General features: G+C 44.0%; 1 protein-coding gene across 1 annotated transcript; it reads right to left on the bottom strand.

Moving 5' to 3' along the window:
* Window positions 1-44,332: 44,332 nt before the first annotated feature.
* MC5R (melanocortin 5 receptor) lies at window positions 44,333-45,309 on the bottom strand. Its single transcript, XM_030810112.1, is given in 2 exon segments — window positions 44,333-44,976; window positions 44,979-45,309. Coding segments are annotated over 2 exon segments (975 nt in total).
* Window positions 45,310-64,282: the final 18,973 nt, after the last annotated feature.

Raw genomic sequence — 64,282 nt, 5'->3', positions numbered from 1 at the left:
CTTGCATCAAAACACCTCGAGCTTCAGTTTGTCACCTGTAAAATAAAACAAAATAAAATAAAATATGAAAGAACCCAACACATAGAAAATTCTCAACTAATAGAAATTTTAACAAGGATTTCAGATACAACTATTCATCAGCAAACCATTTGTTCAAATCCAGTCATTTCAGGCTTTGTATTTAGGATGCTGCTGGCATGAACAGATAAAAAGCCTGTGTTCCAGTGAAATGCTGTAGGTGAACCCCCGGGATTCCATCTCGAAGACATGTGTCCCCATCAATCTGGTGTGAGGAGTAGGTGGGATGAGCCATCTCCCTTGGGAAGCAGAGCAGCCCAGGGCAGGGAATGGAGGGGCGTGTTCTGGAGACATCTGCTGTGGGCCTCACACAGAGGCTGGGCGTAAATGCAACATCTGTCCAGGAGAGTCATCGGAGTGGCAAAGCCTTCTAAACAAAAAAGTACTGAAAACAGCATGCCTCCCCGATAACCTCTGCTGAAAATGTCAACCAGAAACTTGTTTCAAATCAGCGATGGTGGTAATAACAACTTTTGGAAGGAACGCCAAGAGATGGCACCACCAGATGTGGCTTGCCATTGTCTGGTAGCAACCCTTATAGGTTTGAAAGGGAGGCCTTGAGACCCAGAGGGAGGCTGACATGAAGGGAGCTGCCACTTTCCAGCAGGCGAGGGGAGGCTTAGCCTGCATGTCCAGCTGCCCTGTGACCACTGAGTGCAGGGAAACCTCGAGGGAAGCACATGTCCCTCTGCAGTCACTCTGTAGGGCCGTGCCAGGAGACCACAGCTGATTCCCAGTGACAGGAGAATGAGCACTGCCAGTAACTGAGTAGGGAACAGACTCAGACACCAGCCCCCTGTGTGGCCCTGACCATCAAAGTCACAGGGACAAGGAGTGGCAGGGACAGCGGCAGCGACTACGACCATGACCAGGACACCGGTTGGTGCCAACTGACAGCTGTAGGCAGACACTCCTCTTCCCTGATCCCTTGATACCCCTGGCATCTAGGTGCCACCTGCAAAGAAGTGGTGGTGAGGGGCAGGGCTCAGCCACTGGACCAAGTTTATAGCTGACATGACAGAGACATCGACAAATTGACCAAATCTTTCTGCAAAGAACCAGATTAAAATTTTACCTCGGATATAACAGGCATGCAATCAGAAATTAAGTTGTACTTTTCAAAAAATTACAATTCTATACATCTGAGTAGCATGAAAGCCTGTAACTGAAATATTAGATCCGGGCTGCAGCCTGCGAATTATTGCGCTCAACACAGTGAACTGCCTAGAAAAGTCCAAAACAGAGTAATCGGGTGAGATAACTTGGAAGAGGATTTCTACATTAACTCTCCACCCTTGGGAGACTGCACCGCAAAGAAAAAAAAGGCGGCGGGTGACCCGGGGCTTGGTTGAGCAGTGACCACGATCAAACTCAGGGGCGTGGATTCCAGCGAGCTCCGTGTCATTGAACAAAATCGCGTCCGTCTCAGTCCTGTGTGGAACTCCATGGTCTTACAGGTTTTGGCTTCTTCCTTGAACAAAGCTCAATGCCAAGCCTGGGCCAGCAACGTAACATTTCTCTCCCCAACCCTGTTTCTGTGGAAGAGGAAGGGGCAGGCGCTAGAGCAGCCCCGCGTGGCGGGCGGGCGGGCAGATGGGCGGGAGGGGGGCGACCGGCCTCGGGGCTCGGGTCCTCCCAGCCCCGTCGTGGGACTTCGCAGTGTTCGGTTGCCGTCTGCTCTCCATCTGAAAACTGAGGCTAGTCATCCCGAACTCATGGGAGTGTTTGGAGGAAGTTCCCAGGGCCTGGCTGCCAGCACATAGGAGCAGGGCGGTTTTAAAATCCGAGTCTCCGCGAGGCCGGGGCAGTTCAGGTGGAGGAAGAGCTGACGGGCGGCGTGCCCTGCGCTCGCTCTCTCTGTTATGCGTCCTGTGGCGATGCCTGGTCAGAGCGCCCCATGGAGAAGTCCCTTTGGGAATATGAGAGTGTCCCAGTGTTCCGGGGTGGCTCGGGGCTGCCTGGGATGGCATGCCGCCGGCCCTGGCGGCCCTTCTGGTTCCCCCTCAGACTCCACCGCTGCGCTCCTTACCCTGATGGGTTCGGTTGTCTTTTGGATGCATCTCCTTGCGCTTGTTTTCAAAGCTGCCCCTTTCTCTGCCCATCGGGCGGGTGGCTGTGTCTCAGCTGCAGAGCGCAGAGCCCACACAGTCTCCGAGGCCCACGCTGAGCATCCTGGACTACGCTCCGCGCTGCATTCCTGCTTGTGCGGTTGCCCTGGCCTCTGCAAGGGCCAACTGATTCACTGTGGTTTGATGGAAGTGAAGAGTCTCCTTTCCTGTTAGGAAAGCAGGCAGGAAGGACGTGGCCAGCTCAGTCCTTCATCGCTGTCTGCGTCTCTGCTATGGCACCTGTCACTCCCCAGCAGGAGGTAGTAATTCTCAAATAGAATAAAAATGTTGCCCGAGAAAATATTGCATTGTTTTGTACTTAGGGTCTTGGTTTACAATCATCTTTGCATTTTGATCTAAACACCCCATTATTTAATGAACCAATAATCTATTTGCTCTACCAAGATTCTCATAGCTTCGAAAATTATAATTTACTATTTCGCTGCTACAAGAGGTAATCCAGCACAAACTTACTTCAAAGTACGTTTTTAAAACGAAGTTTTTTGGTGGGTGCGTAAAGTTTGTTTAGTTCACAGCCACACTTAAGATTGGTAGTGAAAATAAGCTGACAGGAAATTAATTTCTGTCTCTACTGATCATGCTGCTTGACATTCAGTAATTAAATCCCACTGTTAACAGAATCTCAAAGGACTGCCCCTTCCTCTCTTACATAAACAGTCATGTTACTTCTAGTCCATCTGTTGCAGCAAAAAGTAAACCAGAAAACAGCTAGTGGGGAAGATGGAAATGCCAGAATACAATACAGAAGATATAATTGCTTCTCTTTGTAAGAAGAACGCATTTTCTAAATTAAGCTGAAATGAATCATAGTCATGGGATCTCTGAATACGAAGTTTGAAGGGCTCTTCACTGGCCCCCTCCTCACTCTCATTGGATGTCTGATTCTTCAGCCTATTCCTGAATGTTTCTTAAAACATGATGAGGAACTATCAGACTTAACATACGAAAGTGAGACAATGTCCTCGGTTTTTCATGATTGAAAATTCTGGTTTTCTTTAACAAATATCTGCTCAAAATGGGTCTCTGTCTCTCTCTTTTTTTTTTTTTTTTTTTTAAGACAGAGTCTCACTCTGTCACCCAGGCTGGAGTGCAGTGGTGCAATCATAGCTCCCTGCAGCCTCAGACTCCAGGGCTCAATCAATCCTCCCACCTCGGCCTCCCAAAGCTCTGGTATTACAGGCTTGAGCCACTGTGCCCAGCTTAAATTTGGTCCCTTTTGACCTTCGGTGACCATTGACACTCTAGGTTTTCAACTAAAACACTTAGGTTTATAGAATCACAGGATTATTAGGGACCTTGCAGATTATTGATGAAAAATTCTTAATTTCCAAATAAGCAAGTCTGTTATGTAAACCACCAAAGATTCCATAATGTGTAACTTAAAGACAGATAATTTCCTTGCCTCTATCCTGAGGCCTGGCTTTTCACGGAACATATTAATGAAAATGCCAAGCCTGTAGGGAGACTCCTAGTATGTGAGTGTAGGAGCTGCCATATTTGTCCTTTGAGAGGTGCTGGGATTTCTCAGAATTTTGCAGAATTGAGGCAGATAAGTAGCAACATATGGCTGTCAGTGAGAATCTGGATTATGGATTCTTAACATTATTTAATAATTTCATTTAATTCTTTTCATTTTTGGCTTTGGTATTTTCAACACTTTTAAATTTTATTATAGTAGTATAAAAAAGGATTTTGAAGATGTATTTTAATGTGCCATGTATTCTGATTCTAGATAGAACTGTTTGGGGTTTTCTAAATTACTTATTAATTAAATTATATTGAGGTTATGATGTTTTCAGGAAGATTCACATATTTCAGTGGTTTCAAGACAAACGGTCAGATAGATTTGCATTCATGTCCAGTCTCCGCTACCTACTAGTTCCAGTAATCTTTGACGTGTAATTTAACTTCTGTTAGCCTCAAATTCCTTTTCTCTAAATGAGTTAATACATCCAGTGTGCTACATCTAAATAAAATAATGGTGTAAGCACTTAGCACAATATTCAGCACATGGTCCCAATCAATAGACCACCGGTATTTGTGATACCTTCAAGTAAACATAAGAAGTATTGCTTAGAGATCAATATTCTACAAAAGCATGTTATATGTTTTGTTATTAATAGCACTCTGGCATATACTACAAAAATGCTTTTTAATTACAAGTAAGTAAAATGAAACGATTTTGGCTATTCACATTAGAAAATCATTGTATGAGTTACATTTAGAAATACTGTGACTCATTCTTAATTGTGACTACTGAGAGTTTTATAGACCATAAAATATCTATATTAAGTGCCAGTGGTAGAAAACTATCATTTGATTCTTCTTATAGATTACATGATGTTTCATTATTCCCCCAAATACGCTTTTCTTATCATTTATTTAGTCATCAAACATTCACCTAGCATCTGCCACTTGTCAAGAACCAGTGAAAGAGATAAGTACTTGTCCTTGAGGAACTCCAAGTCTAATGAGAGGGATAGAGCTATTCATAAGGATAATGGGACCACCAAAGAGATGGATCATAACCTTAATTGGAGGGCATTGAGGATTAGGAAAAGCTTCCTGGATAGGAAGGCGACTGACTAAGTCTTCCAGAAAAGGTAGGTGACAGAGTGTGGAGGGAAGTGCATTTCAGGCAGAAGTGATATAGGAGCAAACACATAGAAATGCACCATGCAGAAGATAAGCAGTCCGGTGATGGAGATGTAGGCTGCAAGGCAGGAGTGCCAAGAGCTGAAGCTGGAGAGGAGACAAGTCTCCCTAGCCATGTGTCATGTTAAGGGTCTTGTATGTTAATTCTATAAGCACGGGGAATTTTCAAGGGTTTAAAAATAAAAATGATATGATTAGATGTGCATTTCCTGAGGATGTCTCTCTCTAATTCAGGGAGGAAGAAACTCAAGTGAAGCAGCAGATGCCAAGTAGAGGGCTCTTGGTGTGTTCTGGTTGAGAGTTCGTGATGTCTTGGACCAGATGGTAGTGGCGGAGTACAGAGAAGCGGACATGTTCAAAAGAGAGGGCAGAGTCAGTAGCAATTGGTGCCTGGTAGGTTGTGGGGGTGAGGGGGGAGTGGTGAGGAAGAGAGAGGAGTCCTGGATAATTAGAAAGATGGTGGGGCCGGGATTTTTTCACAGACAGAGGAACAGAGGAGGAAGAGCAAGCCTGGGAAGTCTATGGATTCATTGAAGCCGACTATGTTTATGGGACTTCAGGGAGAATGCCCATTCCACACCCGTATATTCAAGAATGAATCCAGTGGAAAAGCTTGGGTTGGAGATATGTAGTTTGATGTCTTCAGATATAGGTAGAAATGAAATCAAAGACTTGATGAGATCATGCAAGCAGACTATATAGAGTGAAAAGACAGCCTGAGAACTTAGCCTCAGAAGGGACACAGCATTTCTTCTGCCATATTCTAGAGGTTGGAATAGACACAAGCCCAGATGCAAAGGGAGGAACCATTCTTCAGTAAAAACATTAGGTGCAAAGTTTTAATTTCTTTCTCCAAATTAAAGAGAATTTTGCTAATTTCTCTATGCACAATTATTTAATGGTATATGATTTTGAGTACCCTTAAAAATATAAAATATGAATCCGCCAGTCAGCTAGTGTTTCCCTGAATATGTACACAAACATGTCTAAGTTGAACACAGTTATGATTATAAATTCTGCAACTTACAACTTTTCTATAAGGCAACTTCAGAAAATATTCCTATATTTATTGTCAATTTTTGAGATTAGTTTATTTCTGCTCTTGAGTCACTAGATACTTGTTAGAAAATTGATTTTCCTTTTACTGCTCCCCCACAGGAAATGAATTCTCAAAAGGCTTTTTTTTTCTTTTTTGGGACGGAGTCTCGCTCTGTCACCCAGGCTGGAGTGCAGTGGCACAATCTCAGCTCACTGCAAGCTCCACCTCCCGGGTTCACGCCATTCTCCTGCCTCAGCCTCCTGAGTAGCTGGGACTACAGGCGCCCACCACCACACCCATCTAATTTTTTTTTTTGTATTTTTAGTAGAGACGGGGTTTCACTGTGTCAGCCAGGATGGTCCCGATCTCCTGACCTCGTGATCCACCCGCCTCTGCCTCCCAATCAAAAGGCATTTTTAAAAATTATTCAGATTTGTTGGCCGGGCGCGGTGGCTCACGCCTGTAATCCCAGCACTTTGGGAAGCCGAGGCGGGCGGGGGCAGGCGGGGCCTACTTACTAGGGAGGTGGGGCTGAGGCTAGGAGGCAGGAGAATGGCGTGAACCCGGGAGGTGGAGCTTGCAGTGAGCCGAGATCGCGCCACTGCACTCCAGCCTGGGCGACAGAGCGAGACTCGGTCTCAAAAAAGAAAAAAAATAATATTCAGATTTGTTGATGATAAGTGGCTGGAGCTCCACTTAAGGAAAATTACCAAATCTCTGAGCCTTGAAGTCCTGTTTCTTTGCTGGATGAAAGTGACTCTGGTGATGAAAATAAATAAAATGTATACTAAAGTTGAGCAAAAGCAAGTCCCCAGCCTTCTCCAAGAACCAAATACTGCCATGACTGCCAAATGTGCTGGGATGGAAATTCATCCTGATGGCCCTGCATATTTGATCATCTCCCCGGGGCTCAGTAGCCTGGAGGCAGGCATGTGAACAGCATGAAAGCTTGAAATCAGAAAGAAAAATGGAAAGGCAGAAAAGAGGGAACATAGACTGGCAAGGCTTTAGTGGTAAAGCCAAGAAGCAGAAGGTCAGGCAGGATGAGGTTGCCTGCATTTATGAACAACTGTGCCATCCGTAGAGAAAGTGTGTGTTCTTGGCACCCAGTGCCCGCACAGTAAAAGCTTCAGTGTGTTTTTGCAGATGAGCACCATCATTCTCATGAGACATCTTGGGAAAAAAATGCTGTATTTGTATAAAGTTGACAAATCTACATAAGAGTCCCAGGCCCTCTTAGAAGTGTTGACCTCCCCAGGGAATAGGTGACTGTGTTCCCAGCTTGATCTCAGATGCATCATTCAAACCATACAGCATGAGCATTTCTTCAGAAAATTCTTAAGTGAGAATGCTTTCCTTATATATTCTTACTTTTATTTTACTATGAGGAATTTAGCCTTTTTAAAAAGTTAGCAACTATGGTTAAATGTTTCCAAGAGATTTAATTCTTTCCTAAGTCTTGCTAAGAAGTAAATATGATCAGTAGGGATATGGCTACGTTAGAAGTTGGGATTGGTGACTGGTTTGAGAACCACTGGGAAATTCTGAGCAATAGCCGTTCAGATTCTAGTGGTCAGGGTTGAGAAAGCAAGTGTTACTTTGATTATAAAAATTGAGTAGAAGTAAACTTTTGCTTTCACAGTATCTTTTCACACAGGTTACATGAAATGGAAAATTGGGAGGAGTCTATGCTTAAAAATGGTATTTGTGTTTTTAAAGCCAAGAAACTAAATAAATATTTTGGTTTTGCCATTACAATATTACATTAAGTTTCAACGAACTCTTCAGAAAATTATTTTCCAATAAGATTTGTGTTCTTATAAATTCCGGTCTTAATTTCTCCAGCTTTGGGGCATCATCTTTCTTTGGGTATTTAATAAGACAGCACTAATCTCCCACCCCACATCCTGTGGGAAATCCAACACATTACAAACTTTCTAAGGGTTTTTGGAGAATTCTCGTTCTTGTGGCCACTGCCGCCCTGAACCCTGGCTTTCCTGGATGCCCCACCTTCCTCCCCAGTACCCTTCCTGGAATTGCTTTTGTACCTATGGTCACTGCCTCTTACTTCATTCACCAAAGCTGTGAGTGCAAGGCTGTTCCAGATTACTTGGGCCAAATGAGAAGTTTGACACCACAGTGTAGAACAAGAAACTACTTAAAATTGAGTATTTGGGATCTCTATTTTCCTTGTCTATCTTTGTCATAAAAGGATACTTCTCACTGATCCACTTTCTTCTACGAACATAGTTTGCTACAATTTCCTAAATTCCACTCTCACCTTCCCAAGTCTGAAACTTTCCCTTAACTGTCTTTGCCCTGGTCTAACCCCCACACCCCTCCACCCACCCTATGCCCCAGGCTGCCACTTGAAGAGTCAAAAGAGTTGTGAATTTTATTGTGCAGATCATATCAGCTCTCTTTTGCTCAACCTCTTTTTTTTGACTAGCTCGAGTTCTGTTTTATTTTAAATGAAATCAAAAACAAAAAGAATAATGCACAATGTAATGATCTTCTAAATAAAGTTGCTTTCTATCCTGTATGGAAAAACTATTTCCCACACAAAGAACCAGCAGAGAGTATTTGAGGATTGCTGGCAAGATGGCCAAACAGCGTTGGTCTGCAGCTCCCAGCGAGATTGATGCAGAAGGCGGGTGATTTCTGCATTTCCAATTGAGGTACCTGGTACAGCTCACTGGGACCAGTTGGACAGTGGGTGCAGCACACGGACGGCGAGCCGACAGAGGGGCATCATCTCACCCAGGAAGCACAAGGGGTCGGGGAATTTTCTCCCCTACCCAAGGGAAGCCTTGAGGCACTAAGCCTGAGGAACTCTGGCTCAGATACTGGGCTTGTCCCACGGTCTTCACAACCTGCAAACCAGGAGATTCCCTCTGATGCCTACCCCACGAAGGCCCTGGGTTGCAAGCACAAAACTGGGTGGCCATTAGGACAGACACTGAACTAGCTGCAGTTCTTTTTTTCCATACCCCTGTGGTGCTTGGAATGCCAGCGAGACAGAACCATTCACTCCCCTGGAAAGGGGTGCTGAAGCCAGGGAGCCAAGTGGTAGCTCGGTGGGTCCCACCCCTACGGAGCCCAGGAAACAAAGATCCACGGTCTTGAAATTCTCACTGCCAGCACAGCAGTCTGAGATTGACCCCGGATGTTTGAGCTCGGTGGAGGGAGGGGTCTCTGCCATTGCTGAGGCTTGAGTAGGCAGTTTTACGCTCACAGTGTAAACAAAGCCACTGGGAAGTTTGAACTGGGTGGAGCTCACTGCAGCTCAGCGATGCTGCTGTGGACAGACTGCCAGATTTCTCTTCTATGGGCAGGGCATCTCTGAAACACAGGCAGCAGCCCCAGTCAGGAACTTATAGATAAAACCACCATCTCCCTGGGACAGAGCACCTGGGGAAAGAGGCGGCTGTGGGTGCAGCTTCAGGAGACATAAACGTCCCTGCCTGACAGCTCTGAAGAGAGCAGTGGATCTCCCAACACAGCATTAGACTGTGCTAAGGGTCAGACTGCCTCCTCAAGTGGGTCCCTGACCCCCGTGTATCCTGACTGGGAGACACCTCCCAGTAGGGGCCAACAGACACCTCAGACAGGAGAGCTCTGGCTGGCATCTGGCAGGTGACCCTTTGGGACAAAGCTTCCAGAGGAAAGATCAGGAAGCAATCTTTGCTGTTCTACAGCCTCTGTTGGTGATACCCAGGCAAACAGAGTCGGGAGCGGACTTCCAGCAAACTCCAGAAGACCAGCAGAGAGGGGCCTATCAGAAGGAAAACTAACAAACAGAAAGGAATAGCACATCCACTCAAAGATCCCATCTGAGAGTCACCAACATCAAAGACCAAAGCTAGATAAATCCACAAAGATGGGGAGAAAACAGCGCAAAAAGACTAAAATTTCCAAAAACCAGAACGCCTCTTCTCCTACAGAGGATCACAACTCCTCGCCAGCAAAGGAACAAAACTGGATGGAGAATGAGTTTGATGAATTGACAGAACTAGGCATCAGAAGGTGGGTAATAACAAACTCCTCCAAGCTAAAGGAGCATGTTCTAACCCAATGCAAGGAAGCTAAGAACCTTGAAAAAAGGCTAGACTGATTGCTAACTAGAGTAATCAGTGTAGAGAAGAACATAAATGACCTGATGGAGCTGAAAAACACAGCACGAGAACTTCGTGAAGCATACACAAGTATCAATAATCGAATTGATCAATTGATCAAGTGATTGAAGATTAACTTAATGAAATAAAGAGAGAAGACAAGATTAGAGAAAAAAGAATAAAAAGGAACAAACAAATCCTCCAAGAAATATGGGACTATGTGAAAAGACCAAACTTACATCTGATTGGTATACCTGAAACTGACGGGGAGAATGGAATCAACTTGGAAAACACTCTTCAGGATATTATCCAGGATAACGTCCCCAACTTAGCAAGACAGGCCAACATTCAAATTCAGGAAATACAGAGAACATCACAAAGATACTCCTTGAGAAGAGCAATGCCAAGACATATAATCGTCAGAATCACCAAGGTTGAAATGAAGGAAAAAATGTTAAGGGCAGCCTGAGAGAAAGGTCGGATTATCCACAAAGGGAAACCCATCAGACTAACGTGGATTTCTCTGCAGAAACACTACAATCCAGAAGAGAGTGAGGGCCAATATTCAACATTCTTAAAGAAAAGAATTTTCAACCCAGAATTTCATATCCAGCCAGACTAAGCTTCATAAATAGAAATAAAATTCTGTACAGACAAGCAAATGCTGAGATATTTTGTCACCACCAGGCCAGCCTTACAAGAGCTCCTGAAGGAAGCACTAAACATGGAAAGAAACAAACATTACCAGCCACTGCAAAAACATACCAAATTGTAAAGAACATCGACACTATGAAGAAACTGCATCAACTAATGGACAAAACAATGAGTTAGCATCAAAATGACAGGATCAAATTCATGTATAACAATATTAACCTTAAATGTAAATGGGCTAAATGCCCCAATTAAAAGACACAGACTGGCAAATTGGATAAAGGGTCAACACCTATCACTGTACTGTATTCAGGAAACCCATCTCACAAGCAAAGACACACATAGGCTCAAAATAAGGGGATGGAGGAATATTTACCAAGCAAATGGAAAGCAAAAAAAAAAAAAAAAAAAAAAAAGCAGGAGTTGCAATCCTAATCTCCGATGAAACAGACTTTAAACAAACAAAGATCAAAAGAGACAGAGAACGGCATTACATAATGATAAAGGGATCAATGCAACAAGAAGAGCTAACTATCCTAAATATATAAGCACCCAATACAGGAGCACTCAGATTCATAAAGCAAGTTCTTAGAGACCTTCAGAGAGACTTAGACTCCCACACAATAATAGTGGAAGACTTTAACACCCCATTGTCAATATTAGACAGATCAACAAGACAGAAAATTAACAGAGATATTCAGGACTTGAACTCGGCTCTGGACCAAGAGGATGTGATAGACATCTACAGAACTCTCCACCCCAAATCAACAGAATATACATTCTTCTCAGCATCTCATTGCACTTATTCAAAAATTGACCGTGTAATTGGAAGTAAAACACTCCTCAACAAATGCAAAAGAATGGAAATGATAACAAACAGGCTCTCAGACCACAGTGCAATCAAATTAGAACTCAGGATTAAGAAACCAATGAAAATGAAGACACTATGTACCAGAATCTCTGGGACACATTTAGAGCAGTGTGTAGAGGGAAATTTATAGCACTAAATGCCCACAAGAGAAAGCAGGAAAGATCTACAATTGACACCCTAACATCAAAATAAAAAAAACTAGAGAAGCAACAGCAAACAAATTCAAGAGCTAGCAGAAGACAAGAAATAACTAAGATCAGAGCAGAACTGAAGGAAATAGAGACACAAAAAAACCTTCAAAAAATCATTGAATCCAGGAGATGATTTTTTGAAAAGAAAACAAAATAGACTGCAAGCCAGACTAATAAAGAAGAAAAGAGAGAAGAATCAAATAGATGCAATAAAAAATGATGTAGGGGATATCACCACTAATCCCACAGAAATACAAACTGCCATCAGAGAATACTATAAACACATCTATGCAAATAAACTAGAAAATCTAGAAGAAATGGATAAATTCCTGGATACATACACCCTCCCATGTCTAAACCAGGAAGAAGTTGAATCTCTGAATAGACCAATAACAAGCTCTGAAATTGAGGCAGTAATTAATAGCCTACCAATCAAAAAAAGTCCAGGACCAGACTGATTCATAACCGAATTCTACCAGAGGTACAACGAGGAGCTGGTACCATTCCTTCTAAAATGATTTCTTTTTTTTTTTTTTTTGAGACGGAGTCTCGCTCTGTCACCCAGGCTGGAGTGCAGTGGTGCAATCTCGGCTCACTGCAAGCTCCGCCTCCCGGGTTCACGCCATTCTCCTGCCTCAGCCTCTCCGAGTAGCTGGGACTACAGGTGCCCGCCACCACACCCGGCTAATTTTTTGTATTTTTAGTAGAGACAGGGTTTCACTGTGGTCTCGATCTCCTGACCTCGGGATCTGCCCGCCTCGGCCTCCCAAAGTGCTGGGATTACAAGCATGAGCCACCACGTCCGGCCTCTAAAATGATTTCAAACAATAGAAAAAGAGGGAATCCTCCCTAACTCATTTTATGAGGGCAGCATCATCCTGATACCAAAACCTGGCAGAGACACAACAAAAAAAAAATTTTCAGGCCAATATCCCTGATGAACATTGATGCGAAAATCCTCAATAAAATACTGGCAAACCGAATCCAGCAGCACATCAAAAATCTTATCCACCATGATCAAGTCGGCTTTATCCCTGGGATGCAAAGTTGGTTCAACATACACAAATCAATAAATGTAATCCATCCATAAACAGAACAAATGACAAAAACCACTTGGTTATCTCAACAGATGCAGGAAAGGCCTTTGGGAAAATTCAACAGCTCTTTATGGTAAAAACTTTCAATAAACTAGGTATCGATGGAATGTATCTCAAAATGTTAAGAGCTATTTATGACAAACCCACAGCCAATATCATACTGAATGGGCAAAAACTGGAAGCATTCCCTTTGAAAACCAGCAGAAAACAAGTATGCCCTCTCTCACCACTCCTATTCAACACAGTATTGGAAGTTCTGGCCAGGGCAATCAGGCAAGAGAAAGAAATAAAGGGTATTCAAATAGGAAGAGAGGATGTCAAATTGTCTCCGTTTGCAGATGACGTGATTGTATATTTAGAAAACCCCTTCGTCTCAGCCCAAAATCTCCTTAAGCTGATAAGCAACTTCGGCAAAGTCTTAGGATACAAAATCAATGTGCAAACGTCACAGGCATTCCTATACACCAATAACAGACAAACAGAGAGCCAAATCATGAGTGAACTCCCATTCACAATTGCTACAAAGAGTATAAAACAACTAGGAATACAACTTACAAGGGATGTGAAGGAACTCTTCAAAAAGAACTGCAAACCACTGCTCAAAAAAATAAGAGAGGACACAAACAAATGGAAAAACATTCCGTGCTCATGGATAGAAAGAATCAGTATCGTGAAAATGGCCATAATGCCCAAAGTAATTTAGAGATTGAATGCTATACCCATCAAGCTACCACTGACTTTATTCACAGAATTGGAAAAACTACTTTAAAGTTCATATGGAACCAAAAAAGAAGCCATATAGCCAAAACAATCCTGGGCAAGAAGAACAAAGCTGGAGGCATCATGCTACCTGACTTCAAACTATACTACAAGGCTACAGTAACCAAAAGAGCATGGTGCTGGTACCAAAACAGATATATAGACCCATGGAACAGAATAAAGGCCTCAGAAATAACACCACACATCTACAACCATCTGATCTTTGACAAACCTGACACGAACAAGCAATGGGGAAAAGATTCCCTATTTAATAAATGATATTGGGAAAACTGGCTAGCCATAAGCAGAAAACTGAAACTGGACCCCTTCCTTACACCTGATACAAAAATCAACTCAAGATGGATCAAAGACTTAAACATAAGACCCAGGACCATAAAAATCCTGGAAGAAAACCTGGACAATACCATTCAGGACACAGGCATGGGCAAAGACTCATGTCTAAAACACCAAAAGCAATGGCAACAAAAGCCAAAATTGACAAATGGGATCTAATTAAACTAAAGAGCTTCTGCACAGCAAAAGAAACTACCATCAGAGTGAACAGGCAACCTACATAATGGGAGAAAAGTTTTGCAATCTATCCACTTGACAAAAGGCTAATATCCAGAATCTACAAAGAACTTGAACAAATTTACAAGAAAAAAACAAACTCATCAAAAAGTGGGCAAAGTATATGAACAGACACTTCTCAAAAGAAGACATTTAAGCAGCCAACAGACATGAAAAAAATGCTTATCATCACTGGTCATTAGAGAAATGCAAATCAAAACCACAATGAGATACCATCTCACGCCAGTTAGAAAGGCGATCATTAAAAACTCAGGAAACAACAGATGCTGGAGAGGATGTGGAGTAATAGGGATGCTTCTACACTGTTGGTGGGAGTGTAAATTAGTTCAACCATTGTGGAAGACAGTGTGGCAATTCCTCAAGGATCTAGAACTAGAAATACCATTTGACCCAGCAATTCCGTTACTGGATATATACCCAAAGGATTATGAATCATTCTACTATAAAGACACATTCACACATATATTTATTGCAGCACTATTCACAATAGCAAAGACTTGGAACCAACCCAAATGTCCATCAATAATAGACTGGATTAAGAAAATGTGGCACATATACACCATGGAATACTATGCAGCCATAAAAAAGGATGAGTTCCTGTCCTTTGCAGAAACATGGATGAAGCTGGAAACCATCATTCTCAGCAAACTATCACAAGAACAGAAAACCAAACACCGCATATTCTCACTCATAAGTGGGAGGTGAACAATGAGAACACACGGACATAGGGAGGGGAACATCACACATCAGGGCCTGTCCGGGATTGGGGGGCTAGGGGAGGGATAACATTAGGAGAAACACCTAATGTAGGTGATGGGTTGATGGGTGCCACAAACCACCATGGCACAAGTATACCTATATAACAAAACTGCAGGTTCTGCACATGTGCCCCAGAATTTAAAGTATAATAATAAAAAATAAAAATAAAAACAGGAACCAGCAGAAGCTTTAAAAACAGTTTTACTCTAACCTGTCCAGGTAGAGCTCCTTGGGAGGGCTCAGCTGCTAGGACTGGGATCTCTGTAGGTAGAAGGGAAAACAGAAAATGAATTTTCTGCCTATCCAGAGAAAGCTTCAGGAATGTTTACTTTAATTTTTTCTTCTTCCTTATTGCTTTTTTAAAATACGAAATGTGACAAAGGCAACCACATATAATCAGATTCTTTCACATCTCTTTTGTCTTTAACAATCTATTATTGTATTCTTTGGATCGGATTAGATTTTTTAAAAGCTCTTTGTGTCAGATTTTTCATTATACTAGCATAATAGTGAAAGCCATATTTTTCTTGATTTTGCTTTGAAGTTAGCTGATAATACAACAATAATACTGAGAAAAATCACCACTATAATGGCAAAAAAGAAGCCTGATCCGCAGTGCTCAGGAGTTGTAGCCAAGGGCGTCTTACTGGTTTCACCTCTACTGAAAACTGTAAACACTACAGAGATTAGATGACTTTCGGAAGTACCACTGAATAAGTGTTCCACTCAATTCAATTACTGGCTTCATTTCCCGAGGGAAATGCAAATTTTTTTTTTTCACCAAAGTCTGAGATTTTACGGAAGTCCTCAGCTTTAATCCTATCAATTACTCAGAGGAATGTTGATGTCTCCAAGTATAATTCTGCGTGTTTGTTTTCTTTCTTAAAGTTTTTCTTATTTTTAATGATTATGGGTACATAATAGTTGTATATATCTATAGGGTGCATGTGATGTTTTGATCATTGTGTAATGATCAAATCAGGGTAATTAGGACATCTATCACCTCACATTGATCATTTCTTTGTGTTAGGAGCATTCCAATTCCACTCTTTTAGTTTTTTAAAATATACACGAAATTATTAACTATAGTTTCCCTACTGTGCTACTGAATACTAGATCTTGTTCTTTCTAACTGTATTTTTGTACCTATTAACCATCTCTACTTTATGCCCTCCACTACCCTTCTCAGCCTCTGATAACCATCAGCCTACTCTCTATCTCCGTGAGTTCAATTTTTCTAAGCTCTCACATATGAGTGAGAACATGCAATGTTTGTCTTTCTGTGCCTTTCTGTGCTAGTTCTATCCATGTTGCTGCAAATGACAAGATTTCATTCTTTTTTATGGCTGAATAATATTCCATTGTGCAAATGTACCACATTTTATTCATCCATTCATCTACTGATGGACACTTAGGGTGATTCCATACCTTGGCTATTGTGAATAGTCCTGCAGTAAACATGAGACTGCAGATATCTCTTGGATATACTGGTCTCCCTTCTTTTGGATCTAAATCCAGCAGTGGGATTGCTGGATCATATGGTAGCACTATTTTTAGTTTTTTGAGGAACCTCCATACTGTTTTCTATAGTGTCTGTCCTAATTTACATTCCCACTAACAATTAATTTTGCATTTTTCTATTTATCCTTCCAGTTCTGTCAGATTTTGCTTCTGGGTTTTGAAAGTCTGTTGTTAGGTGTGTACACACTTAGAATTACTGTGTCTTCCTGATGACTTGACCCTTTCATCGTTGTGAAATGCTCCTCTCTATCCTTGGTAATATTCCTTGTTTTGATGTCTACTTTCTAATATTAATACAACCACTCCAATTACTGATTAGTGCTCCATAGAGTTTCTTTTTCATCACTTTAGTTTTAACTTACCTATGTCTTGATATTTAAATCATATATTTGAGGCTTGCTTCTCTAATTTGATACTGGATTATTTAGATTAGTTACATTTAAATATTTACATAACAAGTAAATGTTAATATGGTTGAATTAGAATCTACTATGTTGTTAGTTATTTTCTATTTGTTCCATCTGTTCTCCCCTTCCCTTTCTGCTTCATTTCAAATAAGTATTTTTATCTCATTTTTTGTAAATATTGTCATTAATTACACCTTTTACATTCTTTCCTGTGTTTATCCTAAGGTTTGTAGTATGCATCTTAACTTTCACAAAATCTCTTCAAATACTTTACCACTTCATACAGAGTGTGGGTTCCTTCCCAGGCTTTGGGCTGTTTTTGTCATATATTCACTTCCACATGTAATAAACCCCACACTGTTATTATCATCAATTATTAGTCATTGGTCATTTTATTAATATTTTAATTTTAAGTGGTTACCTTTCTGTTTGACTTTTCATTACAATTTTTTATCTTAAAAGATAACAACACACAAGACAGTGAAAAAAAGTGCAGAGGGGCCAGGTGCGGTGGCTCACACCTGTAATCCTAGCACTTTGAGAGACTGAGGTGGGCGGATTGCCTCAGTTTAGGAGTTCAAGACCAGCCTGGGCAATATGGCAAAACCCTGTCTCTACTAAAAATACAAAAACTTAGCTGGGCGTGATGGTGGCGTGCACCTGTAGTCCCAGCTACTGGGGAGGCTGAGGCACAAGAATCACTTGAATCCAGGAGGTGGAGGTTGCAGTGAGCTGAGATCGAGCCACTGCACTCCAGCCTGGGTGACAGAGCAAGCCTCTGTCTCAAAAAAAAAAAAAAAAAAAAGAAGTGCAGAGGGTGTCCATGCACCTTCACCCAGCTTACTCCAGTACTCCAGTGATACCTTATATAACCATAGCCTATGTGCAAAACCAGGAAATTGACATCAGCATGATACTGTTAACTCAGGCATGACCTTCTTCAGATTTCACTAGTTTTTACATACTTGTAAAAGTTTATGGGCCGGGAGTGACGGCTCATGCCTGTAATCCCAGCACTTTGGGAGGCCGAGGCGGGCAGATCACGAGGTCAGGAGATTCAGACCATCCTGGCTAACACAGTGAAACCACTTCTCGACTAAAAATACAAAAAATTAGCCAGGCGAGGTGGCGGGCGCCTGTAGTCCCAGCTACTCGGGAGGCTGAGGCAACAGAATGGCATGAACCCCGGGAGGCGGAGCCTGCAGTGAGCCGAGATCGCACCACTGCACTCCAGCCTGGGCAACAGCGAGACTCCATCTCAAGAAAAAAAAAAAAATTATGATGAAATTTTATCACAAGTATGGATTTGTATAATCATAAACACAATCAGAACCCAAAGCCATTCCCTCACTACATACAAACTCCTTGTTTCACCCCTTAATACCCTCTCCCAAACCCTAAAATCTGGCAACCACTTATCTGTTCTCTGCCACAGTGATTGTGTCATTTTGGGAATATACTATATCAATGAGTTATATGGTGTGTAATCCTTTGGGATTCCCTTTTTTCACTCTGCACAGTGCTCTTCAGATTCACTCAAATCATTACATGAATCAATCGTTTGCTCTTTTCATTGTTGCCTTGTATTCCAGTGTGTACATGTGTCACTTTTTTAAGTCCACCTACCCATTGAAGGACACTTGTGTTGTTTCCAGCATTTGTAGTAACAAATAAAGCTGCTATGAACATTCATGTCCTGTATTTTTTGTGAACATACTTTTAGTTATATGATAAGTATATACTTAATTTTATAAGGAATTTGCAAACTATTTCTGGCATGGCTGTACCATTTTACACTCCCACCAGCAAGGCAGAAGAGATTCGGTTGCTCTCCATCCTTGTCCTCAGTTGGCATTTTCAGTTTTTATGATTTTAGTTATTCTAATAGGTGTGTCTTGGTATCTCATTATAGCTCTAACTTGCATTTCACTGATGCCTAACATTGTTAACATCGTTCATGTCTCCATTTTCCACTCATCTCTTTAGTGAAATTGTTCAATCAACTGCCCATTTTCTAGTTGGCAAATATGTTTTAAGGCAATTGAAGTCAAGAAAACATATATTTTATATTTGTCCTCAGTTTCATTGTTTCCAGTCTTCATTTTTTTTTCGTACACACAGCTTTCCATCTTGCATCTTACTCCTTCCTGAACATTTTTTTTTTTTTTACCATTTCAGTTAACATGTTAGATGTCAATGGATTCTTGCAAGTTTTGTTCGCTGAAAATGTTTTTATTTTACCTTCAGTTTAGGGTAGTATTTTTCACCTGGTAGGGAGTTCTTAGTTGACAGTGTTTTGGTTTTAGTAATTTAAAGTTGACACTCAATTGTCTTGTGATGTATTTTCTGACCAAAAGAAAAAAAAAAAGGAAAGAAAAAATCTTGTATAATCCATTTATTTGTTCATAGCTATGTAATGTTTATTTTTTTTTCCTTTGGCTGCTTCAAATATATTCTTTTTGTCTCTGGTTTTCTTTGATGTGTTACTTTGATGTATCTAGGTGTTTTCTCCTTTTTATTTTTTCTTTTTTTCTTTTGGTGCCTTTTAGCAATTTTGGATAATTCTTGGCCACTCCTCAACATATTTCTTATGCCTTCTTTTCCTTCTGGAACTCTTATTACACTTATGTTGGACTTTTTCTTTCTGTTTCATAGTTGTTGGATGCTCTGTTCTATTTTTTCTGCACATTTTTCTCTTAGGTTTTTAGTTAGTTTGGACAATTTCTATCTGATTTATATTCAAATTCAGTGAATTTTTCTTCAATTGTTTCCAGTCTGCTGGTAAACTTGCTGAAGGGATTCTTCCCTTCTGATTGTATGTATTTTATTTCTAACATTTCCATTTGACTCACGGTTTTCTCTGTGCTGAATTTTCTCAAGTGTTTATCCATGTTGTCTCTATTTAACATGTTTTGACATGTTTATCATGTTATTTTAAACTTCCATTTCTATTGTTCCAACTTCTTGGTCATCTTTGTGTCTGGTTTTGTTGTTTGCTTTACCTCCTGACAATGGGTTGCTTGATCTGTTTACCTTGTGGTGTATTTTATGAGTTTTGATTGAGTAATGGATAGCAGGTGTAGAACAGTGAAGACTGAGGTAAATAGTACCTATATCGAGAAATGGGTGTGCATCTACTTCCATGGGGCCTTTATTGTGGAAAATTGATTCAACCTATTGAGTAATTGGGCTAGATTTGGGTTTGTTCTTTCTATTATCACCTTCAGTGTGACACCACACTGAAGGACTGAAGAACCACAGACGTCAGCATCCTGCAGCATTTCATTCCTGTTAGTTTGCGCTGAACATTGGCCCTGGAGTGCTGGAGGGCTTTGCTCAGTCTTCCTGTTCAATGCCCAAGTTTCTGCCATCCTGCACTCCTATGCCATGGAAGGTGCATCTCTTCATTGTCTTACCTACTCTACAGCAGAAGACAAGTACTCAGTGCCAGGCTTGAGGTGGGGGCTGCAGGGAGTGGTTCTCCTGGCCAAGGCTCAGCCTGTGAGTTTGAGCCTTAGAGGTGGGCTTTCTCTTCCCTCTCCTGCCTGTGGCAACCAAACTCTGCCTTGCATTTGTGACAGCTGTGGTGTGAGAGTAAGTCTCCTTCCCCTCCTTCAGGAGCAGCTGGCCTCTGATTTGTACTGCTGCAGGATCCTGGTCTGAAGAGGATTTCCTGCCACCTCCCCGACTGAGGCAGGTGACTTTTGTTTCTATCCCCATGAGAATTAGTGGGCCTTTGCCTGGGGCCTGATGGTTGGGGAGTATCCTTCTGGTGTTTACCCCAGTGGCTTAAGAATTTTGCTTCTTGTAAGAGAAGAGTCCAGGGAAGTGGGCTATGCCTCTCGCCTCACCCCAAGGGAGTTTGCTCCAGCCTTCCATCTGTCACCAATGTTTCCCATGAGATCCTGGTAGAATCCAGGACAAAGCTTGGGAGTGAGTTATTCTAAATAGTTATACTGACCCACACTTCACCTTTAAGATTTTGTTGAACTTCTACCTGGCTGCTTCTTTGTATTTTTTATTAACAGCTTTATACGAAAAATGCACATATTTAATGTATATAATTTGATGAGTTTGGACATATGCACACACCCATGAAATCATCACCACACTCAAAGTAATAAACATATTTATCACCTCCAAATGTTTCTTTGTGCCCCTTTGTGGGGTTTGTTGTTGTTATTGTTGTTGAGACCGGGTCTCACTGTGTCACCCAAGCTGGGGTGCAGTGGCACAATCTCGGCTCACTGCAGCCTCGACCTCCCACCTGAGCCTCCATAGTAGCTGGGACCACAAACACACCCCACCATGCCTGGCTAATTTTTGTATTCTTTTGCAGAGATGGTTTCACCATGTTTCCCAGGCTGGTCGCTAATGGGCTCAAGGGATCTGCCCATCTCGGCCTCCCAAAGTGCTGGGATTACAGGTGTGAGCCATCGCGCTGGGCCTGTGTTTTTTGTTGTTGTTTGTTTAACCTGTTTGCTTCTTACCACTCATATGGAAGCCACCTCTTCCTTTCCTGTGCTCTGCCAAAAGAAAGAGATTTCTTACCAGTCTGTGTGAGTCAGTTCACTTGTTTGACTTGTGACTTCAGTTTTCTAATAGACTCAAACAAAATGTATAATTGTCTATGTTATCTTTTTTTTCTCTTGATGTTAGAGTGATATTCTCTTGTGGTTTTCTATATCTAAAGCTAAAACTGAGCTCTTCATTTTTAATTGGATTGTTTGCCTTTTTATTTTTGGTTTGTAGGTATTTTAAAAATAATTTCAATCTTTAGATTTAGAGGATACATGTACAGGTTTGTTGCACAGGTAAATTGTGTGATGCTGAGGTTTGGAGTATGAATAATCCCATCACCCAGGTGCTGAGGCTTGTACCCAGTGGTTAGTTTTTCAGCCCACACCCTCCCTCTCTCTCCCCTCCCGCCTCTAGTAACTCCAGTGTTTATTGTTACCATCTTTGTGTCCATGTTTAGCTCCCACTTCTCAGTAAGAACATGAAGTATTTGGTTTTCTGTTCCTGTGTTTCACTTAGAATAATGGCCTCCAGCTGCGTCCATGTTACTGCAAAGGACATGATTTTGTTCTTTTCATGGCTGCATGGTATTCCACGGTGTATATTACCATGTCTCCTTTATCCAGTCTACCATTGATGGGCATCTAGGTCGATTCCATGTCTTTGCTATTATGAACATTCATGCAATGAACATTCGAGCGCATTTTTTGATAGAAAGATTTATTTTGTAAAATAGGCTTCTAAGAAAAAAGTTAAACTGATTTATATTATGCTAGTGTGAGGGATGTTGAGAACTGAAATTTTCCATTGACCTGAGCAAGACCTTAGCCCTAACTACTTTTCCCCGCCCCTTTTGCTAAACCCAAATTGGCCAACCAATGGCTGCTCATCCACTGCCCTTGTCTTGCTGTTCCCACCTATGGTCTCTAGACTAAAATAACCTCAGTTTCCCCAAACTTTATAAGAACGTAAACAGTAAACAATTCTCAGAAAAAAACTGAACTCAGACTACCTTCAATCTAGCCCATAAAATCTTCAGGCTCCTTGGTCCCTGCAGCTGTTGTCAGGTTGTAGTGTTTTAATAAAGGCTTAAGCCAACAGCTTTCAGCCTCTTCTTTGTTGTGTTTTCTCCTTCCCCATGATGAGGAGCACTGGATGCTGCTCCAGCCTGGGCATGGGGAGCACTGGGCTTCCTAGAAGTCTTGTCCTGCTGTGCCCCAGAAGGGAAGGGGAGCAAACGCAGGATTGCTCAGCCTTTTATGAGTCACTGATCAAATTTCAGAATCTGAAGATACCTATCTACCCTTCCCCCAAAATATGCACACACACACACACACACACACTTTTCATGCACTTCTTGAATATGAACCTCCTCCATGATTTCCTGTTGATAATCATCCTGATTTGGAGATGTAATTAATACGCAGGAAAATAAAGATACAATAGACCCGAGGAGAAGATGTTTTGTTTTCTTTTGTTTTGTTTTGTTTGTTTTGTTTGAGACGGAGTCTTGCTCTGTCACTCAGGCTGGAATGTAGTGGTGTAATCTTGGCTCACTGCAATCTCTGCCCCTCAAGTTCAAGCAATTCTCCTGCCTCAGCCTCCAGAGTAGCTGGCATTACAGGTGCATGGCACCACACCCAGCTAATTTGTGTATTTTTAGTAGGGGTGCGGTTTCACTATGTTGGCCGGGGTGGTCTTGAACTCCTGACCTCAAGTGATCTGCCCACCTTGGCCTCCCAAAGTGCTGGGATTACAGGCCTGAGCCACCGTGCCCAGCCAGGAGAAGGTTTTTGAAGACCCATGAGTGTATCACATTAAGAGGCTAACAGTGATTACTTTTTGAGAATTAGCTCTTGACTGGCCTTCAGTCTGAGTAGTTACTGAAACTACTGCATAGTCCCAAGATTTCTGAAATTGAGTAACCTTACAAATGTCCCTATTTGTTCTTCTTTGGATTTTGGCATTTCATGTTGCTTTACAAATGTGTAATCTATATTACCTAAGAGGGATCACCCACTCAGCTCTTCCTCCATTATTGTTTGGAATGGGTTTGATGGGCAAATTCATGGGCAGATCACCTGGCAAGGCCCTGGGAAAGGCTGTGAGATGGGACGAGTCTTTTTCTTGGGGAGAGTGATGGTTTGGGAAAGGTAATCAGCAAGCAGGAAGTGTAGAAAAGACAGAAATGGCAAGAAAGACCCTAGAAAAGACAGAAATGGCAAGGAAGACTAGACAAAGACCCTAGCCACAGAGGGCATGGAGAGAGCCGAAGGGAAAGCCTCAGATCGCCCCTGTCTTTCACGGCCCTGCACGGTCCCTACCTGACTTTCAGGAAATGAAATGCAACCAGCTGAGGTGTTCCTAGTTCTTGGGGTGATGAAAGAAATTTGGATTGAAACCTGAATGTCTGGGTATTGGTTTATGTGACTTTGATCTTATTTAAACTCGGTTTACCTTGCATTCTCTAATACTTCACTTTGGGTGAAGTGGAGAGATGCTGCCTCAGCACTGTTGGGTAACGGAAGAAGTCCTTGGTCCCCACCTGCCTTTACCGACCCTTGCACTGGGAAGGGTCTTTTCATTACTTCTTAGTGCAGGTGAGAATTTTGGCTCTTCCCTTGGCCTCTGCTGATGGTGCCCTGGCCAGCATGGGTGGGGGTGTCTTGTTGCTCCTCACATAGTCCCCACTGTCCTCACCATATAAGGGGGGTTGCCTCATTACCCCTGCACTGTGGTGAACGTCCTGGCTGGAGTCTAGGCATCCTCTGACATCACTCAAGGGGAAAGAGGAGTGACCCCTCGCTGGTGCTGGGTGGGAGTGGTGGTCCAGGTTGCCTTTGTTGTCTCCACTGACACAATTGAGGGAGTGAAGAGGGAGGCTCTTTATCACCAGGTGGGGTGGAAATTTCTGGCTCCCTACTGAGTCTTTGCTGGTGGTGGTGTGGATGGAATCATGTTTTTTTTCTGTTGTGTTTTTGCTGAAATAAACTGGCTAACATCTAAAATTTTCCTTCTTGCTAGGCTGTCCCCTTTCTTGGTCCTTGGTTAGGAAGAACATGCTTTTGGATGGGAGGGTGGCTCTGTGACCACTGGAATTTTCTAGTTACTGGCTTCTTTAGCTCAAGTCTGGGAATTTTAAGGCAGGGAGCTCCTCTCTGTGGCCTGCCTTGGGTCCTGAGGTCTCTAGTTGGCTTTCTGTCTTTCCATCTTGCGGAGTCTTCACCTGCTTGAGTCATATGTAATCTCTAGGGGTTTTGGTTGTACTTAGCAGGAGGAATAAGAACAAGAACACGGCACGGTGGCTCACGCCTGTAATCCCAGCACTTTGGGAGGCCGAGGTGGGCGGATCACCTGAGGTCAGGAGTGTGAGACCAGCCTGGCCAGCATGGTGAAACTTCGTCTCTACTAAAAAAATACAAAAATCAGCCAGACGTGGTGGCCTGGGCCTGTAATTCCAGCTACCCAGGAGGCTGAGGCAGAAGAATTGCTGGAACCTGGGAAACGGAGGCTACAGTGAGCCAAGATCAGGCCATTGCACTCCAGCCTGGGTGACAGAGCAAGACTCCGTCTCAAAAAAAAAAAAAAAAGAATAAAGAAAGAAAAAGAACCCTATTCCATTCTATCTTCCCAGGATGGGAAGTGTATGACCTATTAATTTACATGACATCTCACGTTTATCTTGTCATACCCTTTTTCTTAGAGCTTATTTTTTCTAATAGCAGTTCAGCTACTCCATCTTTCTTATGCTCGCCGTTTACACGCTACATATTTTTCCATTAATTTTCCTTTTTTTTTTTTTTTGAGATAGAGTTTTGCTCTTGTCGCCCAGGCTAGAGTGCAATGGCGCAATCTCAGCTCACTGCAACCTCTGCCTCCCAGGTTCAAGTAATTCTCCTACCTCAGCCTCCCAAGTAGCTGGGATTATAGGTGCGTGCCACCACACCCAGCTAATTTTTGTGTTTTTAGTAGAGACAGAGTTTCACCATGTTGGCCAGGCTGGTCTCAATCTCTTGACCTCGTGATCCCCCTGCCTCGGCCTCCCAAAGTGTTGGGATTACAGGCTTGAGCCACCGTGCCCCGCCCATTCATTTTCTTTTAATCTCCATGTGTCTATAAATTGAGATTCTCTTCTCAACTACACATAGTTGTGTTTTACTTTTTTATCCATTCTGATCACTTCTGCCTTTTGATTGGTGTGTTTAGACCATTAATATTTAATATAATTATTGATATGTTTATATTCAATATTACCATGTTATTATTTTTCTATTTTATAATTCCTCTTCTTTCTTCCATGGTTCACCCTTTTACACTTTCTTGTGGATTATTATTTTTTAAGATGCCCTTTTACTTAATTTTCCATTTTTAGCTCTCTTTGCATTATTTTTTCAGTGTTTGACTTAGGAGTTAAATACACATCCTTAGCTTCTCATAATCTACTTAGAATTAATGTGGCATCATTTTACATAAAATGCAGCAGTCATGCAACTGCAGGGGTCCATCTCCCACCCCACTCTTTTATGCTAAGGTTATCCTATGTATTATATCCAAAAATATTATTAGTCTCACAAGAAAATGGTATATGGATTTTTCTCTGAACAGTTGTGTATTTTATTTTATTTTTATTTATTTATTTTTGAGACAGAGTCTCACTCTGTCACCCAGGCTGGAGTGCAGTGGCGCGATCTCGGCTCACTGCAAGCTCCACCTCCCGGGTTCACACCATTCTCCTGCCTCAGCCTCCCCAGTAGCTGGGACCACAGGTGCCCGCCACCAAGCTCGGCTAATTTTTTATATTTTTAGTAGAGATGGGGTTTCACTGTGTTAGCCAGGATGGCCTCGATCTCCTGACCTCGTGATCCTCCCGCCTCGGCCTCCCAAAGTTCTGGGATTACAGGTATGAGCCACCGCGCCCTGCCAGCCATTGTGTATTTTAAATAAATTAAGAGAGTATTGTTTTTTACATTTATTCACATATTTACAAATTCAAACGCTCTTCCTTCATTCCTGAAGATCTGAATTTTCCTCTGATATAATTTCCCTTCAACTTGAGAAACATCTTTTAGCAATTTTTATAGGGGCTATTCTCCTATGGAGAACTTCTCTTTATTTTCTTTTATTTGGTAGTGAATTTGTTTTTCCTTCTTCTTTAACAGATATTTTCACTGGCTCTGGAACTCTGCGTCAACAGATTTTTCTTTCAGAAATTTCAAGATGATGTTGAACTGTCAACAACAGAAAATTCTGACTCCTCCCTTGACCTCTGCTGTCCCCTGGCCAGCATGGGTGGGGGTGTCTTGTTGCTCCTCACGTGGTCCCTACTGTCCTCACCATACAACGGAGGTAGCCTCGTTACCCCTGCACTGTGATGAACGTCCTGGCTGGAGTCTAGGCATCCTCTGACATCCCTCAAGGGGAGTGACCTCTTGCTGGTGCTGGGTGGGAGTGGTGGTCCAGGTTGCCTTTGTTGTCTCCACTGACACAACTTGGGGTGTGAGGAGGGTGGCTCTTTATCACCAGGCAGGGTGGAAATTTCTGGCTCTCCAGTCAGTCTATGCTGGTGGACTTTGCAGTCTTTCCATTGTTCCTGATGGCAAGTGTACAGTCATTTGAATCAGTGTTGCCCTTTGTGTAATGCATTCTTTTATGCTGTTTCAAGATTTTTCTCTTGATCTTTGCTTTCCAGCAGTTTGACTGTGAGGTGCCTAGCCTCTTCATGTTTCTTGTTGGAGTGCACTTAGCTTCTTGAATCTGTAAATTGATGGCTTTTTCCAAATTTGCAAAGTTTTTGGCCAGTATTCATTTCTTTTGGTCTGCTTTACTCTATCTTTCCTCTTCTTCTGGGACTTGGATTACTGTTAGACCTTTGGGTGTCCTTTAACTGATTTCTGAAGTTTTATCCACTTTTTTCTAAGCATTATTTTCTTTGTCTTCCAAGATTTCTAATGATTAGCTTCAAGTTTACTGACCTTTCCTCTGTCATCTCCATTCCCTATTGAGTCCATCTAGTGGATTTTTTATTTTGGATATTGAATTTTTCATTTCTGAAACTTGCATTTTTCGTTTTCACAGTTTTGATTTCTCTAGTGATATTTTCTATCTTTTCATTCATTATGCATATATTTTCCCTTGTGTCATGGAGCTAATAGCCATTATAATGCCTTTCTTGATGGTTACAACATCTGAGTCATCTCAGGGTTGACCTCTGTTGATTGAATTTTCCCTTGAATAAGGATAATTTTTTTTTTTTTAGTAAACAGAGTCTCGCTCTGTCACCCAAGCTGGAGTGCAATGGCACAATCTCAGCTCACTGCAAACTCAACTTCCAGGGCTCAAGAGATTCTCCTGCCTCAGCATCCCAAATAGCTGGGATTACATGGACATGCCACCACACCCAGCTAATTTTGTATTTTTAGTAAAAATGGGGTTCCACCATGTTGGCCATGCTGGTCTCGAACTCCTGACCTCAGGTGATCCACCTGCCTCAGAGGATAAATTTTTCTAGTTCTTTGTATATTGATTAACTTAAGATTTGGTCCTGGACATAATGAACATTATATTGTAGACACTCTGAATTCTGTTATATGTCTCTAAAGAATTCTGATAATTTTGTTTAGCATGCAGCTAACATTCCTAGATTCAAACTGTAAGCTCTTTGCCACCTGTCGTGTTATCAGTGCAAATCTCCAGTTAGTTCTGTAAACCTTGTATGCAAGCTACCTTGAATCTGCCTTCTACAGGCTTGGTTCAGGGTTCAGCCAGAGACTTGGGCAGAGTTCACTTAGAAAATCTGGGTCTCCTCTTTTCTGTTTCATTCCCTCTATGACACTTACGTCACTTTTTGACAGATGTGGTCACCCTGGTTGCTCAAGCAAGAAAGACGGGCGGTGGCCACGTGTTCCAGCACTTGGGGCGAGGGGGGATAAAGGTCAGGGATCGAGCACTGGCTAACGGTGAACCGTCTCTAAAATAAAAAATAGCCGGGGGGGGGGGGTAGGGGGGGGGGGAGGGGGGGGGGGGAGCTGCAGTGAGCGAGTGGCACTCCTCAGCTGGTGAAAGACGAACTCATCTCAAAAAAAAAAAAAAAAAAAAAAAAAAAAAAAAAAAAAAAAAAAAAAAAAAAAAACGTGCTTAGATGAGAATTTTAATCTCCCTGCATTGCACTCTCTCAGAGAATGCTGCTCGCTCTCAAACCAAAGCCACAGAAACAGAGACTCACTGTGCCAGCCCCTTCCTCCAAGACACAATTCCTCTCCAAAATCTGCCTGCTTTTGTTCCCTTCTCAGAGATCTGGGTATTTTAAAAATTGTGTCCAGAGTTTATAATTATCTGGCGGAGGACTGGTCTTTTAGAAGCAGACTAGAAGTATAACTCGAGGGTTTGTTTCAAATATTTTTATGACCCTTTCAGAAGGATCTTTTGCAATAAATTTGGTCACAACTTGAGATTAAGAATTGTTGGCTTAACCTCTCAGATCCCTGTTTAATTGTCTGAAATGTTATAAATAATAATATGTAACTATCCTGTCATCTGTTTATTTACTAGTCAACAGATGCGTTGGATTTTATGCCAAGTGCTTTAAATGCATTACCTTATCAAATCCTCACTATGTCACTTATTGAGGCACAGCTAACCTGTACATTGGTGGAATCACTAGCCCATTGTGGTCCAGTGGCTCTGCTCACTTGTCATCTGCCACTGGAATAAGCTGTGGTCCTCCGAGATTCATATCCTGAAATCATAAGCCTTAAGCTGATGGTATTAAGAGTGGGGCCTTTGACAGCTGATTAGGTCACGAGGGTGGAGCCCTCATGAATGGGATTAGTGCTCTTAATAAAAGAGGCTCAAGAGGGACACCGCTTCCTTTCCACACTGTGAGGACACAGCAAGAAGGCACCGTCTATGAACCGGAAAGCGGTCCCCACCAGACACCAAACCTGGCAGCACATGATCCTGGACTTCCCCACCTCCAGAACCATGAGAAATAAATTTCTGTTGTTTGTAAGCCACTCAATCTATGGCATTTTGTTACAGCAACCCAAACAAAGACTAATAATAATAATAATTGCTACCGACATTTATTAAGCATTCTCCACGTTCCCAGCTTGGTGCTGAGAGTTATCTCATTTATCTCTCACAACAGCACTATAAGGGAGTTATACTGCACCTGGCCGGGTGCAGTGGCTTACTCCTGTAATGCCAACACTTTGGGAGGCCGAGGTGGGCAAATCATGAGGTCAGGAGATCAAGACCATCCTGGCTAACATGGTAAGCCCCAGTCTCTACTAAAAATATAAAACATTAGCCGGGCATGGTGGCGGGCGCCTGTAGTCCCAGCTACTCTGGAGGCTGAGGCAGGAGAGTGGCGTGAACCCGGGAGGCGGAGCTTGCAATGAGCGGAGATCACACCACCACACTCTAGCCTGAGCGACAGAGCGAGACTCCGTCTCAAAAAATAAATAAATACAATAAGTATTCCTGAGTAACTGGTGGGATTATGGGATCTTATCAAAGTTAAATATTTTGTCCAAGGTCATAAAAATAGTAGGCATGGAGCTGGATTTGAACCCAGTGACTTCAATTCTGAGTCACTGCATCACCTCTCATAACAGTACTTTTCTGGGTTTTGTCCCTATCTCTAAAAGGAAATTCTTGCTTCCTCCTAGACATATTCCATCAAGTTATTTGGTTAACATTTTAGATTTATTGGTATGAGGACAATTTTTCATGTGTCCCAACTCTCTCTGATTGAATATCATCAAAGAGGTAGACTGCTACAAGGAAACAAAGAGTTGTAGCACTCTTCAGCAGGGGCTGGGAGGGGCCACCACTAAAGTCTATATAACATCACATCCTTGTTCAAAAATTCCCACACTGCTGAAACCTCTAGAAAATTGAAAGGGGTACCTAAAATTAAGCATGTTACCAGCTTGTAAGCTCTTAGACTTTGTTACCTCAAATTGTAGTATAATTTCTACCAATATAACACTTTCTTAATGAGTTAAATTAGGTAAATGTATTAATAATGCAAACAAAAAGTCCCCTGCTTTTCTAGAGGCAGTTCTTAGTCTTTTTTTTTTTTTTTTTGAGACAGAGTCTCGCTCTGTCACCCAGGCTGGAGTGCAGTGGTGCAATCTCGACTCACTGCAATCATCACCTCCCAGATTCAAGTAATTCTCCTGCCTCAGCCTCCCCAGTAGCTGGGACTACAGGCACATGCCACCATGCCCAACTAATTTTTTATTTTTTGTATTTTTAGTAGAGACGGGGTTTCACCGTGTTAGCCAGGATGATCTCGATCTCCTGACCTCGTGATTCACCCGCCTCAGCCTCCCAAAGTGCTGGGATTACAGGCGTGAGCCACCGTGCCCGGCCAGTTCTTAATCTTTTGTGGTTGATCTTCCTGCTCCCTGATCTCCCTATCTTGGCAGAATTCTAGGGAACATAGTCAAAGTCTGATGATGAGATACTAGGGAACGTGAAGAAAGATGAACTTTCATTGTACGAGTGTATATGCATACCTAGAGGCTCTTCAAGACTTGTTAACAGACTATCGAATTTTTCAATTATACTACAGACTATGTGCATCAGTAAAGGAGTATCTACATGGGTTTGCAAACAGAAACAACTAGATTATTCTCTCTGCAATTCTGCATAAATAATATTTAGATCTTAAATACTCAGCACATGCTGGCAAAGTATATAACAGTTGTGGTTGTTTGCTACTTCTTTAATGATGATAATGTCAAAAGGAGATCAGCACCCTTGAGCATAAGAGGCTCTAGCTGCACACTGTGGCATGTGTAGCAAATACAGATCTGCACAAAGTATATGAGACCCCTCTCACTAAATACAGGTAAAGCAGTACCCATGTAAGTAGTACATGAAGACTTTCTTCTTTTTCCTCTATTTCAAAAGGTATATTTAGGGAAACCATATATCTTAAGTTGTAACTTTTGGCTGATGTTCCCATTTCTCTTGAAATTCATTAAAGGTCATTTATAAAATATATATTAGATTATATCAGTATTAATAATTTTAAATATATAAAAGTATAATTCAGAATAAGTATTTGGTCAAACAACGTAGCTTTATAACTCTGGCCATAAATAATACATATCAACTTTTATTTGTAGTTTGCAAAGACAGCTTAATATTTAAATATCTATTAATGTAATATATCACATTAACAAATTAAAGGAGAAAAATGATCACCTGATAGATGCTGGAAAAGCATTAAATAAAATTTAATATTCATTTATAATTTATTTATATGCCATCAGGAGGCCACTCGTGGTGGTTCTTGCCTGTAATCCCAGCACTTTGGGAGGCCAAGTCAGGCTGATTTCTTGAGCCCAGGAGTTTGAGACCAGCCTGGGCAGCATGGCAAAAACCCATTTCTACAAAAAGTAAAAAAATTAGCCAGACATGGTGTCACGCCTGTAGTCCCAGCTGTTTGAGAGGCTGAGCGGGGAGATTGCTTGAGCCTGGGAGGTGGAGGTTGCAGTGAGCCATAATCGCCTCACTGTACTCCAGCCTGGGTGACAAAGCAAAACTGTCTCAAAAACAAAAAAGAAAAAATAAGTAAATGTAGACAAATGTTACAATTTGATAAAGCTGGGTGGTATTTATATCAATTTTGTTGACTCCAAACTGTGTAGAGTTGAAATGTTTAATTAATACAAGGATTTTTTTAAAAAGAAGCCAACACAAGACGGTCTCATCTCAGCCTCCCAAGTAGCTGGGACTACAGGCACGACACCATGTCCAGCTAATTTTTGTACTTTTCGTAGAAATGGGGTTTTGCTATGTTGCCCAGGCTGATCTCAATGCACAAAAAGGTAGAATTAAATCTTTCCATGGTCAGAAAGATTTAATTCTACCTTTTTTTTTTTTTGCATTTCTGCCTAAAGAAAATATCATTTGCAGAATTTCAGTTTATCCACACCCAGAGAGGGAAGCTAACTGAATCTGAATACATAGGGGAGAGAAGATGAAAGGGTTTATTTGCTCAAGGGATGAAAACTAGTTCACTATTAACCATGGCCCAAAACTAATTAGGCAGTAACTAGGATATTGTTGGAATAAAACAATATTCCAAAGTCAAATAGAGACATTTACCCTTTCGAATTATCCATGCCACCGTACTTTCCCTTTGAGGTACTTGGTAAGAAACCACTAAACCACAAAATACTATTTGGTCATAGGTTTCAGAGATTCAAAGAAGGAGGGCGCTTGGTAGGAACACTGGGCAGAGTTTATTTGCTTCAAAAGGGAATGTATCATTAGCATCTTAGTGACAAAATTGCTATTTAGCAAAAAGATAGGAAATAACATGAGGAGTAGAATTAGAAATCTGTGCAGTTGAGGTAGAGGCATCTGAATTTTAAAGACTATCCTTTGAACAGTTGCAAACAGAAAGAAGACACAACCTCTGTGCACAATGTGTCAGCTGTGATGCAGAGGAGTGGCCTATTTGATGGGTCCCATGATGAGAAGTCTGGCTGCAGGAGAACCATGGCACAGGAAGAAGGTGAGGTGGGACCAGAGCTATGGAATCCCAGACCCTCCTGGCTAAGATTGTCACCAACATGCTGACGAGGAGGCGCTGATGAGTAGCCACAAAATCTTACCAGACATGCATCTGAATATTATCTGTAATGTGTCATTTCTGTTATATTAATACTAAATATTAAAAGTATTGAGGGAATGAATGAAGAAGGCACAAGTGTCTGAACATGCTGGATTCATTAGAATGGATAAGATGGGTGTATTTTCACACAATGCTTGAACAGGTCCATTTTATCTAGAATATTCCACAATTTTTACACATTCATTCTTCTTTTAGGTATGTTTGCTTAGATCGATATGCATACAAACACTAAGTTACTGAATTAATACATAGGTCCTTCCAGAGGCCTCAAATTTAGCTTCACCACATCCAGAGTATTCTGTGAAGAGAGGAATAAGTTAGGCTTTTGTCGAATGAATTTAATTAGCCTATATTAGTGGGACCCCTTTGAGGTTCAGTTCAGACCATTTTAATCAAAAGGAATAAAATAAAAATTACCTCCTTCTAAAATTGTGCCTTCTAGCTGTTCTTTTTTTTTTTTTAAAAAAAAAGGCCAGAACTGAACACATTCTCAATTAGTCACCTAGCTCACCGGCCAGACCCCTGGGTGGTCTGTGGTTATCAGTCTAGTTGCCTTGAGCCTGGTGCCAGGGACACAAAAGTGAGGTATTTTTCTCCAAGAAGACTTTTGCTTGGTTTTGGGGTGCTCCCCTAAAAATCCAGGCAACGTGTCCCCAGCATTCCTTTGGTTGGTGGGAACGCATCCATCCTTTCTACTGTGAAGGGCGGCGTGTAAGGCAGACAAACCTGGACACCCACAGGAGCAGTGCCTCCTGTAAACTGCTTTTCCCCAGCAGCATCCTTCGCATCCTTGGTGTGTACCGAAGCCTTGGCCATTCCTCTCACTGCAGGGGAAGGCTGGTGCCCCACCAGCTATGCCATGGGTGCCACTGCACCTTTTGTTCTGCCACCTCGGGCATTGTTCCATCTATGAACATGGTGTGGGAGAGGCTGTGTAATTCTTGCCTTGTAAACCTGAGTCCGGAGGCTACAGCACTGTCAGGAAGAGCCTTTCTTGCCCTTTTTCTTATCGTTTTGAAGAGCCTGTTGCCTTTCTATGTACACAGACTCTACAATGGAGCCAAATATAAGAGGTCTGTGATCCTGTAGCCTGAATCAGAAGACGTAGCTGGCTTCTCATGTCGCTGCCAATTTGTATTGGATCTCTCTCTTTCTCAGTGTCTCATATTAAATATCATGGTAATTGTACCTAAGAATATTAGGGAAAGATCTATCATGGCCTTCAGGACTGGAGGAACCTCAACAATCTACAGACCAGCTGGCTCTTAGCTGCTCTCCGTGAAACTGACCATTCTGCAGAGAGAGTTGATGAGTCCAGGCTCCTCCTGCCCAGGTCCTTGGCACATCCCCGGCCCCTGGAGCTCCTAGGACTCCACCTGAAGTTTGAAAACCACCAGGCCTAGTCAAACCCTCCCCTTTACAGCAAGTGCAGCTGAAATGAGGGAATTTCCAAAACATATGCAGTTACTTCGTATCGCAAGAATTGCAGCCTGGCGCAGTGACTCACACCTGTAAACCCAACACTTCGGGAGGCTGAGGCGAGCAGATCACCTGAGGTCAGGAGTTCAAGACCAGCCTGGCCAACATGGCGAAACCCCATTTCTACTAAAAATACAAAAATTAGCCAGGCATGGTGTCACGTGCCTGTAATCCCAGCTACTTGGGAGGCTGAGGCAGGAGAATTGCTTGAACCCGGGAGGTGGAGGTTGCAGTGAGCCAAGATCGTGCCACTGCACTCCAGTCTGGGCGACAAAGTGAGACTCTGCCTCAAAAAAAAAAAAAAAAAAAAAATTGCAAGAACCCAGGTCTCCTGCTCCAGGGCTCAATATGTGTTCTACTGCCCCACAGTTCTTCCTACAAAATGAGGAAAGGCTTATTTATCTAATTTGTGAGGGCAACTATATATTCTTTATTATGAAGGAATTCACTTTGACAACTGTTATGAAGCCCAGACTGAGTTACTAGCACGAGTTCTAGGGGTAGCTACATCCCACTCTGAACTTTCCGGTTATAATCCTTGCCTTCTCTCTCGGCCTTAACAGAAAACCCAGAACTCAAGCCCTGCCCTCCTTTTCCTGGAAAATGCCAAAGCCAACTGCGTAGGAGGTTTTTTCTCCTAGGAAGAACCTTGTCTTCCTAGAAAACAATCTCCATCTCCCCACAGTTTGCTGTATGAGGCAGAGAACAGCCCCAAACATAGACAGGCCTCGGTGGAAAGGGTGTGTTGTCACTGTTGTGAATGGGATGGCACGGCCTTCTGGCCTTGCGGCCCAGGTCCCTCGCGGCAGGGGCTGGATTTCCCACCCAGAGCGGAGCTCACGGCCTGCAGCACCGCAGAGAGGGTTCCTGGGAGGAGTGGGGCCAGGGAGTTCCTGGGAACGTGCTGTTTTCATTACTGATATTCCCAAGGGCTTCTCTTTGGGGTTGAAGGAGTAGGAGGAACTGTGCCTTCTTAAGAATGTGAGAGGGCCTGGCGCGGTGGCTCACGCCTGTAATCCCAGCACTTTGGGAGGCAGAGGCGGGCGGATCACGAGGTCAGGAGATAGAGACCATCCTGGCTAACACGGTGAAACCCCGTCTCTACTAAAAATACAACAACAAAAAATTAGCCGGGTGTGGTGGCGGGCGCCAATAGTCCCAGCTACTCGGGAGGCTGAGGCAGGAGAATGGTGTGAACCCGGGAGGCGGAGCTCGCAGTGAGCCAAGATCGCGCCACTGCACTCCAGCCTGGGTGACAGAGCGAGACTCCGTCTCAAAAAAAAAAAAGAAAAGAAAAGAATGCGAGGGAAAGAGGACACTGAGGTGAGGGGAAGACAAAGCGCGGCACCTGCCCGTGTCCGGAGCCCTGCGCTGAGTTCTCACTGAGAGCAGGACTAGAGGGCGGATCCTAGGAGCACTGTTTCCATGGCTCCCTAGAAAGAGGCCAGGCACAAGAAGGGCAGGACAGAGCCCAGGGCGGGGAGTCTGCCCGCTTCCGTAGCAGCCCCAGGCACGCGGCTCCAGAAGCTTGTCCACAGATCTAGCTGTCGCCCCTCGCCCTGCAGTCGCTCCTCGTGCAGCCTCACCCTGTGACTGCGGGCACTGCCCGTGCTGTGCGCTTCTCTCTTGCGCAACTGCCTGTCTGATATCTACACAGAATATTCCCCATCTCCGGAGGTGCCCTGCCTGCGGCTCTAGTCAGAAATCAGGCTGTCTTGATTCCTTTCTACCCCTTACTTTCCGCATTCTACCCCTAGACTGGACACCTCCAGTCTCTGCCCCCTTCACAGCCACCCAGACCAGCATCCCTCTTGCCCAAGGAACCGAAACACTATCTGGATGCCTCCTGACACCGGCTGAACTCTCACAGCCACCCCAGAGCCAGAGATGTTTGTAATAAAAACTCTTGTCGTGTTATTCACTTCCTGGCTGAAAACCACTTGATAACCTCCTATTACCCTTAGTAGGAAATAGAACCTCTTTAAAATGGGGATTGCGCATCTGCTACCCGTCTGTCTCGGTTTCAGCCCCGTGGACTCTCCTTTCGTCTCCGCATTCTTTCTTCTGGTGTCCAAATTCTTCTATCATGAATCCTTATCAGTAGATAATTTTCTATGTATTTTTACCAGTCATATATTTTGAGTATGTATTTACCAATTATATACACATCTTATTGCTGATTTTATTTTTAAATCAGTAAAGCATAGCTATTTAGATAATATTTCCTTCTGGAACTCCAGGGATTTGTTTTGCACAGCCGTGGGCCGGGTGCTCACTTTGTGGGGACTTCTGCTCTGGCCACGTGCAGTCCCTCCAGACCAGGAGTCCCCATCCCCCGAGCCACAGACCAGACCAGTTAGGAACCAAGCCACACAGCAGGAGGTGAGCAGAGGCAAGCCAGCATTACCGCCTGAGCCCTGCCTCCTGTCAGATCAGCCTCCTTAACATTAGATTCTCATAGAAGCATGAGCCCTGTTGTGAACTGCACATGTGAGGGATCTAGGTTATGTGTTCCTTATGAGAATCAAATGCCTGATGATCTGTCACCATCTCCCATCACCCCCAGATAGGACCATCTAGTTGCAGGAAAACAAGCTCAGGGCTCCCACTGATTCTACATTGTGGTGAGTTGTATAATTATTTCATTATATATTACAATGTAATAATAATAGAAATAAAGTGTACAATGAACGTAATGCACTTGAATCATCCGAAAACCATCCCACCTCCCAACCCCAGTCCTGTCCATGGAAAAATTGTCTTTCACAAAATAGATTCCCGGTTCCCGAAAGATTGGGGACTGCTGCTCTAGACCTCTGCACCCACTCTTTCTCCTGCCCGGGGTCTTTCCTCACCCTCACCTGGGTTACTCCTACTCACAGAGGAATTTGGATGTTTATTAAGCCAACAGGCAGTAAAAAGCCAGTACTTGGAGGAAACAAGCCAATATATGCTCAGTAATTGCCATCTAATGTAGCAATCCTGAACAGCTAGCCACGAGGGAGCCACACTATCAGCTTCTGGAGGAAGCTGGATCTAGACCAGAATTTTTACAGCCACCCCTGGCACCTGCTCTTACCAGTCACTTTTATCTGGAACCTCAGCTGCCTGTCACCTCTCATCCCCGTCTCTATACTGCCCCTCCAACACACACATGTGCACACAAACATGCACACACACACACACACACACATATGGCGGGGGATGGAAGGCTATGCAGTCAGAGTCCTGATGAAGGAATCAAACTGGGCCCATGCAGACAGCAGCAGGAACCCAAAGAGAGCATAGAAATCCATGGACTCAACAAAGAAATGGGGCAAATTCTGAAACCCCTAAATTTGAATTAAAAGACAACTACAGATTAGGAGTAGAAGCTTAGACAAGTTCCTTAATTTCTGTAGGCATCAGTCTCCTTAGAGATGCATTAGGAATAGTAATTATCAATTTTTGTTTTGGTTTTTTGTTTGTTTTTGTTTTTTGTTTTGAGACAGTCTTGCTCTTGTTGCCCAGGCTGGAGTGCAATGGCATGATCTTGGCTCACTGCAACCTCCATCTCACGTGTTCAGCATTTCTCCTGCCTCAGCCTCCCAGGCAGCTAGGACCTTATAGGCGCCCCACCACCACGCCTGGCTAATTTTTTGTATTTTTAGTAGAGACAGTGTTTCACAATGTTGGCCAGGCTGGTCTCGAACTCCTGACCACAGGTGATCCACCTGCCTCAGCCTCCCAAAGTGCTGGGATTACAAGCATGAGCCACTGCACTTGGCCATATTTATCTATTTTTAATATGGTTAGAGGATTAAATGAGATAGTCCTTTCAAAACATTGCAATTTGCACTCAAAAAATTTTTTGAATTTTTTGTTTTTCCTGGGACAGGGTCTTGTTCCATCACCAAAGCTGGAGCAGCCTCGACTTCTCAGGCTCAAGTGATCCTCCCACTTCAGCCTCCCAAGTACCTGAGATTACAGGCACATGCCACCATGCCCAGTAATTATTTTATTTTTTGTAGAGATGAGGGTCCCTCTGTGTTGCCCAAGCTGGTCTCGAACTTCTGGCCTCAAGCGATCTGCCCACCTCTGCCTCCCAGAGTGCCAGGTTTACAGAAGTGAGCCACCATGCCCAGACTTAAGCAGTTTTTAAGCACTGAGGCCTTGGAAAGAATTCTCACCTGGGGTGGTTTTAACTCATTAACTGGCTGGTCAGAGGGTTAGTGGAAGACAACAAAAATTTTGAGGTAACTTTACCACCACCTGCTAGCAAAAAAGAGTTTGACCATTAACTTTAAAGGGACCACTCTGCGCTGAACAGATGAGTGGACATCTCCTGACGGGGACTCTGAGATGTGGCACTGCCTGCCTGTGCTCTCTGTTCTGGGTTATGATCTCCATTTGAAGTCACCGATTGCTTTGCACTCTCTAGTTATGGTCCAGGACAAGAAGAAAGACTATCAAGGAGCCAGGGTGAGGCAAGACTCCTTCCCCTTGTTGACATCGGCAAAGGCTCCCGTCCTGGGCATGGCTGTGCTTCTAAATAGAGCCAGCTTAGAGCTAGGCCTGGGTCCTGGGTGGTCTCCTGCCTTTCTGCTTTGCCTGCAAGATGGATCTTGATAGCCTCAACCATCTTCTAAAAATGTACTGAAAGGATTCCTCACTCCTCATTGCAGATTATACCTCTACCTCCACTCCTTTCTGAAAATCCACAGAAATGACAGCAAAAAGTATATATAAAGGAAAATTAATTAATAAAAGTTCTGAGAACAGAAGAGGAGACAACAGAGGACTAAACTTATGAAGAATTTTAGAAGCTGGAGGGCGGGTGGGGTGGATTGACAGAAAAACAGACTAAAGGAAGCCCCAGCCCAAGGCACACAAGAGAGAACCAGGGAGGGAGCCGTCAGCGTCAGCAGTTGAGAGCCGGGATGGAAAGAAGTGAAACAATTGAGAGGACCCACAGAAGAAGCACATGCACAACTGTGGCATGGCCATTCCACACTGATCTCCCCAGGGTGCCCTCAGAGTGAACGCAAAATCCTACCCCCAAAGAACCCAGGAGGATGCTTAGGGGGAGCTGCATTCCCAGCATGAAAAGCGGATCCCCATAGTAAATTCTCTCTCATTTTAGCTCAGATGGGCTAATAGAACAGGCTATTCTATTAGCAGACAGAGTGCAGCTAGACACCCTTCATGTAACCTCTGCCACTGAATGGGCTCCACACACTGCCAGAGAGCTGCACAACCAGCTGTTTTCGTCCAGCAGAGCTGCACGGCCCCATGCAAGTACTAAATCAATCAAACCCACTCCTTCATGGACAATCCAGGTTCACCCAGCAGCTGAGGGAAATGAGCCTCACCCATGAGAAGGAGCACGATGAACAGGACAATTGAATTTGGAGGAAACAAATGATTCAAGTCAGATGACAGAGTTTTAAAAACTCTAATGACAGTCTTCAGAAAAAATAGACAAAATATGGGTCTATGAATGCAGGAACAGCTTGCTATAAAAAGAAGGCAAGGAAAGGGTAAATGGAAAGCCACAGAAATTAAAAATATAGCTACCAAATTAAAATTCAATAGAAGAGGTGGGAGAAAAGACAAAGTTGAAGAAATCTTTCAGAACGCATAACAAAAAGACAAGAGAGGAAAAAGGTAGTACGAGAAAGATTCAGGGACATGGAAGATGGATGCCGATGGACCCACGTTTGACTAATAAGAGTCATGAAAAGAGAAAAAGAGAAACAGAAAAAGAAAAAAACATTAATCAAAGAAATAAGAGGAGATGATTTCCCAGGATGAAGAAGAACGCCTGTGATGAAAAGCTGCAGTTCCTGACTGCCTCTGCGGTTCTAACCTGTAATTCAGCTATTATGGCTAGAGCTCTAGCAGCCCTTTTGGGCCATAAATTGACCTTAACAATGATAGAAGCCAGGCATGGTGGTACACATAGTCCCAGCTACTCAGGAGGCTGAGGCAGGAGGACCACTTGAGTTCGAGACTAGCCTGGGCAACATAGCAAGACCCCATCTCTTTTTTTAAAAAAGAAGTCTGGATTCTTTATCATGACTTTGAGCTCCATTCTAGCCTTGAAATCCTTACCTCCCAACTTCTTCTCTGTAAAAGAGAAATAAACTTTCATCTTGGCCAGGTCACTGGATTTCTGCGGGTTTTCTGTTACGTGTAATAAAGCGGCTTCTAACTCTGTGCTGTCCAATATGGTAGTCATTAGCCACATGCAGTTATTTAAATATAAATTAACTAAAATTAAATTAAATTAAAATTCAAGGGCTGGGCTTGGTGGCTCACGCCTGTAATCCCAGCACTTTGGGAGGCCATGGCAGGTAGATCACAAGGTCAGGAGATGGGGACCATCCTGGCTAACACAGTGAAACCCCGTCTCTATTAAAAATAGAAAAAAAAATTAGCCTGGCGTGGTGCCGGGCACCTGTAGTCCCGGCTACTCAGGAGGCTGAGGAAGGAGAATGGCATGAACCTGGGAGGCGGAGCTTGCAGTAAGCCGAGATAGCACCACTGCACTCCAGCCTGGGCGACAGAGCGAGACTCTGTCTCAGAAAGAAAAAAAAAAAATTCAGGTCCTCAGTCACACTGGCCACATTTTAAAAGCTCAACTGCCACATGTAGCTAGTGGCTACTATAGTGGACAAAGCAGAGACAAAACATTTCCACCATCATGGAAGGTTCTGTTGGACAGCACTGCCCTGACACAAATCCCTTCTCACAAAGATGCTTGTATTCCGGCAAAGGACATAAAAACAATCTACTCTCCGGAGTACCCAGCAGAATGTGTGCCATTGTGAGGTATAATTATGGGGGTCAAAAGGGCCTCCTTAGAAGAAAGGCATCTGGGATGAACGTTGAGACTCATATGGGTATAGAGGGTGTGCCCTGAAGATTGTGCAGCTTCAACACAATCTGGAAGCAGAAAAACACAAGACATGCTCAGAGTCATCTAATTTTATTGATGTGTAGGATCTGGAAATCTGTCATGTCTTGAAATAACTAATGTCCTATAAACTCACTGATGGCAGAGATTCTCTAATGGCCACTGCTTCTAGCTCCACTGTGAGCACATGCTAGGTGATATCCCCAAAATGCTTGCTTACTAAGACACAGACTTTTGCACAGTATATAAGGTCAAGTGAGCAATTTTATTTTATTTGTAGGTGTTATATCATTTTGATCTGAGACATGGCCATCCTACAGGCAATAAATATTGTCAAGGAGACTTCACCACAAGTCACCAATGAATGTACCTTCTCATTTTGCAGTAGCTGCTAACAAATTGGCAGAAAGACCAAAACCATTCTGGATATTACACATCAGAATGACCAGTTCAAACAGGTGGTCTGCTCCTTCCATTTTATTAACCATTTCCTTGAACACATATTTTTACACCAAACAAATTTCCTACAGAAGCAGATATTTAACATACCATATCACACAATATTTGACAGTTATTTGTATTCTTTTTGGGGGAGATACTTTGTGTTGTGTGCTAGGGGTTGGCTCATTTACGTACAGATATTTACCAAGTCACTACATACATGTATTCCTTCCAAATGATGACACATCTAAATACTAGGGTTATTTCTGCACTATTTATAAAGATTAAAAGGCATTTGAGCATTTCCATAAAGACCTTTATATGAAAGGTCAGATTTTGTGGCAACTCATGAAGCACTAGAGCAGAAAATTAGCCTATAGAGAATTGGGTTCCCAAATGGGGCCAGTGTCAACCACAGGGTTGAAGTTTCTGCCCATAGGATTGGAACTCACTTAGTACTCAGGTCTAGCAGGCAGAAGAGTCAATGCACATTTGTTTTGCAACAATAACAAGCATTCACGGTGCACCTGCTCCATGCCTGAAGCTGCTGTAGGACATGGGGCCACCGAGATGCGTGGGGCAGAAGAGAGGCCAGCTTTCACAGAAGCCAGGCTCCTGAGACACGTCCCACGGGAACAACGCACTGTAGTTCTCCATGGTGGTTACACAGGACAACTTACTGCCCATTCGTGGATACACACATGAATTTTCAGCAAAAAGGAACGGGAAACATTTGAAAAGATAGCTGCCCCTTCAAAACTCAGTTGCCAACAGCCTACTAATTTGCCAGTTTTCAAATGATTTGGATGTCTTATGCACACTCCTGTTCATGCCAGCACCGTTTCTTTCCTGGACTCTGCATTCCCAGGGGCAGGGGTCAAGTGCATAATTATTGATATGGCTGCACCCAGGAAGCCCCTCTGTCCTGGCAGGCCTCAATAGGAAGGGCCCCTCTTCTGCACTAGTGGCTCACTGTTGTGTGACCCAGTGGTCCTCTGCTTTATTTACATTTTTTCATTGGGTGCAGTCTATATGTGAATGTCCAAAACAAAGCAGAAAATAGGAGTCATACCAAAAGTTATTACAAGAGTGGACTGTGAGAGCTGCAAGGACTCCAGCCCTTTGCTTCAGAGAATGACCACACAGACCTCCTGGTGTCCAGGCCACTGCTCTGACCATTGGCCCCTGTGTCCTTCCTTAGTATTTACCCCATCTAGTCATTTCTTTTTCTTTTTCCTTTTCTTTTTTTTTTTTTTTTTTTGAGACAGAGTCTTGAACAGTTGCCCAGGCCAGATTGCAATGGTGCAATCTTGGCTCACGGCAACCTCCGGCTCATGCCTCTAATCCTAGCATTTCCTTAAAATAAAAAACAAACCCTATAGTGCTTTACAAATTTACAAGAAGCTCTCACAATTTTGCAGTTCTCACGGCCATCGTGTGCAGTCAGCACAGATGTGGAACCTGAAATGAGATGATTCAGGCCACACAGCAGTGAAAGGCAGAGTTAGGACCTGAACTCAGGTTTCCCTGCTCCAGTCTAGGTTGGGAGAAGATGGGGCTAACTCGGCTATAGGTTGGGCCCTGACCTTTGTTGGCTGCTGAAATGAGATTGACATGCTTCCAAGTACACAGGCCAGAGTTCAGACTCCAACACAGATCCAGTGTGAGCCGCTCAAAGCAAGCCTGGCTGTGGAAGTGTGCTACATGCAGCACTGGGCACCTTGAACTCCTTGAGCCCCTGGAATGCCCCCAAACACCCATTTGGAAACCCCAGATTGAGCCCAAATAAGACAGTAAGAAAGAGTCACAGAGTCTTCCACAGCACATGAGGCAAGGTTTGTAGCATAAGGTTTTATGTCTGGGTAAGCGCAACACCATGATTGACAGAAGTACAATTATTCGGACAACTATGAACACAAGCCATGAATCAAAAGTTCAGGCAAGGGGAGCAAAGAAGACATTTCAGAACAAATGAACAGATTGCTTCTGATGGAAAGAATCTGGCCACTCTTTTCTTCCCTGAAAAGCATGCATAGCTCAGAGTGCAGCCAGCAGAGTGTGGACCTGCTTCCGGGGAGAAGAAGCAATCCCACCTGGCGTCGATAGCACGGCTTTTCTTCTCGTCACAATCCGTGTTTCGTCATGCCTGGCTTGCACTCAGAGTGCTGTGCATTCCCTGAGCACATGCCTGCTAGGTGGAGGGTGGATGGGGCCCCCAGAAATGGGTGGGAGCAGTAGAAACCATAGGACACAAAAGGACAGTAAGAAATTGTCATGACTGTTCCCAGAGTGGATAAGCAACCCTTGCATGTTGGACATAATCACCAGGAACTGAACAGAGAGAGCCTCCTGGGCCCATGTCTGAGCTGGTAAAGAGAGAAAGGGGATGCTAGCACTCCCGCCTAGCCCTTGGCTGTCGCTTTGTCATAGGTGAGCAAACAAAGGAGAACAGAGCCACAGAGAGGAGCACTTTGTGCTTAATCCCTTCTGGGAAAGCTGCAGGCGATTCTGAAACCACGGCAACAAATAATCTCCTTAAAGTTCTTCCGCATCTTTCGGCTGCGGAAGGCATACATGAGAGGGTCCATCACGGAATTACACATGATGAGTATGAGGTACATATTGAAGTGAGACATGAAGCAAGAGCAGTAGAGGTTCTGAGGGCAAGAAAGCATCAAAACGCGATGGAGGAAGAACCGGGCCCAGCACACAATAAACACGCCCAGCAGCATGGTGACGGTGACCATGCCCTGCATCCTGGTCCTCTGCCGCGCAGAGCTGGCCCCGGGCAGAGCCGCGATCTGCTTGACGTGAGTCCGCGCCAGGAGGAACATGTGTATGTACAGAGACACCAGGAGGAACAGCATAGTGAAGAACATGGAGATGAGGCACAGGATGATGTAGGTGGATTCAGAGTACGGGATGAAGATGATGACGCAGCCCGTGCAGAAAGCCCAGATGCCGGCGATGATGACCCCTGAGCGCCTCGCCGTCATGATGTGGTGGTAGCGCAGGGCGGGGAAGATGGTGACGTGCCTATCCACTGCAATGGCCAGCAAGCTGCACGTGGACGCCACCACGGAAATGCAGGTCATGGAGTCAAACACATGGTCAATGTGCGCACAAAGGCGTCTGCTATCACCAGGTGCTTGTTGTTGAGTAGGTAGATGGTGATGGTCTCCCAGGCACTGGACATGCTCACCAGCATGTCGGCCACTGCCAGGCTGCACACGAAGAAGTACACGGGGGAGTGCAGGTTTTTGTTCTTCACTATGGCCCCTATGACCAAGATGTTCTCCAAGAGGCTGATGACACCCAGAGTGAGAAACACCTCCACAGCGATGCCCATGTCTTCACATGGTGAAGACTTGTTTTGGACACTGGGTCCCAAAAGGTTGCCGTCTGTGGCATTCAGGTTGAGATCCAAGAAATGCAGGTGAAATGAGGAATTCATTGCCGGAGAAATACACCTCTTGTCTTGGCAGCAAATTTACTGTAAAACATGTTTTAAATTCACAATCCAGAGAGGTTAGCAGCCTACCAAAGAAAGACAGCAGCTTGCCTAGAACCAACACAGCCTAAGAAAGGGGATGAATGACACAGTGCATCAGAAGACTGGGCTTGGCTCGCTCAATCCTTTTTTTGTTTGTTTTTTTTAAGAGACAGGGTCTCCCTATGTTGCCCAATCTGGTCTCAAACTCCTGGCTACAAGCGATCCTTCTCTCTCAGCCTCCCAAAGTGCTGGTACTACAGGGGTGAGCCACGTGCCCGGCCGCTGGCTTGCACCTTCTGACCTGCGTTCCTGAGACCTGGAAGAGTGCCCCCGGACCCGCAGATTAGAATCTTCACCAGCCTCTTCTGCTCTCCTTGCTTTCAGCTCCCAGCCTTTCACATGCATCTTACTAGAGAGACACTCACCTCCATGCGCCCAGGACAGTTTCATTTTTTATGGCTGCTCTCCTGGGCTCAAGTTCACTATCGTAAGTGTCCCCAACTCATAACCTACAAAATCCAGCCAGTCTCCCGATGTTCACATTTGTAAGGCTACTGCACGACATTCTCCTCAAGGGAGCTCCGATTTAAGACTGCACAGACCCGTATTCCCTTAAGAGAGACAGACAGGTGCATCCCGAACACTTGTCCTGACACTTCTCAGACCCACTGGGATTCAGCCTCCACAGCTGTAAGTAAGGATATAACCGGAATGGTCTGTTACCCTGAGCAAAGTCACATGTTAAAAGCTACTGTCTTAAGTTTATAAGTGTAGGCTGCACATACATGTTAAAATTGAGGAAAACAGTGCTGCTTTTACCTCAATACCTATTTTTCCCTAGCTTCTGCATTATGTGGAATTCCTTGAGGTCTGCTTGATAGTTTATTAGGTCCGCGTGAGCACAGTATTAAAAAAATAGCAATTTAAATGTACCACAGTCTTTTGTTGCAAAATTTCTCTCTTATGATTCATTTTCAAAAATCCCTTTGCCCTCCAAACTCAGATCACATCTGAAGAGAATTTCTGTCATCACTGTCATCATTAATATTGGTAATCATTTTGGGAAGGAGGGAGGGGGTGAGGGACAACAAATTACTTAATAGGTACAATGTACACTATAGGGGTGATGGCTACACTAAAAGCCCAGGCTCCACCACTATGCAATATATCCATGTAACAAAACAGCACCTGTACCCCCTAAATCTATAAAAATCAAAAAGGAAAAAATTGGTAATCATAAGCATTTATTGAACTGCAATCATTTGTTACAGCTGAGTTCCAGCTCAGATATCTCAGTAAATTATGCAATTATACTAAAATCATATCGAGCTGTGTTAAAACCTCACGGGGCAATCTAGCTGCCGCCCCGTCACTTCCACATGCAGCGGAAGCGCGATTTTGCATTTATTCTCAGGATCTCAAGGAGACAGAAAGTTGTGGCTATTTACCGGTGCTCCTCCTCTCGGGCCGCGGCGCTCAGCCCGGGCCCCCGGCGTCCCCGGGATCTGACGGGGCCGCGCGGCGCTCAGGGCCAGCCCGGGACGGTCCTCTTCCCCAGCTAGGCGGCTGCGGCTCTGCGGGGCTTTAAGCCTCCTGCCTGCCGGCGCCGGGCGGCCTCCGCTGCCACCTAGTGGCCCAGCGCGGCACAGCGGCCAGGGAACCGCGTCAGCCCGGAGCGAAAATCCTCCCCCAACACGCTCTTGAATGAATGAATGGTTGGTTGGTTGGTTGGTTGGTTGGTTGGTTGGTTGGTTGGTTGGTGGTTGGTTGGTTGGCTGGCTGGCTGGTGGTTGGTTTGGCTGGCTGGTTGCTTGGTTGGTTGCTTGGTTGGGTAGTTGGTTGGTTGAGTGGGTGGGTGGGTGGTTGCTTGTTTGGTGGTTGGTTGGTTGGGTGAGCGGGTGGTTGCTTGCTTGGTGGTTGGGTGGTTAGGGGTTAGTTAGTTGGGTAGGTGGGTGGTTGCTTGATTGGTTGATTGGTTGGTTGGTTAGGTGAGTGGATGGTTACTTGGTTGCTTGGATGGTTGGGTTGGGGGGGTTAGTTGATTGGGTAGGTGAGAGGTTGCTTGGTTGGTTGATTGGTTGGTTGGGTAGGTAGGTGGTTGCTTGGTTGGTTGATTGGTTGGTTGGATAGGTGGGTGTTTGCTTGGTTGAGTGAGTAGATGGTTACTTGGTTGCTTGCTCGCTTGCTTGGGTGGGTGGATGGGGGTTAGTTGGTTGGGTAGGTGGGTGGTTGCTTGGTTCGTTGATTGGGTAAGTGGGGGTTGGTTGGGTGGTGGGTGTTGTTGGGTATGGGTTGGTGGGTGTGGTTGCTTGGTTGGTTGGTTGGGTCAGTGGGTGTGTGGATGGGTGGTTGGGTGGGTGGTTGCTTGCTTGGTTGGTTGGGTTGGTGGGTGGGTGAATGGGTGGCTGGGTGGTTGCTTGGTTGCTTGGTTGGTTGGGTCGGTGGGTGGGTGGATGGGTGGTTGGGTGGTTGCTTGGTTGGTTGGTTGGTTGGGTGGTGGGTGGGTGGGTGGTTGGGTGGGTGGTTGCTTGGTTGGTGTGGTTGGTTGGTGGGTGGTGGGGTGGGGGGGGTGGTTGGTTGGTTGGTTGGTGTGGGTGGGTGGATGGGTGGGTGGGTGGGTGGTTGGGTGGGTGGTTGCTTGGTTGGTTGGTTGGTTGGTTGTGGTGGGTGGATGGGTGGTTGGGTGGTGGGTGGTTGGGTGGGTGTTTGCTTGGTTGGTTGGTTGGTTGGGTCAGTGGGTGGGTGGATGGGTGTTGGGTGGGTGGGTGGTTGGGTGGGTGGTTGCTTGGTTGGTTGGTTGGTTGGGTCGGTGGGTGGGTGGATGGGTGGTTGGGTGGGAGGCTGCTTGTTTGTTTTTCTGGCTGGTTGCACTTTTTGTTTCTTTTCTCTTCCTCTTGAGCACTGATTAAAATGCTCCCGAGCTCAAAGAGGGCTCTGTCACCCCGTTTCTCCTGGACAGCGGTCTCTGGGATGTCCTGATGATTGTTCTTTGGGAAGGAGGCCCAGTGCCTGGGAGCCCTCATCTCTGGCCCTACCACGCCCCTCTTTGCCCGAGGCTCTCACCCCTCCTCCAGGACTGCACGTGCCATGCCAGGCTTTATCAACCACACAGGCTTTCCTTACTCCAGCAAAAAAGAGAGCAAAGGATATCCACTCGCCAAATATCCTGGCCTTTCGCAATAGTTTCTGGACCCCACTCCTTTCTCTGACACCTAAAACTGACCTTCAACCCCCAAAAGAATCATTATACTCACAATAGGCAGAAGTGACACTGCCCTGCAAGCCAGGGCAGGATGCATGGGGCCATATCACTACCAGAGCTTTCCTCAGGCTTCACAGATGATCACAACCTTCCAGTAGTTCAAGTGTGGGGACCAGAGTCTGGCTGGCCTCACGCCACTGGAGTCCCAAGCCGTGCTGGGAGCCACGGGGTGGAACTCTAGGAGGAGGTTCTGAGTGTTGAGAATACACATTGGGAATGTGGCGTGAGGGAGGGAACCCGTTTCTGTGTGTTGAAAACATCGGCAGGGTCAAGCACTCTGGCATATAGTCCTTACATCCAAGATCAGATCGGAGAGGGCTCTGCAAAAGGTCCTGGCGTCCCAGGAAAGTGCTCAAAATGGAGGGCTCTGTGCAAGATGAGCAGCTGGACCGCATCAGGTGGCCTCCCACAGTGGCGAGGGCAGCTGGCCCAGGGGCCCTATGTGCAGGGGTGACCCAGAGTGCTGCACAGGAATTACCTTCCTCAACCTTTACAAAACCGTAGAAGTGGGTTTCTCCTCTCACAATGGAGGGAACCAGTGCTGGGAGAGGTTACTTAGCAAGCCCCGGCTTCCAGCGCTACATAGCTGAGCCCCGACTGACTCAGAGCCCAAGCACTTAGATTTTGGTATATAAGTTACCCTAACTTTGTTTAATAAACTGGGGAGATATTTCGATTATTTTTCTATTCTGAAACACCTTAGATGAGGTAGGAATTCTCGGTTTCTTGCAGGAAAATAATTGAATTAAGGTTAATAGAGTTAAGAGAATAGAGACTAAGCTCTTCAACTGTTCCTGTCATTGGAAACTGTCTCCCAAACAGCAGCCTAATGACAATGCTGGACACACACGATGACATGAGCCACCCAGGAAGGAATGTTCCTTTCCCTGTCAAAGACCAGCATAACATGCAACAACCCAGGTGTTTTATTTCTCAAACAATGACAACAGAGAGGATTCTCAATTCGAATGCACAGAGACAACCCGTGGAGTCATATCTGTGAAGGCTTGCAAGGGTGAAATCTAGCTGGACACTGGAGGTCTCGGCCTGGGTTCTCTGAGTCACAGGCTCTGAGGAGTTCACCGTGCAGGATGCTGTGGGGAAGCCTCCTGGGAGCAAGCCTGTGGAGGGAGAGATGGGACGGGAGGGAGAGAAGAGAGCTGCCAGGCAGCTCCAGCAACCTCAGCCCTCATGCCCCACCCAGCTCAGTCACCAGAAGCAAGCTGCTTCCGGGAAGGTGTGAGGCCAACCCGGAGGGGCTGACAGCTGGGGAAGGCAGCAGACCACCCCTACAGTTGGGCAGCAGGTCCTCCCCTGAGGTGTCTGGCACAGCTCTGTGTCTGTCGCTCTCGTGGCACCAGAAAACTCTTATCAAATGTCATCTCTGTGCTCAACAGAGATCGAATGTCATCTCTGTGCCACCAAGGGTCTGGACGAAGGCACTAAGAGACCTGCTGCAAGGCAAAGCTCACCCAAGTGAGCTTGAGAAAGCAAGATAATCACAAGTGCTGGGTTATGACAATTTTTAAACTCCAAGGATTACAAAATACTTTCATATATTAACTTACGTAGTCCTTAAAGCAACCCTGGAAGGTATTAACATTATTACCATATTCATAGACACAGACTCTGAGGCTCACGGAGTTTCTGACACTATTTGGCTGGTCAGTGCTGCCACCAGCTGTTGATCCAAATCTTCTCAATCCCAAGCCCATGTTTATGTAGATGCACTTGCCCACGTCACACATGAACATTGGGCAATGCGATCCTAGATATGCACGAGTTTCCCACCTTACTTAGAAAGAGAAAAGTAAATGAACATTTGCTGGGAGCCTGCAGTGTCCAATACTGTGGTCTGCATATCCGTATTCTCAGCGAATTCTCCCAGCAGCCCTGTAAAGTCGATATTCTTCCCACCATCTTACAGATGGGGAAGCTGAAGCTGTAAGTAGTCATGTGACTTCTCAGTTGGTGATGAAAGCAGGACCAGGATCTGAATCCAGACTTCCAGGTGGTATCTGTGCTTAATCACAGTCTAAGGACTCAAGTCCTGTGCCTCAGTCCCATTGCCACAGAGGAGGAAACACAGGTGCCCTGGGATCCCAAAGGAAGGCAGAGAGGAACAGGGGGAGAGCATGAAGCGAAGGGAAGAGAGTTGGACAGGCAGAGAGGCCTGTGATGGGTACGGGGTGGGCCAAAGTAGGAGATGGAAGCCAAGGGCTGAAGGGTGAAACGTGGTCACCAGGTGGGAGGAGGCTGGGGAACGTCCAGCTAGGGCGCTAAGGCGGGAGGGGTGGGTTTTTTTGAGGAAGAGAGAGAGTGCCAGTGACTGGGGAAGGAGCTTGTGAGGGCACCCAAGGCTTTGCAGGTTCTACGAAGGTACTGAGGCTAACAGTAAGGGGAAGCCTTGCCAGGCCTTAAGCAGCAGCACAACACTTTCAGATTTGTAGCGTTAGAGCAGCCCAGCCACGGCGAGGAGATGGCACTGGAGGAGCTCAGGTGGGAAGAAGGTTGTGCATCAGTGGCAGAACCTCACGAGATGAACAGGCCCCTGGGCTGAATCCCTTTCTCCATCCCCTGCCTGGGGATGCTTCCAATTCATGCTCAGGCCCAGCTCTTTGCAGCTGCATCAAAATTACCAAGTAATCCTCCCTGACTCTGCGGTGTCAAGGCTGAAAACAAAAACCGGCCCTGAACAAGCAGGCTTCACACACTGTCGGCACAGTGGGACCCTTCCACACCAACCCTCAATATTCCCTCTCAAGCCAGAAAAGGAGGACTTGAAGTGTGGGCTTTGGTGTGGGAGTTGGGGGAATTTTCAAATTTCTATTTTGGTTTTTCATTTCTGTTTAATGTTTGTTTTGTTTTGACTGCTAGAAAGACGTAATCTCTGCAATGCCATGTAGGTCAAGATTCTGAAAGTCCCTGGGGAGGGTTATGTTTGAAACTGTACACACCTCTCATCTTTGAACAGGACCCAGTAAGCATCCTTTGCACTTAGTTTAAAGCTAAGGATGTTAGCCTGAAGACCGAATAGACAGTCCTTTCCTTCCAGAAGCACATAGCTCCTGATAAGCAACTGAACTCACTGTGCTCCTGCTGAAGGGTGTAGAATCGCTCACTGGGGAGACACTCAGAGATGCCTTAGTCCAGCACCCAGGTAATCACTGGGAAGTTAGCCACAAGATCTGGAGAGGAAGTCTCTTTTCCAGTATTTCAATCTTGCAGTTCTTGGAGTTACTTAGCCAGTTTTTGCTAAGAAGACTCTTCAATACTAATTGTTACTTCAGGCTTCTGAAAAACTTCTTGATGCTCCTTCTACCCCAAATTATTTCCATCTCTCCTCCCTTTGTCCTCTAACCTCCTGTTCCTCCTTTAGGCCCAGGCCCGTACCTCCTGCTGGGACTCTTCTGTGGACACCCCTACACCTGCCTGAGTGGCAGCCCCATTCACTTCCCCAACCCAGCTCCGATCTTACTGCAGGGTAATTATCTGCCTGTCTCAACTCCTGCCCCGGAGCACTGTGAATCCTGCTAGGCAGAGGACTCCCAGTGGTGGCCCCAGTGACCACCAGCATTGGGCTGACCCCTCCCAGCCACGTGGACCCAGTGTGGCCTGCACAGTCCTTTAGCTACAAGGATTCATTTGAGGGTCAGCCCATGACCCAATCCAGACAAACGAGATTAACGCAGACTTCTAGGAACTTCTGGGAAGGAATGTTCTCCTTCTTCGGTGGCAGCTACCACAGAGATGCACTGTCTCCCCCACTATGCGTGATTTAAAGCCTAACAGAGCCCTGGTTGTTGCTGACCACCTGCTTTCCACCCCAGGACAGCCAAGCCTCGGGTTGTGCCAGCGTCATGCAGGACCAGCCTCGAGGTGGGAGCAGAAGCAGGACCTGGTGCTGCTGACCCCACCAGTCCAGCCCTTCACAAGCCTGAGTTTTTCCGGACTCTTCAGTTCCCTGAGTTAATACATTCCCTTTATCATTTAAACAAGTTGGATTTGGTTTTCTTACTCTTGCCACCAAGAAAATCCTAGTCCTCAAATCCTACTGCACACTTACTTTTCTCTGGATTATTCTATTATATCACAGCCTAGCAGAGCATCAAATTCTTACACACAGTTGTCACCATCTTAACAGTACAGTGTTCATCTTTCAAGTTGAACAGTAACAGTAACTTTCAAGTTGAAAGTAACAGTGTTCATCTTTCAAGTTGAGCAGCTCTCGCCTCCTTCTCATTGTACACTGTGACTGTGTATTAAGAATGCCTATTTGAGTTGGTTATGAACATTCAGATCCATTTTTTTTCTGTCATTACACAGTCCTTCCCTAGATTGATCAACACATTCTACTTAGGATATCAGTCTTCCTTGTTACAAAATTCCAGGCTGCAAAAAATAACGTCGGAAGACACTGGGAAAAATACCTGTGATATGTGTGACTGAGCACCATTCTCTCTTTCCAGACCACTTAGAAATCAGTCCTCAGGAAACAAGGAAGACACTGCAGCGGGGAAATGAGCAAGAGGTGTCTGCAGTCTTCTCTACTTATTCCCTAGTTTCTAGGGCCCCAAAGCAGCCACCCCAAGCCCAGCCGGCATGACCTGCTGTCTGCAAGAACCACAACCAAACCATTGCTAGTGTAGGGGTCAGCTGTGGCCTCAGCAATGCTGCATAATAAACTACCCTAAAGTATAGGGGCTTAAAATGAAAATGACCTACTCTCATGCTCAATTCAACTGCAACTCAGCAAGGCTATGCCAGACCTTAAGCTCTAAGACCCAGACTGAAGGTGGTTTGAAGTCTGCTCAGGCTTTGGCCCACTGGCTAGGAGGTGCAGTCCCTACCTCACTGGGGCTCAAAGATGAGGGGACAGTGGTGGCCTGGGGCATATTCTCCTGCCAGACCATGAGAGCTAAGCACCATACTTGAGGCCTATGATTGGGACCATTTCATCTACCAAAGCAGGTTGCATAGCCAAGCCCAACCTCGATGGGCAGTGAAGCACTCCTCCCAGAGTGGGGAAGGAAACATGGAATAAACACTTCCCAAGCAGTAATCCAGACCATCACAGCTAGTCTCTGTGTCCAAATGCTCAATAGCTCATCTGATTGGCCCAGCTCGTGAGTCACTGATCAGGCATAAGCCAATCACCTTGGCCAGGTCGGGTGTTCACGTAGTTCCACACTCAGTCCAGGGACCCACTTCTTCCTTCTTCCTCCAGGATAGAGGAGCATGCAGCACCCAGAAAGGGGGCAGGCATGAGGCCACCACCAGAAAGTTCCTTCCTCAGTTTTCATCACTGGCATCTGGACAAGAGAGAAGAGTTTTGACCTTTGAAAGCCACACATTGAAGTCCCAGTGCATGTGACAAGAGTACATATGACTCTGGTATAACCCATTTATTTCAAGAAGACAGTTAAGAGAACAATTTAAAAAATCATAATGTTTAAAAATGTGTTTTATTTCAAAGAAATCAGTGATTTGAGGAATAAATATAAAACAAATTAAATAGAATTACACATCCAGTTTTCTTTCTTTCCTGGGTAGCTTCTTTAGGTATGGAGAGGAGGTAAACGAGAGAAAGAAATATCAGTCAATCAAGATATATTTTTCAAAAGTATCCACAGTGGGTAGTAAAAGTCTGCAACGTAATGACAATCACAATGAGTGTTCGCTCACTGTCTGCTAATAGAAGTGAGATATATGTCAGTGATGGAGAATATATTTCTTCAGTCTCCACAGCAGATCATTGATATTAAGGTTTTACTGTTGCGATTTGCTCTTATTTATTTTATATTTTTAGAAACTCTGTATTTATTAATTTGGAAAGCTTGAGCCGTGAGCTCTTTCGTAGGAGAGAACGCAACTGAGGGCAGTAGCCCAAAGCATTCCAGGTCCATTCTGTGGACCACACCTTCTGAGCTAATGTAGGTTAGCTTTTAGACTCCTGCCATCATGCACCATTTACTAAATACCGTGCTGAATCTAAATTTGTTTAAGTAGAAACTAAGGAAGAATTTTCATGGTCCTTCCATTTACTTCTTGAATTTCCTCATTTCCACACATATCAAAGACACACATAAAATAGATACTGGTCTTGGCCGGGCGTGGTTGCTCATGCCTGTAATCCCAGCAATTTGGGAGGCCAAGGTGGGTGGATCACCTGAGGTCAGTATTTTGAGACCATCCTGGCCAACATGGTGAAACCCCGTCTCTACTAAAAACACAAAAATGAGTTGGGTGTGGTGGTGCACACCTGTAGTCTCAGCTACTTGGCAGGCCGAGGCAGGAGAATCACTTGAACCTGCGAGGCAGAGGTTGCAGTGAGCCAAGATAGTGCCACTGCACTCCAGCCTGGGCGACAGAGTGCGACTCCATCTCCAAAAAAAAAAAAAAAGATACTGGTCTTTCAAAACTCACATAGTCACTGAAATCCACAAATGTGAAGAGGCTCTGCCAGGTACGATGCTAATCACCATAGTTAATTGTTTCTTTGGAATGAACATCTTTAGGATGATAGCTTTATCTTTCATTTGGACTATTTCCTTAGATAAACTCTCAGCAGGGGGTAATAGGGTCTGCCTAAACTCTAGCAGTAACGTAAATATCAATTGCTTGCCTTAAAAACTAACATTGTTAGTTTTCCATGAATGCTTCTTCATCCTCTCAAGTTTCTAGCTGCACATGGATGAATTAGAGGGAAAAAAGAAGCATTTACTCAAAAATACCTCTACACAAATCAAGCAGTGTCTCATTTAAAATTTGCTTAATTCTTGTCTAAATTATGCTACTATCAAAGTCAACATGTTTTCTATTAATAAGAGTGAAGTTCAATTTAAAAAATACTCAATAACAGGCTGGGCATGGTGTCTTATGCCTGTAATTCCAGCACTTTGGGAGGCTGAAACCAGAGGATCCCTTGAAGCCAGGAGTTCAAGACCAGCCTGGGCAACAAAGCAAGACCCCATCTCTACAAAGAATAGAATAAAATAATTAGCCGGGTGAGGTGGCATGCACCTGTAGCCCCAGCTACTCAGGAGGCTGAGGCGGGAGGATTGCACGAGCCCAGGAGTTTGAGGCAGCAGTGAGCTATGGGCACACCATTGCACTCCAGCCTGAGTGACACAGATAGACCCTGTCTCTGGAAAAAAAAAAAAAAAAGTTTTTTTTAAAGGTACTCAATAACAGGCTGAATGTAAATCCACTCCCAGAAACTAAGGCAAGCAATTGATGTTTACATTACTGCTACAGTTTAAGCAGACCCTGTTATCCCCTGCTGAGACTTTATCTAAGGAAGTAGTCCAAATGAAGGATAAAGCTATCATGATGAAGACAGTCATTGCAGAATTATTCATAATTTCAAAAAAAGTAACAATAGGATAATGATAAATTAAATAATTATGTCTACTGAGAGGACTATTACACAGTCATTAAAAATTATGAAACGCAAGGCCAGGCACAGTGGCTCACGTCTGTAATCCCAGCACTTTGGGAGGCTGAGGCGGGTGGATTACCTGAGGTCAGGAGTTCAGATCAGTGTGGGCAACATGGTGAAACCCCATCTCTACTGAAAATACAAAAATTAGCCTGGCATGGTGGTGTGCACCTGTAATCCCAGCTACTTTGCAGGCTGAGGCACGAGAATCACTTGAACCCGGGAAGCAGAAGTTGCAGTGAGCCGAGATTGCACCACTGCACTCCAGCCTGGGTGACAGAGCAAGACTCCATCTTGGAAGAAAAAAAAAAGAAAATCATTAATCAGTTTTAAAATGTTTACAATATAATAAGATGCAAATATACATTATGATTGTAATCATGTTAGAATATTTATGCATTTGGACAATGGCCAGTGGGAAATAAAAATGAAAATGGATTAGGGCATTGGGCTCAAAGATTGTTTTTCCCTGTTTTCCCAAACTTTGAATTTATTAATTTTATGATGCCTGACCTGAAGCATAATGAAGTTTGACATCAGTCAGTGCAAAGCTCCAGGATGACCCTAGTCCCTTTAAGATTGGACAAGGCATACAGAATGCTTAGTGGTACACCCATCTGATGGAAAATTGCACAGATGGTTTTTAAAATTTTTATGTATCGGCAGGGAACGATATTGGTGGCCTATGGCTAAATGTATGATCCCAATTTTGTTTAGGTAGATAGATGATTGATGGAAAACAACAGATAGGACTTTTATAATCAAAGCAAACAGACCACAGATAACCAAAATTGTTACCTCTGGTTGGTACAATTATTGATGAATTTTATTTTCTTCTGCATACTTTTCTCTAGTTTCCGATCTTCTACAATAAATATATTTTATATTTGTAATGGTAAGCTATAAACATTATTTTTAAAATAAAAAAGCTGCATCTCTCAGCAATGTGTCAGTATGGATAACCTTGCAAAACTCTTTGGCCCACCCCGATGGGCCTGACTCCTATCCTACTCGAATCTGCTAGCTTTTGCTTTGCTCACTGGGTTCTCCTCCAGAAATTCGAGCCCCTGCTGACACAGTCAATCCCTCTGGAATGTAGCACCGTTTAACTCCAACTCTGTTGCAATAAACACGCATTTGCCTCTGCTTCAACTCTTACCTTCTTCAGTTTTAGCTGGTATCAACTCAAGCAGGGATTTTCTCCCTGGGTTCCTACATTGCCTTAATTCATTCCTGGTTAGACCCAGCCCACAGAGTTGTGACTCATGTGGCTTTTTGCTGCCCTCTCCTGATCATAGATGGCACTACCTCAGCTGCCTCATGAAAGTCTATTGTACCAACATCCAATATTCAGAAGAAACCTTACAACATTAGGCTCTGGTAATTAAGGAGGGCAGCTGTAGAATTCATATGCTGAAAACTTTTATTCTATCTTAACCAAGATAGAAATAACAGAACGAAAGCCTGCTGCATATCTGTCAATGTGTGGGTCTCACTAGCCATAACAAAATTATTCATCACAGCTTCAGACTGGTATATTTGGAACTTTTGGGATTACTGATGTTGCAATTTTCAGCAGCTCATGATTGCTCTTAGGCTTAAATTTCACAGATGGATCAGATACTGCAGTGTCTACCTTTGCACAGGAATGTGAGAATTTTGAAAGGCCAACCAACAAATTGCCAAAAGCAAAGCTCATGTTGACACTTTCCAAATAAACCTCTTGGCTGAACCAAGTGTAGACATTCACAAAGACCCAAGGACACATCCTGATATGAGATGATGCTTTGCTACACGTCTCAGATATTAAAGGACAGTGCCTGCTACAAACGATGCACGCATCAGAGCAGGTGTTCTTGCATTCAGGCTCGGCAGAACAACATAAGTACACATGTCCCCAAACCAGATCAGCTCAGATCTAACAGTACCCGCTCCAACTCCACAGGCTGAATACTTGAAAGCTGTTTGTAAGGATGTGAAGAACACATTCCACACTAAGGGCAGCCATGGAGATCTTCCTTCTCCACAGGTTTCCGCCAAGCAAAGTCTGAAAAGATAGTGCAGGCTATGTTTTTTTTTTTTTAATATACGCTGAATCAAAATTTTGAAACACGATGTTGAACCAGGTGCCATATCAAATTTTCCATCCCTGAATACCTCACTCAACCAGAGCCAGTTTATATGGCACCTTGGTGTTAGTTGGGGAAAGTGGTCTCCTCGGGGCAGACAGGCCCGCTGGCGTGTGGTTTGGTGATGAGACCCTGACTCACCTCTTCCTGCAGGAGAACACCGCTCCCAAACCGCCCAGGCACACAGCTTGGGAGGCAGAGCATCGAGACTGGCTCCCGTTACTCTTTCAACTGTGGCCCTGGCGCAGCAAAATACATGCCATAGACGTTCTCTAAGAAACCTTTTGTTTACAAGGAATTGCTTGAAGTCATATCAAGTTATTGGATGTTTAGCATAAGGATTCAAATGCCGGGAACCAGGAAAAGCCAAACAATTGACCTTAGGTCCCTTTGGGGCTGCTGGCTGAAATGGATGGGAAACCTGTGGTCCAAATAACAGCTGATGAAGACGTGGCAATTTTCATAGGTGGGGAACATGGTACCCAACATGGTTTCATGGAGTTATTTTTATCTGAGAGACTGGAGATGGTTCATTTCCTTTAGAAGAACTCAGCTGGAATGGTCACCAAGCTTTGTCAATACAAATGGAAGCTACTTCTACCAATCATCCATCAGGCATTTTTGGAATGCCCAGATGTCTGAGACAATTATAAACAAATTCTAGACCCTGGACCAATGCCACCTGTCCTTGATCACTAATCATTAGTGGATATTACAGAGTTGAACCTAGATAGGTTCCTGCTACTGCAGTTGAGGTCCGAAGGCCCGGGTGGTCCCAGACCTGGGTTACAGACAGCCTGTGTGTCAATGCCTTGCTCATCAAGGATGTCTTCGCACTGTGGACGCACATCCTCTAAAACTAGCAGATATGTATTTACTTATCTATAGTCAACACCCCTTGAAAGGGACTCGCCAGAGCCATGAGGGCTTACGGAGCTCTTACCACTGCTGAACTGGGCCCCTAATATACCTACATCCACTCATGTATCTTCATGAAAGAGGGTTTTTCTGCCCAACAGAATGTGGTTAAGTAAGTGCGGAGGGTGTTCTGTATGCAAAAGGTCGCTGTGATTTGATGTGAGCGACTTCTCTTCCGTTACTATAGCTGAGAACTAAAGCAAGTTTTCTCAGGTGCTAAAGGATGAGGAGGGATATGATACTTCAAAATGTTTTGTAAAATAGCTTTGTAATATAAACCAAAAATAAAATTCTAAGCCCCCCAACTAACTGAATGGACTCCTGTCTGCCCAGGAACTTCCAAAGAAACCTGAAAAACTGGTTCAGGCCATGATGGGAAGGTGGGGCTGGACATGCTCATTATACCCTCCTGCCTGTGGAGTGCAGGCACCACTGATCAGCATTAACATTAAAACAGAGATCTTAAGACTGACAGAACACACTCCTCATAGCAATAAGATACCAAATCCAACCTGACCCTAGTACAGCATCACATGACAGATAGCAGGTCTTGAAAGGAATCAAAGTATTTTTCCCAAAAATCTATTTCTTTGACATATTTTAGAATGGCCCTGCACAGTTGTGATTTGTGGGGAAAATTTGCATTATTCAGAGACTCTCCTTCCCTTACTAGGTCTTTTCCAGAGAGCCTGGCACCTTTTAAAGGTCTGAAAGGAAACATTTGCCATCTATTATCTCTAGGGGCAGCCACCCATGAGACTTCATCTGCATAATAAGAACCTTGGTCTCACAACGCCTTATCTCAACCCAGACACTCCTCTCTATTGACTCCAGGTCTTTAGATGTAACTTAATTCTTCTAACGAATTGCCAATCAGAAAATGTTTGAATCCAGCTATGACCTGTAAGCCCCCACTTCGAGTTGTCCCGCCGTCTGGGCCAAACCAATGTATACCCCACATGTATTAACTGATGTCTTATGTCTCCATAAAACATATGAAACCAAGCTATAACTAAATCACCCTGGGCACATGTTCTCAGGATCTCCTGAGGCTGTGTCATAAGCCACAGTCCTCACACAGGGCTCAGAATAAATCTCTTCAAATACTTTACAGAGTTCAGTATTTTTCATCAAGAGCAATCAAAGGATGTCTAAGTATAAAGAGTGTTTAAGTGTTTTACAGCTGCCCTAGGGCAGCTCTGCACTTCTCTCTGGGGAGACCTGGAAGTCTGCACTGATGCCTGACCAAGATAAGGATAGGTGAGCTAATTAGTGATTTGTATGCTGTTTAAAGTTCACGATTTGCCTGGCAGCACCTGGGCCAGGTTACTAACCAGATGGCTTGCACATGGCATAACCAGTTAGCCAGACTGGCTTGGCTATGTGACAAAAGAGTGTGAACCCAAAAGTATCTGAGACAGGTCTTAATCAATTTAGAAAGGTTATTTTGCCAAGGTTAAGGACATGCTCATGACACAGCCTCAGGAGGTCCTGACGACATGTGCTCAAGGTGGTCGGGGCACAGCTTGGTTTTACATTTTAGAGAGACATGAGACATGAATCAATATGTGTAAGATGTACATTGGTTTAGGGCAACTCAAAGCAAGGGCTTCCAGGTCTCAGGTGAGCAGAGGGATGACCTTGAGTTCTGTTCTTTGTCCTGCACCTGTGAAGATAAGCTACCAATTTACCTTGCCAGGGTGAAATTCAACAGAACTGTTTTAGGGCAAAGATCTTGAGGCCCACAGGGAATTTCCTCGTGGGCCAACTGTGAGAGAGGCATGTAGCTTTATCTTTGTATCTATCTTATTTAGGAATAAAATGGGCCGCAGGCTTGCCTGACACGGTTCTCAGCTTGACTTTTCCTTTTGGCTTAGTGATTTTGGGGTCCTGAGATTTATTTTCCTTTCACAAGGATGTGAAAGACTCTGCTGGAAACTTTTGGAATTCTCCTGAAACCAACATTCCTCCCACTACTGGTGGGGCTTCCCAGTCCAGAGAAGGCATGCGTTTTCCATGAATAAAAAAGGGCCCTGGGAGCTCACCTGGAGGGCTCTGCCCAATTCTCATCACCCTTTTTCCCTGTTGTGCCAGCTCCAGAGCCCTCAGAGCAAGTCACATGTGAGTGTACTCCGTGCAGTCTTATGAGTCCTCTCCTATATTTTTTAAGAGACTTTATTTTTTAAGCAGTTTGGGTTTACAGAAAAATTGTGCATCAAATCCAGAGTTTCCATAGGCCCCTTTTCTCCCAACATAGTTTCCTCTATTATTAATATTTTGCAGCATTACTATAGTTGAGAACTGCAGTAAGCATTTTTGTTTTGTTTTGTTTTGTTTTCAGACAGGGTCTCACTCTGTCACCAGGCTGGAGTGCAGTGGCACAATCTCAGCTCACTGCAACCTCTGCCTCCCAGGTTCAAGTGATTCTCCTGCCTCAGTTTCCCGAGTAGCTGGGATTACAGGTACCCACAACCACGCCCAGCTAATTTTTGTATTTTTAGTAGAGATGGTGTTTTGCCATGTTGGCCAGGCTGGTCTTGAACTCCTGAGCTCAAGTGATCCGCTCACCTTGGCCTACCAAAGTGCTGGGATTACAGGCATGAGCCACTGCACCCAGCCTGTAGTGAGCTTTTTTAGGTGATGAAGCTTTTTTAGGGAGTGATATAATAGCCAGAACATTTAGTGTAGACATTTGTTAGAATTAATGAACCAATATTGATATGTAATTTAGTGTGGCTGAAGTCCACAGTTTACATTAGGGTTCACTCTGTGTTGCACACTCTCTGGGCTCTGACAAATGTACAGTGACAGGTGTGCACCATCACAGCAGCATACAGAACGGTTTCACTGCCCTAAAAATGCTATGTGCTCTGCTTTATCCATCCATCCCAAATCTCACTGATCCAACCAACACTGACTTGGGATCTAACAACCACTAATCTTTTTAAGTTCTCTATAGTTTTGCCTCTTCCAGGATGTCAGAGAGTTGGAATCATACAGCATGAAGTTTCTTTCATGTCTTTCCATGGCTTGATAGCTCATTTCTTTTTATCAGTGACTAATACTCCATTGTATAGATAGGCTAGTTATTTTATCCTTTCACCTATTGAAAAATATCTTAGTTGCTTTTAGATTTTGCCAACTATGAAAAATGCTGCTATAAACATTCATGTCCAGATAATATCACTGGATATAGAATTTAGGTTAGTGAGTTTTGGCTCTCAACACATTAAGACATATTTCACACCACCGTTTTCTAGCGTTCATGGTTTCTGAAGATAATTCTGATGTAATTCTTATCCCTGCCCCTCTATAGGTAAGTGTTTTTCCCCTCTGGCTTCCTTCATGACTTTCTCAAGTTTGAATATAATATACTGAGGATTGGGCCGGGCACCCGGTGGCTCGCGCCTATAATCCCAGCATTCTGGGAGGCCAAGGTGGATGGATCACCTGAGGTTGGGAGTTCGAGACCAGCCTGGCCAACATGGTGAAATTCCGTCTTTATTAAAAATACAAAAATTAGCCAGGTGTGGTGGTGCGTGCCTGTAATACCAGCTACTTGGGAGGCTGAAGAAGAAGAATTTCTTGAACCCAGGAGGCGGAGGTTGCAGTGAGCTAAGACTATGCCATTGCACTTCAGCCTGGGGAACAAGAGTGAAACTCTGCCTCAAAAAAAAAAAAATGCTATATATATATGACTAAGCTCTGATTTTTTTGTCTTACCCAAATTCCTTTCTAAGGGGTCTGTGGAGTCACGCCTTACAAACCATAAATTCTCACCAGACGGGTTTTATTTAACCCTGTATATCGTGACTTACTTTCCAGTCTGACTCTGGCATAACAAGGAAGAAAATCAAAATGTTTTACCTCAAAATATATTTCCTTGCCATACCTTGAAATTGCCCTGCAAAGTCTCTTGTGGGGAAAATCCACAATCTATAGAAAATCCCCTTCCCCCTTTGTTTTCCTTCCTTCCTTGGATCCAGGAGATAATCAACTAAGAGCCGAGCACCCTTTTAAGTCAGATAAGAAACAATTTACAACCTGCTCTCTCTAAAGTCTGCTAGCTAAGAGCTTCCTCTGCACAGTAAAACTTGGTCTCCACAATCCTTCATCTTTCACCTGAACATTCTTTTCTATTGATCCCAGGTCTTCAGACAAACTCAACCAATCCTCAACCAGAAAATGTTTAAATTTACCCATAGCCTGGAAGCCCCTGCTTTGAGTTGTCCCACCTCTCTGAACCAAACCAATATATTTCTTAAATGTATTTGATTGATGTCTTATGCCTTACTAAAATATATAAACAAGTTGTACCCTGACCACTTTGGACACATGTTCTCAGGACTTCCTGAGGGCTGTGTCATGGGCCATGGTCACTCATATTTGGCTCAGAATAAATCTCTTCAAATATTTTAGAGTTTCACTCTTTTTGTCAACAAAACCGAGGTGTGGATTTTTTTGTGATTGATCCTGCCTGGTGTTCTCTGAGCTTCATGGATCGGTGGTTTGTTGCCTGTCATTAATTTTGGAAAATTCTCAGCCATTATTACTTCAAATTTTTCTTCTGCTCATTTCTCTTTTTCTTTTCCTTTCAGTGTTTCTGTTGTCCACAGTTACACCTTTAATAATTGTCTCACAGTTCTTGGATATTCCATTTCATTTTTTTTAATTCTATGTTTTATCTTTGCTTTGCAGTGTGGGAAGTGTCTGTTGACATATCAAGTCACTGGTTCCTTTCTTGGCCATGTCCAGTCTGACCATGAGCCCATCAAAGGCATTCTTCCTTTCTGTCACAGTGTTTTTTTGACTTCTGCCATTTCCCTTTATTTTTTTTAACTTTTATTTTAGATTCTGGGTGTACATGTGCAGATTTGTTACATGGGTATATTGCACTCAGATAGTACTCACCAGGTGGTTTTCAACCCATGCCCTCTTGCTGCCTCCCCCTCTAGTGGTCTGCAGTGTCGAGCGTTCCATGTTTATGTCCGTGGGTGCTCAATGTTTAGCTCTCACTTATAAGTGAGAACATGCTGTTTCTGATTTTCTGTTCCTGCATTAATTTGCTAAGGATTAAGCAGTTTAGAGATTTCTCAAAGAACTTAAAACAGAGCTACCATTTGACCCAGCAATCCCATTTCTAGGCATATACCCAAAGAAAAATAGATCATTATACCAAAAAGA

This window comes from Nomascus leucogenys, chromosome 4, assembly GCF_006542625.1.
Source record: "Nomascus leucogenys isolate Asia chromosome 4, Asia_NLE_v1, whole genome shotgun sequence".
Lineage (NCBI taxonomy): Eukaryota > Metazoa > Chordata > Mammalia > Primates > Hylobatidae > Nomascus > Nomascus leucogenys.
Note: the sequence above shows the minus strand (reverse complement) of the source record. Positions and strands in the feature narration are given on the sequence as shown.